Below are 72,089 nucleotides of genomic sequence, written 5' to 3'. Positions count from 1 at the left end.
GCCTCAAGGAATTTATTGAGTCGTATAATGAGCGTTTTGAACATACAGGCTATTTTCTGAATCTAATAGAATTATGCTATATAAAAGGCAATGTTAAATACTTTTGTGTCAAAAAAGACAAAAGTATAGAAGGTATGATACCTTTATTGGCTAACGATAAAAGTTCTATATGCAAGCTTTCAGAGCACAGAGGCTCCTTCAGGCATTTTACAGTTTTTTTGTAAACCGCCTGAAGAAGGAGCCTGTGTGCTCTGGAAGCTTACATATAGAACTTTTATGGTTAGCCAATAAAGGTATCATACCTTCTATACTTTTGTCTTTTTTGACACAGAAGTATTTAACATTGCAAATTGTTTCTGGCTAACACGGTACCACACTATTTTTTACTGTACTTTGTGCTATATAAAAGGAAAATCTAAGTTTTCCTAATAAAATTTAGTTTTAGCTCAGATTTTTACCATTTGCACATAAAATAAAGGAGACAAAGCATTAGCAAAGCAAACTCTTCTGATCACAGCAGTAGCCCAGATGTGGTAATAAACTGGTGTTTGGACAGAGGACAGGGCTTACAAAGGAAGAAGTGCTATTTGGCTTTTGTAGGCTCAAATTTTGCTGGAATGCTTTGCGGCGCCATGTCACATTTGCAAAGCTCCTGCGGGGCCAAATCAGTGGAAACCGTGCAAAAGTAACCCCATTTGTGAAACTACACCCCTGAAGGAATTTATTGAGGGGTGTAGTGAAAATTTTGACTCCACTTTTTTTTTTGCTGAATTTAGAGGCATTATGCTGTAAAATTTAAAATCTACTTTTTTTTCTGAAAAAACTTGGAAATTGTAACTTTTTACAAGGAATAAAGGAGAAAAAGTACCCCAACATTGAAAAACAATTTTTACCGATTATGGCAATACCCCATATGTGGTCATACACTACTGTTTGGACCCACAACAGGGGTCAAAAGGGAATGAGCACCATTTGGCTTTTGAAGCTCAAGTTTAGTTGGAATGGTTTTAGCGTGCCATCTCACATTTGCAAAGCTCCTGAGGGATCAAAACAGTGGAAACCCCTTTTGGGGTACATGCGACTTTTTGATAACTTTGTATTCTATATTTTGGGAGGGGTGGTAATAAAAAAATAGCGATTCTGGAATTGTTTTTTATTTTTATTTTTTTCGGTGTTCACCGTGCGGGAAAAAACCCCATTATAGTTTTATAGTTTGGGTCATTACGGACGCAGTGATACCAAATATGTGTACTTTTTTTAAAGTTTTAACATTTTCCTATAATAAAATATTTTTTTAACTTGAAACTTTTATTTTACACTTTATACAACATTTTTATTAACTTTTTCACCTTTTTTTTTTTGTCCCACTAGGGGACTTAAAGGCCTGCAACCCTGATCTTTACGGTAATACATTGCACTACCCACGCAGTGCAATATGTTAGCGCTGTCAGTTATTTACTGACAGTAAGCCTATTAGGCTCTGCCTTCGGGAGGGGCTTAATGGGCTTCCGTATGTGGCTAACCAGGAGGCCATTGTTAGGCCTCTGGTTGCCATACAACGATCGGCACCCATGCGATCATATTGCAGCGATGCCAATCGGCTAATAATCTCTAAGAACTAACTCCGTTCCCTACCATTACAGCAGGGTGTCAGCTGTAACATACAGCTGACACCCGTGGCTGATGTTGCAGGCTCATCTTGAATGTTGTGCCATGTTAGCCACCTGCAAATACAAGAATTTAGCACTTTAACGACATCCAACGTACTAGTACATTGTTGTTGTTAAGGACTTAACGCAACACAATATATAGGTACATTGTGTTGCTGGTGCTGACTCAGAAGCTGAGCCCGAACCATCGTCAGTGAGGTCTGCTCTATATCACAGCTGAAATTTTGCTGCAAGGCCGGGACCAGAGCTAGCCTCCGATCTAGCTGATTAACCCCTTAGATGCAGCACTCGAATGTGAGCGCTGCATTTATGGGGTTTACTAGCAGATCAACACCCTGCGTTGCGATTGCGGGGCTCCGCCTATGAGCAGGACCTAACAGGCTTCCGTACTTTGCAGACCTGAGGCCATTGTTAGGCCTCTGGTCTGTCAAAGCAGTCATCGGAACCCTGTGATCGCATCACGGGGTGCCGATCTGCTAGTAAACCCCATAGATGCAGTGCTCGCTTTTGAGTGCTGCATCTAAGGGGTTAATCAGCCGGATCGGAGGCTAGCTCTGGTCCTGGGCTTGCAGCAGAGTGTCAGCTGTAATATACCGCTGACACTTAGCTTCTGAGCCCGCACCATCAACACAATGTACCTACAGAAGTCCTAGTATGTTGGATGTTGTTAAGGGTCTAAATTCTTGTCTTTACCGGTGGCTGACATGGCACAACAAACAAAAGAAGACTTTTTGCAAAGTTGCTTTCTTTTTCATTTTTTGATGCATTGGAGCAATAAAAGAATGGTTTGCGATAGACATATTCTTTATACATATCTCTTTCCTGCCAATATTATTCTACATTTAAAAATATAAACTGCCTCATTTTAGTATTTTATTTCGTAGTAGAGTAGCTTTTGTCACACAGTACAGTTTTGGTCCTCATAAAATAAACTCAGTTTTCTGTCAATGTATGGGATCCTTCATTGTTTACTTCCAGAGGAAAAAATCTCACTCGGTCAAGTGAAGATCACACGTGCTAAGGCCTCATGCACACGACCGTAAAAACACCCGTTATTGCGGGTCGTTATTACGACCCGCAATAACGGGCTCATAGGCTTCTGTTAGCCACGGGTACCTTCCCGTTTGCTCACGGGAAGGTACCCGTGCCGTTAAAAAAGATAGAACATGCCCTATTTCATGCCGTAATAACGGCACGGGCATCCCATAGAAGTCTATGGGGCTCCCGTAATCATGGGTGGCTGCGTGTGTTCACCCGTGATTACGGGAGCGTTGCGAGGTGAGGCGAGGTCAGGGGACTACCCGGTCTGCAGGCCACAGCCCAGTGGCGTAACTACCGCCGGGACTACAATGAAAACTATGGCAGAGCGGGGAGGTATCTCCCCGCTCTGCCATAAACAAGACATGTATCCCCTATCCTGTAAAAAATAAAAATAAAAGACGTTCATACTTACCGACAACTCTCCAGTCCGGTCTCCCGCCCGTTGCCTTGGTGACGCGTCCCTCTCGACATCCGGGCCGACGTCCTGGATGACGTTTCAGGCCATGTGACCGCTGCAGCCAATCACAGGTCAATCACAGGCTGCAGCGGTCACATGGACTGCCGCGTCATCCAGGGATGTCGGGCTGGATGTGAAGAGAGGGACGCGTCACCAAGACAACGGCCGGTAAGTATGAATTTCTTTAACTTTTATTACAGAAAAGGCTGTCCCTTCTCTCTATCCTGCACTGATAGAGAGAAGGGGCTGCCGATTAGTGCAGTGCTATTTTGCTGCCAAAAACGTGCTCGTAAATACGGGTGGAATACGTGTGACACCGGACCCATATTTACGAGCACGGGTTCGTAAATACTGGTGCAAAACGGGTGGAATACGTGTGACACCGGACCCGTATTTACGCCAGTATTTACGGGTGTGAAAAAATACGGTCGTGTGCATGAGGCCTAAGCCAGAGCTCTGATAACTGTACAAGCTGTGCACCTGTGTGATCATCGCATGACCAGAATAGATTTTCATTCTCTGGAAGTGAACAATGAAGGATCCCATACATCGACAGTGGCTGCTGATCTCTGAAGCTAGGATCAGCGCAGATATAACCATTAACTATAAAATATCATGAGGAAACAACATAGATAAACGTTTTATCTCAGAAGGTTAGGACAAATACATTGTGACAGTCAAGATGCAAAAAGGTTAGGGTGAGTAAAATAGAATATATTGACTGAAATACAAACCTTTCAAAACATTCAGAGATGACAGTGGCATGTAAAATAGAATAGATCAACCGTAGCACAAGGCACAAAACATGGTCAAGTATCTAGACAAGCATGAATTCTTCATTGATGTGACTGCATCTAAATGCATATTTACACTCAATGGGAAGTACAAAGAGATAAGGAAGTCTCTGACTTCTGATCTAAAAGTAATACAAATAAGCAAAAAAATGTTGTTGTACTCTAATAATAGGAGAGGGAATCTATTAGGGTGAATTGGCCTACATTTTGCATACATTTTATTAAATAGAAAATAAATATTAAAATTTGCTTTCAAAATATTGGCATTTGAGATTAGCATTTTCAGGTTTTATAAAAACTGTTTATTATTATTATTATATTATTGTTATTATTATTATTATTATTATTATTATTATTATTATTATTATTATTCACAGTCACAGCTATAGCAGTAATATTTACTAGCCTTGCCTCAGAAATCAGGATCCATAGACTTTAGAATCAAATTTCCAACTGTGCTTATAAGCTATTTATTAGGACATTATTAATTTCTGTTATTAAAAATGTTTCGTTCAGTTTGTCTCAAGGTGGCAATAAAGTCAGGCTTTAAAAGAGATTTGTATCTTTCATTAGTGACTGCAGCCATTAATTTAATTACTGCATGTTAACCTACACATTCTGAAAGTCTAGCAGGGTTTGGGGCCTGAGGGCCAGTTTGTTTATGGCTTTTCAATATGGCAGTGTGCATAGTCACTGTACTTAAACATCCTAAATTTGTTTAATGTGTTGATTTTGTGCTGATTTATTTCATTAACCTATAATTGCTCCGCAGGGTTTTGGATGACCCAACTACAATGCTAAAAAGTGCAACATTTCAAAGGGCATCACCTGGTTAATTATGAACATAATACATACTACAAATATTTTAAAGTAGACAGTATGGGCAAAACCTTAATATTAAATGTTTATTAAGACCCAGTGGAAAATATATCTTCTTGGTTTAATTAAGAAACCAGTGCTGTGCCTTGAGGTCAAACTACAAGAATTAATCACAGTATACAGTTCACATTGGCTGCAAAGAGTACAAGAGTACAGCATGTTACAGACTTTTTTTTATTATTTATGGCTATCTTGTATCAATTTCATATCCTCTGTATTTTGTCTAGAATGGGAGATCAATAAATAAATATAATAAAAAGAGACAAGAGGTAATCTCATAAAGATTGGCTTGTTATCCATGACCACTGCACTTTACTGTTATTTGTAGGCCTGTGCAACAAGAAAAGATGTTATTGTTTGTAAAATATGTGATTGGATATTTTTAGTTTTAATTACACATTCAATAGAATTCTAACATGAGTCTTCTAAAAGGCTTAGTAAACTGTGACGGCTTACATCTTGTATTTTTACAGTTTACATTTCTCTGTTGATTTTTTTCTTCCTAGTTTCTTAATTATCATTAACAAAGAATGCTAATATGTGCTAAATTACTTTAAACACCTTGTCTTCTGATCTCTTAATTTTCTTTGGTCTGGGAATCCTTGTTGTCTACTAACATAAGATTATTTGGTGTGTTCTAAAAAATTCTTAGCTTGGAGAAATTAAAGAGATGTTCTTGGACTGTACATTAACCCCTTCATGACTGCCATACGGCGACATACGTTCCAACTGACGATATCCCGTGCAGTTTTCAAGTTTCTAAAAGTTGGCAGCCTGGAACGGGGTTTAATGAGTGCAGTGCTGCTTCTTTGTAAGTGCTTTGAAGTGCTGCACTCTCATGTCTGTCCCAGAATACACCCCCGCTGTAGATAGCACAACACACATCTCCATGTAGATAGCACAAACCCCCTGTAGGTAGCGCCACCTATGCTCCCTCCAGGGACGTTACTGTCCAGGGCTTTCTCTAAGAGCGTAATCCCCTACCAGAGCATCGGCAATGCTCTAGCTGGGGATTATGCTCCAGGAGTAGCCCCTGGCTTCACTGTTGATATATGGATAGTGACATCAGGGGCTTCCTTGTAGGAGTGGAAACCGTAGCCAGAGCGATCTGACTGGGGATTCTGCTCCTAGAGGGAGCTTAGGTGGCACAATCTACAGGGATGGGTTGGGGGTCTGGTGCTATCTACAGGGGGGGGGTGCTATCTATAGGGGGGGAAGATGCTATATACAGAGGGGATAGTGCTATCTACAGTGGGGGTGCTATCTACAAGGGGATGGTGCTACCTACAGAAGAATGGTGCTATCTACAGGGGTGGCACTATCTGCAGGGGGTGTCGTGCTATATACAGGGGGTGTGGCACTTTCTACATGGGCACTGTGTGTGGCACTTTGTGGGCACTATCTACAGTGGGAATTGTGGGACTGTGGCACTATCTACAGTGAGCACTATCTATGTGGGCACTGGTACTATATACAATGGCCAATGTGGCACTATCTACAGGGGTATTGCGGCACTATCTACAGGAGCACTGTGGTGTTTTCAGGGGGCTGGGACAAAAAAAATCCAAACCAATAAAATGTATCCATTTTTTAACGGCCATGAAACACGGATGGCTAATGGCGGTTAAAAACGGTCAGACGGCTGGGAAATGGATTCAAATTTGGAGATACACTGATGCAAAACAGACATGAAAAACTGACATTTGTTCAGTTGTTAACCGCCCTTTTTTTCACGTCATGTGAATATAGCCTTATAGCCTCCTTCACTCTCACGTCACAGCGATCCAGGCTGATGGAGAGAGAGAAGAAGAAGAGAAGAATGCTAATTGTTGCAGAGCCGCAGCAGCGTGTGTGTATATATATATATATATATATATATATATATATATATAGCAAACAAGAAAGCAGCAGCACTCACACGGAATCAATCGATCAGGTGCCCAGCAAAACGTCCCGATCCTCGGACGTGTATTGGTATATAAAGAAAGAAGATTTGCAGCACTCCAATGTGAAAAAAGTGGTGGTTTATTCAATCCAAGAACAACAGCAACGTTTCAATCCTACAATAGGATCTTTATCAAGCCTAGTGACACATCTACTACAGGAAACTAATATAGGGTTGAGACTACTTAACATAATTAGTCTCATTATAATACAATCAAGTATACAGTGTTAAAAAACTCATATAATGCATGTTATAAGGTATCATTATAAAACACAAGCATGATACAGAAAGTGCGAATGTGTATATATAACAGTGTAAGTGGCAATGTACAGTGACACAAACGTTAAAAACAACTGATTACAACATAATCATTTATGCCTCAGTGGTGTTAGAATCAATCGTCATAACCACACTCACCAACCAGAACTTCAGATACATCAGGTGAATCATTAGTATGTAAATTCGTAGGCATACATTGTAGCAAACCGCTGCACACCTAAAGTCATTAGACTTCGATACATACGTATAAAGCCAAGAGACGGAAGTGTATTGTCGATCAGTAGCGAGACGCATCGGACGCATCAAAATGATGAAATGCGTGTCAATGCGTTCCACTGAACTGGTCATGTGTGAAGCGGCTTCATAGGTTGCCAAGCAACTGATGCAACTATGTAACGGATAACTAGTGACACGGCTGTGTCGGACAAAAAGTCTGTATTGTAACCAAAACAAGTAAATTAATCAATGCTCCTCATGGTAAGGAATGGAGATATTAAAATAGTTTTGCAATATTATGTTATTATTTCAGCTTCTTATGAATGATCCACACGTTGGCACAGAGAGCTCTGTCCGCAATTAAGTATTCAGAGCGTCCTTCTACCTAGGGTTTTAGGAACCACATAGCATCGTCTTCACGTGCATAGGATGTCCCATCCCCCTCTTCCGTGTAACGGACCAAGATTGTCGTATCAGCGACACCATTTCTCATAAAGCATATATATATATATTTTTTCACATTTTTTAAAGGGAATGTGTTGCCAGAAAAACATGTTTTTTTTTTTAAATTAAACATTTAGTGTGTGGGTGATTAAACATTGTTCAAATTTTTTTTATTTTTTTCACGAGTCAGGAAATATTATAAATTAATTCTAATTTAGAATATTTCCCATTTCTGGTCACTAGATGGAGCTATTCCCAAAATTGCAGCACTGCAAAATTGGGTAAAAAGCCCTCGCTCTAGTGAGCTCTCAGCATCCCCCCCTCCTTTATCCTGGCTAGTGCCGGGATAAACGAGGGGTTTGAACGGTGTAACCTCCTACACTGTGTGTCGCCATTTTTTGAGCTAACACACAGTGTAGTAGGTTTACATACAGTAGTAAACACACACAAACACGAACATACATTGAAATCTCTTACCTGCTACTGCCGCCGCGGCTCCCTCCGGCCCGTCCGCTCCGTCTGCTGCCGCTGGTCCAAGTGCACAAGTCCGGAAGCCTCGACCGGAAGTAGTAATATTACTGTCCGGCCGCGACTTCCGGTCCACAGGAAAATGGCGCCGACGGCGCCAATTTCAAATTGGACTGTGTGGGAGCGGCGCATGCGCAGTTCCCACACAGACGCCGTACACAGAAGTGAATGGGACGGGACCCGTTCGCAGTCCCTATGGGACTGTGGCTGCCGTATTCCATGTCTGTATGTGTCGTTAATCGACACATACAGAAATGGAACAAAAAATGGCAGCCCCCATAGGGAAGAAAAAGTGTAAAAATAAGAAAAAGTAAAACACAAACACACAAATAAATATAAACGTTTTTAATAAAGCACTAACATCTTTAACATATAAAAAAATAATTTGTGATGACACTGTTCCTTTAAAAGAAATATTTTATATATAAATATCTCTACATCACTTAACACCACAGTAGGAGACTAGAAAAAATTCAACAAATAATAAATATCTTTATTGATATCATAAGACAAGATGAATATGGCACAGCCGTGTCAGGTATCCCTAATATCGTAATTTTACTATTAAAAAAAAAAAAAAAAAGAAATGAAATTCCGAAATTCTGTTGGGAGTGGTATTTCGATCTAGAAAAATACAAAAATATAAAAATTAGTATTAATCACATATTGACAAGAAATTCATCATAAGAAATGCAAATACTAGTGTGTCATCATTCTTTATACTAGGAAGGACATCAAAGAACTCAAGGAGAGAGATATGTGAGCGTCATGCAGCTAACCTATCTACAGCAAATTCAACATTAAGTCCAAATGGTTTCAATGTATTTAATTGGAATATCCACCTCAATTCTTTTTTATGTAATATCACATGACGATCGCCGCCTAATTGTAGTATAGGAACATGGTCCAGGATCATAAATCTTAGATCCCTCTCATTGTGACCATATTCCGAAAAATGCTTAGACACAGGTAAGTCAAGTTTATTTTTGCGTATCGAGAAACGATGATTATTTAACCGGGTTTTGAAAGCACAAGTTGTCTCCCCTACATATAGGAGGCCACAGGGACACCATAACACGTATATGACCCAATCCGAATCACAAATGAAATTGTGTCTAATTTTAAATTGTTGTCCAGTAACTGGATGTTTAAAGGAATCACCCTTGCACATCAAAGTGCAGTTGACGCATCTGTAACACGGAATATTACCCGGTTTCAGGGGTTTATCGTAATTTTACTATTAAAAAAAAAATCAAAAAAAAATCAGTTGTTTTTAACATTTGTGTCACTGTACATTGCCACTTACACTGTTATATATACACATTCGCACTTTCTGTATCATGCTTGTGTTTTATAATGATACCTTATAACATGCATTATATGAGTTTTTTAACACTGTATACTTGATTGTATTATAATGAGACTAATTATGTTAAGTAGTCTCAACCCTATATTAGTTTCCTGTAGTAGATGTGTCACTAGGCTTGATAAAGATCCTATTGTAGGATTGAAACGTTGCTGTTGTTCTTGGATTGAATAAACCACCACTTTTTTCACATTGGAGTGCTGCAAATCTTCTTTCTTTATATACCAATACACGTCCGAGGATCGGGACGTTTTGCTGGGCACCTGATCGATTGATTCCGTGTGAGTGCTGCTGCTTTCTTGTTTGCTATATCTGGATTCCATTAGCTTGCACCACGTTCTTTAATCACCAAAAAGTTTCTTATCATGGAGCAGGCCAATATACCTGCTGGGAGTACTTCATCCAACACTGCTGTTTTTACTAAGGAGGATATCGTGAGGATTCTAAATGGAGCGGAGGGTGATGTGTCATTTTTAAGCATTCCTTCTATAACTGACATCAAGAGAAATCTGGAATTTGAGTCAAGACGTTTGATTAATGTTGAACTTCATCTACTTACATTGGGTCAATATTATAAGAACAACATGATCCCAAGGGGAATGAGAATTCAACTTAAACCTACCATGCATATGCAACACGAAGAATTTAGGAGTAAGAATGAACAGCTCGCAAGCAAATATGCTTTGGAAACCATTTTGCTGAACATGGATTTCCTACAGAGGGATTTAAGAGGTTTAAGAGTGAAGGTTCATGATCTGGAGAACACTCTTAAAACGCTTATACAAATAGAAGATTACACCACCCATATGGAGAAATTACGCATGACACTCAATAAAGTAAGGAGTGATATAGAAGAAACCAAAAAGAAAAAATGGTTCCGTGATCAAACTGATTACTCAACGGGACGTGTTTACACTTGGGATAATTTCCTCAATTATTCCGATGGTGCCTTTAGACGGGAGAATAAAAGAGGTAAAGATTCGGCTCACAACAAGGGGGACTTTCCTATCCAAGAGCACAATAAGAAAAATCCTCCAAGAAACGACCAAGATTTTTTAGATTCCAGTCCATTGGAGAAATCAAAAAGAAGAAAACCAGACGAGCAGGCCGCAGGAGAAATCGAGGAAGGAAGAACCCGCTTTCAAAAATCTGTTTACCAGAAGGGACAGAAACCGCTGCAAGACAGCAACAAGGGGACTCTGCCCAAACAACAGTGGTAAATATTTCTAGTCATCAGTTGTCTAATATGCAATTGCAATTATTATCTAAGGGATTGTCATTCTGCCCCTATCAACAGGTTGATTGGTTTCAACTTGAGTTGGATTTATATAGTTTTGTTAGAGCTATTAAATTGAAGGTTTGGTTTGATTCACAACCTACCAATGTAATAGTTCAGGATACCCTTCCAAAATTATCACTTAAAAAATTGGGATTATATAATAAAAGTTTGTTTCAACCTCCTGTAACATCACATGCGATAGAAACCTTTAGAGAACTGGTACAGAAAGATATTGCTACACTTAGGACCCAAACATGTGAATTGGGTTTTAAACAGCCAAACATGACTACTCTTGATATGGTGGCATTGGATGAGCTGATCCATAACCACGATCTCACAATAAAACCTGCTGACAAAGGTGGAGCAATCGTGGTTATGGATTCAGACATGTATATGAGGGAATGTTATAGACAACTATCCGATACGAATGTATATAGATTATTGAAAAATGATCCTAAACATGACATCACAAATAAGATTGCCTTACTTATTAAGACAGCGTTAGATGAAGACATAATCGATCAGAAGTTACATAAATTTCTCATGGTTGAATTTCCTGTGACTCCTTGCCTGTATTTATTACCAAAAATCCACAAGGATTTAATGAACCCCCCAGGCCGCCCCATTGTATCTGGCCGGGGTTCATTAATGAGTAATATCTCTATCTTTGTGGATAAAGTGCTGAGAAATGTTGCCATTAACTCTAAATCTTATATCAGGGACACCACTGATTTTTTACAAAAATTAAGATCAGTGGACTTACCAGAGGGATCCATTTTGGTCTCTTTTGATGTCACTTCTCTTTACACTTCTATTAGTCATGTTAAAGGGCTTGATGCTGTAAGACGGAAATTAATGACTTCTAACTATGATAATAATTCATGCAAGTTCATTATGTCATTGGTAGAACTTATTTTGACTTCTAACTATTTTCTTTTTAAGGATAGTTATTATATCCAATTGAAAGGGACGGCCATGGGATCCAATATGGCTCCCACGTATGCCAATATTTTTATGGACAATATTGAGGAGATGTCAGTCTATGTATCCCACCACTTCTCACATGTTTTGAGGTGGTGGCGTTACATAGACGACATCTTCCTCATTTGGACTGATTCTGTCACTACACTAACTGATTTTCATCAATTTCTCAATTCCTTGGATGAGGATATTCAGTTTACTATGACACACTCTGTGGACAATATCCAATTTTTGGATGTTACAGTATTGATTGATAACAACACATTAAGGACTAAAATGTATACCAAAGAGACTGACCGGAATACTTTACTACGATTTGACAGTTGTCATCCGAGGAATATGGTCAGGTCCTTGCCCTATAGCCAGATGATTAGGGCCAAACGTAACACTGACAGACAGGAAGATCTTGATACATCTTTAGATATTATGATGGGCAATTTTCTTCAAAGAGGCTACCCTAAAGCACTACTGTGTACACATAGAAATAGGATTGACAATATAGCAAGGGATAGCTGTAGTGGGTGGAAAACGGAAATGTATTCCATTCATTTCAACTTACAATGATATAAGTGGGGATATTTCTAAGATTATGAACAGACATTGGCCAATTATTAGCAAGAGCTTTGGACACATTGATGAATTGAATAATAATCCTCTTATGTCTTATAGACGTTCACAAAATCTTCGCGATAGACTGGTGAAAACCAGAGTGTCAGAACAAAAGAAAGTATCACAATCAATCTTTAAACCCCTGAAACCGGGTAATATTCCGTGTTACAGATGCGTCAACTGCACTTTGATGTGCAAGGGTGATTCCTTTAAACATCCAGTTACTGGACAACAATTTAAAATTAGACACAATTTCATTTGTGATTCGGATTGGGTCATATACGTGTTATGGTGTCCCTGTGGCCTCCTATATGTAGGGGAGACAACTTGTGCTTTCAAAACCCGGTTAAATAATCATCGTTTCTCGATACGCAAAAATAAACTTGACTTACCTGTGTCTAAGCATTTTTCGGAATATGGTCACAGTGAGAGGGATCTAAGATTTATGATCCTGGACCATGTTCCTATACTACAATTAGGCGGCGATCGTCATGTGATATTACATAAAAAAGAATTGAGGTGGATATTCCAATTAAATACATTGAAACCATTTGGACTTAATGTTGAATTTGCTGTAGATAGGTTAGCTGCATGACGCTCACATATCTCTCTCCTTGAGTTCTTTGATGTCCTTCCTAGTATAAAGAATGATGACACACTAGTATTTGCATTTCTTATGATGAATTTCTTGTCAATATGTGATTAATACTAATTTTTATATTTTTGTATTTTTCTAGATCGAAATACCACTCCCAACAGAATTTCGGAATTTCATTTCTTTTTTTTTTTTTTTTTAATAGTAAAATTACGATATTAGGGATACCTGACACGGCTGTGCCATATTCATCTTGTCTTATGATATCAATAAAGATATTTATTATTTGTTGAATTTTTTCTAGTCTCCTACTGTGGTGTTAAGTGATGTAGAGATATTTATATATAAAAGATTTCTTTTAAAAAATGTGAAAAAATATATATATATGCTTTATGAGAAATGGTGTCGCTGATACGACAATCTTGGTCCGTTTCACGGAAGAGGGGGATGGGACATCCTATGCACGTGAAGACGATGCTATGTGGTTCCTAAAACCCTAGGTAGAAGGACACTCTGAATACTTAATTGCGGACAGAGCTCTCTGTGCCAACGTGTGGATCATTCATAAGAAGCTGATATAATAACATAATATTGCAAAACTATTTTAATATCTCCATTCCTTACCATGAGGAGCATTGATTAATTTACTTGTTTTGGTTACAATACAGACTTTTTGTCCGACACAGCCGTGTCACTAGTTATCCGTTACATAGTTGCATCAGTTGCTTGGCAACCTATGAAGCCGCTTCACACATGACCAGTTCAGTGGAACACATTGACACGCATTTCATCATTTTGATGCGTCCGATGCGTCTCGCTACTGATCGACGATACACTTCCGTCTCTTGGCTTTATACGTATGTATCAAAGTCTAATGACTTTAGGTGTGCAGCGGTTTGCTACAATGTATGCCTACGAATTTACATACTAATGATTCACCTGATGTATCTGAAGTTCTGGTTGGTGAGTGTGGTTATGACGATTGATTCTAACACCACTGAGGCATAAATGATTATGTTGTAATCAGTTGTTTTTAACGTTTGTGTCACTGTACATTGCCACTTACACTGTTATATATACACATTCGCACTTTCTGTATCATGCTTGTGTTTTATAATGATACCTTATAACATGCATTATATGAGTTTTTTAACACTGTATACTTGATTGTATTATAATGAGACTAATTATGTTAAGTAGTCTCAACCCTATATTAGTTTCCTGTAGTAGATGTGTCACTAGGCTTGATAAAGATCCTATTGCAGGATTGAAACGTTGCCGTTGTTCTTGGATTGAATAAACCACCACTTTTTTCACATTGGAGTGCTGCAAATCTTCTTTCTTTATATATATATATATATATATATATATATATATATATATATATATACAGTGAAGGAAATAAGTATTTGATCCCTTGCTGATTTTGTAAGTTTGCCCACTGTCAAAGTCATGAACAGTCTAGAATTTTTAGGCTAGGTTAATTTTACCAGTGAGAGATAGATTATATTAAAAAAAACCAGAAAATCACATAGTCAAAATTATATATATTTATTTGCATTGTGCACAGAGAAATAAGTATTTGATCCCCTACCAACCATTGTTCCCTACCAAGAGTTCAGCCTCCTCCAGACCAGTTACACGCTCCAAATCAACTTGGTGCCTGCATTAAAGCTCCAAATCAACTTGGTGCCTGCATTAAAGACAGCTGTCTTAAATGGTCACCTGTATAAAAGACTCCTGTCCACAGACTCAATTAATCAGTCTGACTCTAACCTCTACAACATGGGCAAGACCAAAGAGCTTTCTAAGGATGTCAGGGACAAGATCATAGACCTGCACAAGGCTGGAATGGGCTACAAAACCATAAGTAAGACGCTGGGTGAGAAGGAGACAACTGTTGGTGCAATAGTAAGAAAATGGAAGACATACAAAATGACTGTCAATCGACATCGATCTGGGGCTCCATGCAAAATCTCACCTCGTGGGGTATCCTTGATCCTGAGGAAGGTGAGAGCTCAGCCGAAAACTACACGGGGGAACTTGTTAATGATCTCAAGGCAGCTGGGACCACAGTCACCAAGAAAACCATTGGTAACACATTACGCCGTAATGGATTAAAATCCTGCAGTGCCTGCAAGGTCCCCCTGCTCAAGAAGGAACATGTACAGGCCCGTCTGAAGTTTGCAAATGAACATCTTGATGATTCTGAGAGTGATTGGGAGAAGGTGCTGTGGTCAGATGAGACTACAATTGAGCTCTTTGGCATTAACTCAACTCGCTGTGTTTGGAGGAAGAGAAATGCTGCCTATGACCCAAAGAACACTGTCCCCACTGTCAAGAATGGAGGTGGAAACATTATGTTTTGGGGGTGTTTCTCTGCTAAGGGCACAGGACTACTTCACTGCATCAATGGGAGAATGGATGGAGCCATGTACCGTCAAATCCTGAGTGACAACCTCCTTCCCTCCACCAGGACATTAAAAATGGCTCGTGGCTGGGTCTTCCAGCACGACAATGACCCGAAACATACAGCCAAGGCAACAAAGGAGTGGCTCAAAAAGAAGCACATTAAGGTCATGGAGTGGCCTAGCCAGTCTCCAGACCTTAATCCCATCAAAAACTTATGGAGGGAGCTGAAGATCCGAGTTGCCAAGCGACAGCCTCGAAATCTTAATGATTTACAGATGATCTGCAAAGAGGAGTGGGCCAAAATTCCATCTAACATGTGTGCAAACCTTATCATCAACTACAAAAAATGTCTGACTGCTGTGCTTGCCAACAAGGGTTTTGCCACCAAGTATTAAGTCTTGTTTGCCAAAGTGATCAAATACTTATTTCTCTGTGCACAATGCAAATAAATATATATAATTTTGACTATGTGATTTTCTTTTTTTTTTTAAATATAATCTATCTCTCACTGGTAAAATTAACCTAGCCTAAAAATTCTAGACTGTTCATGTCTTTGACAGTGGGCAAACTTACAAAATCAGCAAGGGATCAAATACTTATTTCCTTCACTGTATATATACATACAGTTGCTCAGGGGTCCAAAGTCCTGTTTTCAGATGAAAGTAAATTTTGCATTTCATTGGGAAATGGAAAGTCACTCAATCCAAGTTGCTTACGGTCCACTGTAAAATTTCCACAATCAGTAATGGTTTGGGGAGCCATGTCATCTGCTGGTGTTGGTCCACTGTGTTATATCAAGTCCAGAGTCAACACAGCCGTCTACCAGGAAATTTTAGAGCACTTCATGCTTCTCTATGATGACAAGCTTTATGGAGATGCTGATTTAATTTTCCAGCAGGACTTGGCACCTGCCCACACTGACAAAAGTACCAATACCTGGTTTAATAACCACACTATCACTGGCCGGCAAACTTGCCTGACCTAAACCCCATAGAGAATCTATGGGGTATTGTCAAGAACAAGATGAGAGACACCAGACCTAATAATGCAGATGAGCTCAAGGCCGCTATCAAAGCAACCTGGGCTTCCATAACTCCTCAGCAATGCCACAGGCTGATAACCTCCATGCCACGCCACATTGATGCAGTAATTCATGCAAAAGGAGCCCCGACCAAGTATTGAGTGCATATACTGCATATACTTTTCAGTAGGCCTACATTTCGTTATAAAAATCATTTTTGAAATTGGGCTTATATAATATTCTAATTTTCAGAGAGACTAAATTTTGGGATTTCATTAACTGTTCGTCATAATCATCAACACTAAAAGAAAAAATGCTGGAAATACATCACTATGTGTGTAATGAATATTTATAATATATGAGTTTCACTTTTTCAATTGAATTATTGAAATAAATAAACTTTTTGATAATATTCTAATTCATTGCGAAGGACTAGTATATAAAAATTGTTTTATTCCAATTTTTTGTGATTTGTCTGCTCATAATGAAAATTAAAAACATGGAATTAATTAAAGTAATCTAGAAAATGAAGGCCTCATAAGTCTAGTAAAAAAACTAAGTAAAAATAGTTGTGGTATTCAAAGCCGTTGCAAAGATATTAGGCCCCATTCACACGACCGTAGATTCATCCGTAATTATGGACCGTAATTACGGACCGTAATTATAAACCCATTCATTTCTTTAGCCGACAGACACATTCCTGTATATTTATGGGAAGGTGTCCGGGCTGTAGAAAGCTTCTGGAAAAAAATAGGTCCTATTTTTTTATTTTATGGACCGTGCTCCCATACTTTATAATGAGAGCACAGCCCGCAAATGCGGACGACTGTCCACGGCCGTCCGCAGCCGTCCATAGCCATAATCACAGACCAGTATTACGGCTATGGCCATGTGCATGGGTCCTTATCGTTTAAAGAAGCGCATATGAGAAATGGAAAATTTGACCTGGACACGGGCATCATGGACCCTTGGTCATGAAAGGGTTAATGGTCTATTCTTAAGATAGGTCATCAATGTGTGATCAGTTGGGGTCCGATTTGGGACACCCACCGGTCAGTAAATTCAAAGGATTGTTAAACTGTTGAAGCAGTGCATCCATACATAGTAACATAGTTGATTATGTTGAAAAAAGGCACATCTCCATCATGTTCAACCATTATTAGATAAGCCCCGAACCCTTTTCATTTGCTGTAATAGTATTTGCCATTGCTACCTCTTGGTGCAGGGCATTCCATAGCTTCACTACTCTAACTGCAAAGAACCCTTTCCTATATTGATGTCTGAATCGCCTTTCCTCCACATGTAGAAAATGTCACCTCCTTTGTTTAGTTCTAGGAATGAACAAATAACGTGTCTGTATTGACCATGCATATATTTGTACATGTTAATAACATCATCTCTAAGGCGTCTTTTTTCCAAGCTAAATAAGCCAGATTTTTCTAGCCTCTCATTGTAGAAGAGACCTCTCTGTAATGGAATCACTAGTTGAGCAATTCCCCCAGAGTGCAAGTCCGTAACTACTCTCAACACCAGAGTCTAAGGCTACTGTATGGTCTTCACCAGAGCCCACCGCAAGGCGGGTTGGATTTGGCTGCATAGAACCCAGGTTGCATCTACATAATACGGTGTTGGACAGGAGGTGCAATGCAGGCAATACCAGAATAGAAAACCAGACAACCAGAGGGTAAACAGAAACCGAGTTCACAACCAGGAGAGAGTGAGTCCAAATCAGAAAACAGAAGAATGCCAGGAGTTGCAGAGGTCAAAACCAGATGAGAGCAGAATCTCCAAATCAGTAAGCAAAAGGGTTAATCTACAGACAGAGCTGAGATCCAGTTTCAAGAATCCAAATATTCAGGTGATACAGGGAGTAGCCAGGAGCTTGATCATAAACTGCATACACAAAGAAATTCACAAGCAACAATGAAAGAACTGACCAGACTTAAATACTCCACCCTAGAATCTGATAGGAAGAAGACAGAGAAATGAGATTAGCTATGCAACTCAACCCAGAGCAGCCCAGAAGCTAGGCTAGTAGCCATGACAAACTTCAAGAAACTGATGTTTCCTAACACTCTCATCCCATCTAACAATCTAGTCAAATGTCTTTGAACCCTCTCCAGTTTTACTATATCCTTTTTACAATGTGAAGTATAAAATTAAATTCCATATTTGTGGTCTGTGTGGCTGTGCTTGTCACTGCAACTCAATCTCATTCACTTGAATGGAGCTGAGCTACGTTACCATGCAATAGAGCTGCTGTTACTGGATTTAAGGGACCACAGAGCTCCAGAGAGCTCTTTGATCTCCTCATTCTGCTGATCAGTATCGGATGTCCGACCCCACTTATCACACATTGATAGCCTATCTTACCGAAACCAGATTCGATTGATAATAGCCACGAAAGTTACAAGGAAAACAGAAAAAAATAAAGGAAGCCTGAAATCAGAAGACATTTACTCCTTTTTAAAAAAAAATTGTTTAATGAATTCAATCAGCCATGTTTTGTAAAGAAAAGCTTATAAAATCTTTAAAACTTAGTAAAACCCTTTACTATGTACTTAGTTAAAGCACCCTTGGCAGCGATAACAGCCTCCAGTCTTCTTAGGTATGATGCCACAAGGTTTGCACACCTGGATTTGGGAATTCTCTGCCATTCTTTGCTGCAGAACCTCTCATGCTCTGCTAGGTTGGATGGGGGCCGTCACTGGACAGGCATTTCCAGGTCTCTCCAGAAATGTTCGATTCGTTTTAAGTCAGGGCTCTGACTGTGCCACTCAAGGACATTTATAGAGTTCTCCCTAAGCCACAACTGTGTTGTCTTGACTTTGTGCTTAGTGTCATTGTCTTGTTAGAAGGTTGCCCAGTCTGAGGTCGAGATCACTCTGGATCAGGTTTTTATTAAGAATAATTCTGTACTTTGCACAATTCATCTTTCCCTGACCAATTTCTCTGTCCCAGCCGCTGAAAAACACCATCACAGCATGATGCTTCAACCACCATGCTTCACTGTAGAGATGGTATTTGGCAGGTGATGAGTGCCTGGTTTCCTCCAGACATTACACTAAGAATTGAGGCCAAAAAGTTCAATCTTGGTTTCATCAGACTACAGAATTTTGTTTCTCAATCTGAGAGTCCTTTAGGTGCTTTTTTTTTTGCAAACTCCAAGCGGGCTTTCATTTGTCTTTTACTGAAGAGGGACTTCTTTCTGGCCACTCTGCCATAAAGCCCAGATTGGTGGAGTGCTGCAGTGATGGTTGACCTTCTGGAAGCTAATCCCATCTGCAAACAGGATCTTTGGTGCTCAGCCAGAGTGACCATTGGGTTCATGGTCACCTCTCTTACCAAGGCTCTTCTCCCCCGATTGCTTAGTTTGGTGGGGCAGCCAGCTCTAAGAAAAGTCCTTGTTGTTCCAAACTTCATCCATTTAAGAATTATGGAGGCCATTGTGCTCTTGGGAAATGTCAGTGCAGCAGACATTTTTTTGTACCCTTCTCCAGATCTGTGCCTCTACACAATCCTATCTCTGAGCTCTACAGGCAGTTATTTTCTCCACATGACTTGGTTTTTGCTCTGATATGCATTGTCAGCTGTGAGACCTTATATAGACAGGGGTGTGTGTTTCTAAATCATGTTCCCAACCTCCCCATTATCCTACTGGAGGAATGGTTTGAACAGGGGAACGTTATTACACATTTTATGTGAATTTTATGGGTTAACTTTCCCAACCATATACTAGACATATAGCTTGTTACCTATTCACGGCCACTAAGTGTGCCATAACCAAATACATGAAACCTAAAATAAACAAGACCAGGGAGTGTTCCTAGTGTATTATTGTGGGTGATCCTTAACCCCTTCCTGAAGTATGACGTATACTTACGTCATAGCCAGGTAGGGGAAGTATGGAGAGGGCTCAGGGGCTGAGCCCTCTTCATACAACACGGGTGTCAGCTGTATAATACAGCCGACACTTCACTGTAACTAGCTAATTTTACCCCTTGGATGCCCGGTCAATAGCAACTGTGGCATTTAAGGCGTTATAAAAAGGGGGACAACCCTCTGATAGCCCATCACCCCCCTTGCGATGCGATGGTTAGTTGGCATGGCAGCCTGGGGACTTAATGAAGACCCCCAGGTCTCCCATCTTTGTAGTCTTGAGACCTTCACCTTATTAGGAGACTGTCAAAATCACAATATACTGTAAGTCATTAGTATTGTGGTAAATAGTGCAAGCAAACTAACGATCGCTGGTTCAAATCCCCTTGGAGGACTAGTAAAAAACGAGTAAAATAAAGAGTTTTTTTTATGTACAAAAAAATATTAAAAGTTCAAAGAAAAACCCTTTTCCCATTCCCCCTAAAAGCATTGTAAAAAATGAAATAATAAACAAAATTGTCATTGTAACATCCATAAAAATCTGGACTATTAGGGTATGTTCACACGCAAAACTCAAAAACTTCTGAAAATACGGAGCTGTTTTTAAGGGAAAAAAGCTCCTGATTTTCAGATGTTTTTTAAGCCACTCGCAATTTTCGCTACGTTTTTCGCTGCGTTTTTTAAAGCTGTTTTTGGAGCTGTTTTCAATATAGTCTATGAAAAACTGCTCCAAAAACATCCCAAGAAGTGACCTGCACTTCTTTTTCACGCTTTTCAAATCGGCCGCATAAAGAAACGGCCCGTCGAAACAGAATGCCGTTTTTACCATTGAAATCAATGGGTAGATGTTTGGAGGCGTTCTGCTTCTGATTTTTCATCCGTTTTTCGGGCATTTACAGGCCGGAAAATGGCAGAAAATAGGCTGTGTGAACATACCCTTACAATATAACATAATTTAATTTGGACGGCGAACGGCGTAAAAAAAATGTAAACGCCATAATCACTGTTTTTTAGTCACCTCATTTCCCACAAATTTTTTTTTATTAAAAGTAATCAAAACTTGTATGTACTCCAAAATGGTGCCAAAAAATAATCCCTACTACCGCTCAAATGACAGAAAAATAAAAAAAAGTAATGGCTCTCAAAATGTTGCGACACAAAATAAATTTTTATTTTTAACAATTAATTTTTCCTTGTAAAAGTAGTAAAATATATACAAAAAACGATATAAATTTTGTATTGCCATAATTGTAATGACCCACAGTGTTAAAGGGGGTGGGGTAATAGCCTTTATAATCAGGGTCACTAGGGTTATGCCTAGTTCCCCTACCTTTCCCTTATACTAATGTCAATCTAATTGCTTTAGCGGCTACTCAAAGGAATAAGAACGTACAGTAAATAAAGATAAAATTTATTAACATACAGTAATCACTCTCATATATAAAATACAGTAACTAATCACAGTACAGTATAAACACGGTATCACAATCCTAATTATACCGCCACCCACTTACCTAAACATACATATGAATACAGTTACGTTACAACACAATACACATAAGTTACTTGTAATTCTCACACGCTCACTATCTCTGTCACACTTCCTCCTAATATAACTTTCCCTATACACTAAGGGTTAATACGGGATAAGGAGGAACAAGGGGAATGGGTTACTGTGTATCTGGGTATGTGCAGGTCAATGGTCACTACAGGGTACTTAGGACAGCAAAGGTAAACAGGGTGCAGCAAGGGGTTAACTCAGGGACTGCAAGGGGTTAACTTGCACCAAGGGTTACTCAGGGAATCAAGGGTTAACTTAGGGAACACAGGGTTACACAGGGAAGCAAGGGTTAACTCAGGGACTCTGGGACAGCAAGGGTTAACTCAGGGACAGCAAGGGTTAACTCAGGGACTCTGGGACAGCAAGGGTTAACTCAGGGACTCTGGGACAGCAAGGGTTAACTCAGGGACTTTGGGACAGCAAGGGTTAACTCAGGGACTTTGGGACAGCAAGGGTTAACTCAGGGACTCAAGGGTTACCTTGACAGTACTCAGGGAGAGTAGGGACAGTACTCAGGGGTAGCAAGGGGTTTACTCAGGGAAGCAAGGATTACAGCAGGAGGAGACAGGGAGAGACAGGGTTAAGTGTAGCTATTGCTACACTTGATACTTAGCGTGACAGAGGCAGAAGCAGGAGCCGTAGCAGGAGGCAGCAGCAGGTCGTTGGAGGGGAGAGACAGGACAGGAGAGGTGAGCCGCTTCGTGGTGGTGTGGGAGGCAGGCAGGCAGGTCCCAGCTGTAGTGGTGAGGTCGTCTTCTGCTAGCTCCAGCTAGCTTCGGCTCCTGAGCGTACCGACGCAGGGCTATTTAACCCTGCCAGTACGCTCGCAGCGGGGGATGTGTGGCGCTCGCCCCCCCGGCTAGCATAGGTCGGCATGGTGATAATGTATCACCAGCCGACTCATGAGCGCCCGCACGAGACCGTCCGTGCGCGCGGGAGACTTGAAATGGTGACAGGGGATAACTATCTCCAGTCTCTATGGTTTCCAAACAAAGCAGGGCAATGCTAATTGTCCTGCTTTGTTTACAACCAGATTCATGACCAGGGCTGTGTTGCTACAGCCCTGGTTCATAATACATTATATGTATTATACACATACATACATATTATACATATGTATATATATACACTACCGTTCAAAAGTTTGGGGTCACCCAGACAATTTTGTGTTTTCCATGAAAACTCACACTTATATTTATTAAATGAGTTGCAAAATGACTAGAAAATATAGTCAAGACATTGACAAGGTTAGAAATAATGATTTTTATTTGAAATAATAGTTTTCTCCTTCAAACTTTGCTTTAGTCTTGGAATGCTCCATTTGCAGAAATTACCGCATTGCAGACCTTTGGCATTCTAGCTGTTAATTTGCTGAGGTAATCGGGAGAAATTTCACCCCATGCTTCCAGAAGCCCCTCCCACAAGTTAGATTGGCTTGATGGGCACTTCTTGCGTACCATACGGTCAAGCTGCTCCCACAACAGCTCTATGGGGTTGAGATCTGGTGACTGCGCTGGCCACTCCATTACAGATAGTATACCAGCTGCCTGCTTCTTCCCTAAATAGTTCTTGCATCATTTGGAGGTGTGCTTTGGGTCATTGTCCTGTTGTAGGGTGAAATTGGCTCCAATCAAGCGCTGTCCACAGGGTATGGCATGGCGTTGCAAAATAGAGTGATAGCCTTCCTTATTCAAAATCCCTTTTACCTTGTACAAATCTCCCACTTTACCAGCACCAAAGCAACCCCAGACCATCACATTACCTCCACCATGCTTGACAGATGGCGTCAGGCACTCTTCCAGCATCTTTTCAGTTGTTCTGCGTCTCACAAATGTTCTTCTGTGTGATCCAAACACCTCAAACTTCGATTCGTCTGTCCATAACGCTTTTTTCCAATCTTCCTCTGTCCAATGTCTGTGTGCTTTTGCCCATATTAATCTTTTCCTTTTATTAGCCAGTCTCAGATATGGCTTTTTCTTTGCCACTCTGCCCTGAAGGCCAGCATCCCGGAGTCGCCTCTTTACTGTAGACGTTGACACTGGCGTTTTGCGGGTACTATTTAATGAAGCTGCCAGTTGAGGACCTGTGAGGCATCTATTTTTCAAACCAGAGACTCTAATGTACTTGTCTTGTTGCTCAGTTATGCAGCGGGGCCTCCCACTTTTCTTTCTACTCTGGTTAGAGCCTGTTTGTGCTGTCCTCTGAAGGGAGTAGTACACACCGTGGTAAGAAATCTTCAGTTTCTTGGCAATTTCTCGCATGGAATAGCCTTCATTTCTAAGAACAAGAATAGACTGTCGGGTTTCACATGAAAGCTCTCTTTTTCTAGCCATTTTGAGAGTTTAATTGAACCCACAAATGTAATGCTCCAGATTCTCAACTAGCTCAAAGGAAGGTCAGTTTTCTAGTTCCTCTAAACAGCAAAACTGTTTACAGCGGTGCTAACATAATTGCACAAGGGTTTTCAAGTGTTTTCTAATCATCCATTAGCCTTCTAACACAGTTAGCAAACACAATGTACCATTAGAACACTGGAGTGATGGTTGCTGAAAATGGGCCTCTATACACCTATGTAGATATTGCATTAAAAACCAGACGTTTGCAGCTAGAATAGTCATTTAGCACATTAACAATGTATAGAGTGTATTTCTGATTAATTTAATGTTATCTTCATTGAAAAAAACTATGCTTTTCTTTCAAAAATAAGGAAATTTCTAAGTGACCCTAAACTTTTGAACGGTAGTGTATATATACATATATATATATATATATATATATATATATACATGCATACACATACACTATATATATATATATATATATATATATATATATATATATAAATATATACATACAAATAGGGACACTTCCCTTTACACACAGAATAAAGTTAACATGTCACTTTAATTGCATTGTGAACGCCGTAAAAATTAAGCCCAAAAAACAATGGAGGAATCGCTGTTTTTTTCACATTTCATCCCACAAAGAATTTTCCTTTCAAATATGTTTTTATTTAGTTTTCTTTTTCCAATAACAAACACATTAATGGTACTTTCAGTTGTTTCAAAATATTCAAAGTTCTAATTCAGGTCACATTCTTTCGTATTTGCCTACGTTTATCTGAGTAACATGGCACAACTCATCCAATCTAGAGATCTGGGCTACTTTTTCCAACTATTGAGTTATTGGAGGTTTATTTTCCTTCCTCCAGTAAAGTGGAATCATGGCTTTAGCCATTGTAAGCATTTGTAACCACGACATTCTATTAAAAGAGTTTTGAAGAGTTTGGTGGAGGTTCAAGAACACAATTTTCGGAGAAGCATGTGTACAAATTTTCTTCTACCTTGGACCCAGAAAGGTTTAATAAGGTGGCAGTCCCACCAAAGGTGAGTATATGTACCTGTGTGTCTCAAACACCTCCAGCAACTCTGAGGGATGTTGTTGTCATATTTGTGTAGTAGTGCCAGGGTTTTATACCATCTGCTCACCAGTTTATAGCTCGTTTCCTGAATAGCAATACATCTAGAGGGGCCAAAGCAATTCTTGAATATGTGTGATATTTCAGTGGTTGCTAAATGTGGTGTCTAATTATTTTTCCAAAGCTCTAATATAAGACAAGTAAGTAAGGTCTTCCTTTAAAATAATTTTTTTATACAATTTTGAGGGGAGTTTAGGAACAGGTTGTGTCACAATCATCAATTGTTAAATTACATTAATGAAGATTCAACTACTTCCTCCTCCACCGATATATACATCTTAGGAGTAGAATGTTTATGCCACTCGATGACTCTACCTAGCTGAATTGCTTGATAGTAAACCTACCCATCAGTAAAATTGATCCCTCCCAGATGCTTCGGTTGAGTCAAGGTGTTAAATGATAAACGATGCCCCTTCCCGTTCCATATATAATTCAGTAGCTGTCTATGTAATTTGCGGAAAAAGCTCTGGGATAGATAAATGGGCATAGACTGCATTAAATAGGTCAGTTTAGGTATGATGGGCTTCTTAAGTAAATTACTCCTACCTATCTATGAAACATATGGGCGGTTACACGATTTAATAGTCATAGAGATTTGATCCAACAGGGGAGCATCTCACAAATAATTTCCGTTCCCATTACATGGTACAATAAATGGTACCATGAAAAACTATAACTTGTCCTGCGAAAATCAGGCCCTTATACAGCTATATAGATGGAAAAATGAAAAAGTTATGGCTTTTGGAATGTGGGGTGGAAAAAACAAAAATAAAAATCTGAAAATGGCTGGGAAGGGGTTAAAGAAGCAAATAGCTTTTATAAATGCATTCACCTTATTTTTGTAGTTGCACAGATGGTGTAACATGTGAATACACCAATAATATGTCCACTCTGCATTAATGAAATCTGTCGTTTTATTGTCATCAGATAATGCGTTTTGGGGTGTTTATTTACCCCTTCCTCAAATAAGCATGGCACATACTATTCAAACACATTGTTCGTTTAAAAATGTGCCTTCCAGAATCGAAGTCCATTGGTTACAGAATAAATACATACAAACATCTCATAACCTTGGAAATTCTACTCCAATATTTAAAATCATCTGTATTCAGAGTCTCTATTTATTAAAAGTCTTATAAAGTGTCTACAGTCTCTTTATCAACTAAGTGAACCAGATCGAATCAAATTATTAATGCGTTACTTAGCCAATATGGACTGAATGGATATCCACATCACCATATCAAATTTTCTTCAGGTCGAAGTGCGGCCACGTGGGATATGACGATATATAAGAAAAGGTTGTATCTATGTATTAAAAATTGCTGATCTCGACTGGGAGTGGCACAATTGTTGTCAAGGCAATGCATCCTTCTTGATCTGTTTTGAAAGGATCTTGCTCCTAATCGGAAATGTAATTGTTGTCCTAGCATCGTTTTCATATTGACATTGTCGAACTGGATGTAGGCTGGATCCATTCTAGTTGGATGTGCTACAATTGTTACTATAGCAGACCGAGAAGGTCTTGGTGAAGGGTCTCAACGTTTTTTCTATCTTTCATATAACCAAATAATAGAAGTCAGAAGAGCAGTTGTTTATGAAAGAATGTTATCCTTAAAAGACAACAATGTTTAAGCATTTCTGAAACAGTAGGAGATTTGGATTTCCAGCCCCCTGTACACAGTAAATAAAATAAAGTTATGGGATTTTGTCTTGGGCACTGGTAGCTTAGCTTCAAACACCAAACGAGGTTGTGTAGCGAAATAATTTCATTTTTAATGTACAACACGTTTCAACGCCGAACTGGCATCTTCATCAGATACATAAAACACAGCTTAAAAAACAATGGCTTCATGTTTTATTATGCATTTTTTTCAGCTTTGTATTATGTACCTGATAAAGACACCAGTTTGGCATTGCAACTCAATGTGCAGATGCAAAATAAAAATGATTGTATAATTATACATACTCATTTGCTGTTAAAGTCATGCTAGCAGCACTCAAGACAACGTCCTATTGATCACATTCCCTTCAGGCTCTGCTGCACAGGGACAAGCAGCAGCAACTGACAATTCACCCTCTTCTTCACTGATACTGGGGTTGTGTAGATTGCACAACCAAAGAATGTGAGCAGTATACTTATTGTATCTAATTGTTTGGTATCACCCGAACGTACTCCACTACGGGGCACCATGTCCTCCATTCAAGTTTTTTTCTCATTTAAATTGTAAATGTATGGCCCTTTCCTATCTTCTATCCCAATTTTCAATCATCAACCTCTCAATAAGTACACCATTATAGATAAAGAGAATACTGTACGTTATCTTTTAATGAGCAAATCCTACTTGGTGCTTTTTTTTCCTTTTTTACAGGTATTGAAGGTTTATTCAAGTTTTTTGTATTGTATTTTTTTTCTCTCATGGAGGCAACACTTCTAAATACAGCGTAGTATTCTCTGTTGAACTTGCCCTTATTCTAGGTACCTTGAGAAATGTCAGTAGACAAATGGTCTGCTACATGCATTACCAAGGTTGTATACATGTAACAGTTACTTTTCTTTAGATACTCTAAAATGTGTTGTGGCCTTATGTATCCAGATATACTAAATTGTATTTTCCCACATCTGTGCTGCGACACAGAATGAGAATATTAAGTGTAACATAATGCTATGTATGCTTACACTGTTTGTAAACTTTAAAAAAAATGTACTAAAATTTGTGTGTATTAGATGTTTAATATATAGTATTAATATGACATTATACAGTAGAAAATAAATATTTCAAGCATTAGGTTGTCATATTTAGGTAGCATAATTTTTCATAAGCAATAATGCTTTAAAAGTCCAGCTGCCATCCACTCAGAACTAATGAAAACCATCAGAAATTAAGTATTGACTTCTACAGTCCAGAGAAGTCTTATCAGAAGTAATCTTTATAATGGCTACCAAAAAGATGTTCCTTTGAATTGAAAAGAATACCAAGAAATTCAGTTGTAATATACAGCCGACATCCCGCTGCAATGGCCGAGGTCAGAGTTACCACCGATCTTGTACAGTTCACTACTAAGATGCCGCTGTTAATAGCAACCACAGCATCTCGGTGGTTACACTGAGGGAGGGGGATCCCCCTGTCATCCTATTCTCCCCCGCAACATGATCGTGGGCGGCTCCGATGGGTTGCCATGGCAGCCAGGGGCCTAACAAAAAAAAACAGGCTGTCCATAGCTATTAGGCCATGCCGAAATGTCACACTGACAGGCAATAATACTGAGTATACCAAAGCCTTATATCAGCAATTAAACAATCACTTTGTGAAGTCCCCTAGTGTGACCTAAATGTAATTAAATAAAAAATAAAAAAATTACATAAAGCTTATTTAAAAAAAAAAAGTGTACACAGTAAAAAACAGAAAAACAAAAAGGTTTTTCACATTAAAAGTTGTTTTATTTTGTGAAAGTGTTAAAAAATACAAATATAATTGGAATGAGCCGTACAATGTTATCATGTTAACATGTTATTTTAACATGTGAATGAAATAAAACAGAAAAAAAATTGCTTTATTTTTCCATTTCCCACCCCAAAAAATGATAAAAGTTAATCAATAAATTATATGTACCCCAAAATGATTCTATTAAAAAATATGTCCTACAAAATAATTACTTTCCATAAAATCTGCTATTATTGGAAAGAATAAGTAAACAAATCAATCAATCAATCAATCAATCAATCAATCAATCAATCAATCAATCAATCAATCAATCAATCAACCAATATGTATATATATATATATATATATATATATATATATATATATATATATATATTTATTTTGATGTTATTGTCATTGTACCGACCCATAGAATAAAGCTAACACGCACGGTGAACTCCGTAAATTTAAAATGCAAAAGAAGAAAGGTGGAATTTATGTTTTTTTACTCCGCCCTAGAAAGTGTTAATAAAAGTTAAGTATTAAGTTATACGTAACCCCTAAATTGTGCCATTACAAAATACAACTCGTCTTGCAAAAAATAAGCCCACAAATGGCTGCGTTGATGGAAAAATAAAGATGCCAGGGATGAAAAAAGGAAAATTGTCGCATCACAATGGCCTATTATGGCTGCAGTAGGAAAGGGTTAATGCCATGAAATACTGTATGTATGCTCTTTCTTTCATTGAGATATGTATTCATTCCCTCCAGAAACAAAACTGCAAAAGTACTTAATGTAATTTTAATGTTTGATAAAATCAATCAGATTAAACATCACCTTTGCCACATTGAACTACAGCAGTAATTAAAATCCAAATTGCTATATATCTCTTTAGATCTGGTCAATGTATATCAACATCTGCAATAGTTAGGAAACAGAAACATAAACTAATATCATACACCCAATAATATTTATAAAATCATTTTTGCTAATGAGATAATTAGGCCAAACACATATAAAAATTTAAGTATAATATGCCTTGAAAATATAATAACATGGTACACAGTCTGTTTGATCCCATTTCCCTAACATAATTAGAATTAGATATTGCCATCATTTTATGATTAAAATATATCTTAGAGACCATTAATTTTTATACTTTCCATTTCAGTAAGTCCAGCATACAAACTAATTACTACAAAGGTCATTGTTCTCATTTTACAATACCAACAGATCATTAAAACTCCACAGCCATGGTTATGTTGATGGATACAATGAAGCATTCTAATAATAACATTTCTCCTGCATCAAAACAGCTGCCATATTTAACAAACAAACATATTTGAATCCAAGGACCCAACACTGGTAGTTTAGTAAATGTTCCATGTTTATTTTAAAGTTAATAAATAAAACATATATACACATTATATGATTTAAATTATGCATCTAGAAATAAATAATTGATCTTAATACTTAAGAAATTGGCATAGTACCTAAATAATTAGTATAACTATTTTAAAGAAAGTTCCTGGAATTTCATTATCTTCAATAAATAAACAGACTATGTGAAAGAAAAAGAAGTGCAGTGTGGCACGTGTTTCATTCAATATGTACTAGATCACGATGCACTTAACCCAACTAGCACAGTAGTTATACTAGAAAGTTGTGACATCTTAGGCTCTTTAGTATTATGACTCATTTTCGGCAAAATTCACTCACAGCTATTTGCTGCGTTATTGTGCATTTTTCGTGGAATTTTTATGCTTTTTTTAGTGCAACCAGATGTTAATATAGTAAAATATTAAGGCAATTTTGTGGTCAGTGGCGTTATTCCCCCCGAATGCAGCATGTTTGGGTATGGCGTTTTTAGGCATTTTTCGCATAGGCTTTTCTATAGGACTCAAAAAACGCCATAAAAAAAGCATGTACAAAATGACACTTAATAAAAAATGAGACCAAAAACATAAAAAAAACCTTGTTACACTTTAGTAACGCAAGCGTTTTTAGAAGCATCGTTTTTATGCAGTTTAAACAGCCAGAAAAAAAATCTATGTGTGAAGGAGGCCTAAATCTGACAAGATTCATGCACACTGTGCAAGTCTGTGCATTATTTTATTCATGCTCTTGCAGCGGGTGAAATCTGCTTAAAAAAATTGCGACTTGTATTGCATTCTGCGGATATGAAAAATCAACAACATGCTTAAAATCAGCCACAGATGTTTTAGGGAAAAGTTTATTTACAAGCTGTAGATTTGTTGCAGAAATTTCTGCGACTTTCCCATAAGGGCACATTCAGACATGGCGGAATTTTTCCGCTGAAAATGTTGCTGCAGATTCTTTGCGAATTTGCAGCAACATTTTCATATTTGACAGGTAATTCAGACGTCGTGGATATCACAGCAGACTTGCTGGAGATTTCAGCCTTTGCAATGCAAATGCTGAGATCCGCAGTGAAAGTCCGCTTCTTATCCGCAACATAATTTGCATGCTACGGAGGGAAAATTCTGCACCACAGCCTAAATTACACAGTTATGTTCCGCAACGTCTGAACTAAGTTTCCTAAAAATGTATAGAAACAAATGTAAAAATCGGCTGCTGCAGAATTCCACTGCGGACTGTCCACAGCAGAATTCAACAGCAATTCCGCCACGTCTGAATGTGCCCTTCATCGGAATAAGGCCTTCAGAACATTTGCTGCAGAAACAACCTTATTCAGATGAATGCTACTGAATTGCAGTCACAGAAATTTCTGCAACAAAACTACCGCATGTAAATATATAGTGCTATTATGGGGCATGTGAACAGGGTTTTGCAAAACTTACTAGGGCATGTTCACACGTGGCAGAATTTTTCCGCTGCAAATGTTAGTGCAGATTCGGGGCAATTACGCAACGAATCTGCACCAACATTTGCATATTTGACAGGTAATTCAGACATTGCGGATATCACAGCGGACTTGTCACAGATTTCAGTTTTTGAATTGCAAAGGCTGAAATCCACAGTGAAATTCCGCTGCATCTTCGCAACAAAATGTGCATGCTGCGGAGAGAAAATTCTGCACCGCAGCCTATATTCCACAGTTATTTTCCACATCGTATGAACTAAGTCACCTACAAATGTATAGAAACCAATGTAAAAAACAGCTGCAGCAACGGAATCCAACAGCAATTCCGCCATGTCTGAATGTGCCCATACTATTCACTCTCTTTGCAATGAACTTTGATGCAGATTCAGTGTGGATTTCCTGACAAGATCTGCAACAAATACATAATGAGGCATTTTTACTATTGTTGTTGCACCAGAATTCTGTCTTAAATTGTGCCTTTCTTTGGCACAAATACATTTTAGACAAATGTATTATTTATTCGCGCACCACTTGATGTTTTTTAAAAGTGTCTAGAGAAAGGGGTGTAGTTCAGTGAAAAGGGGCATGGCTTAAAATGCATCAATGTCTTCCGAAATTGCACCTAAATTTTAGTTGAAATACCAAAAGGTAATATAAGGAATAGAAAAATGTCTAAAATATCTATCAAGATGCGTCACATTTATCATTCAAAATGCGCCACTTTGATAAATTTGGCTCATCTTATGTGGTCTAAGTTTACACTGTCTAAATGTTAGACACAATCAATAAATCTGCTTACAAGTGTGAATCCAGCCTTACACTATATGTCCACTTTCACACAGCAGTATTTTGATCAGTAATTTAAATCAGTTTTTGTAAGCCAAAACTACAAGTGCATCAAATCATGGAAGTGGTGTGAATCTTTCCATTATAGTTTTATGGCCTCTCAGTTTTGTTTTTTTAACCCAATTCTGGTTTTGTTTAAAAAAAAAATATATATAATAATAATATGTGTGTCATGATCACCGTGTATGTGGACCCACTAGGCCGCACCGCTGTAGCGGAAACACAGCTGGCCTAGTCACAGTCTATGCAAGAGTCTATAACACTTCATAGCACAAGGGTACCTGAAATAGTCCAGACAGTGGCCGAGGCTTTAGCACGGATAGAGGTGGGCGCAGAAGGTTGCGCCAGACGTGACGGATAACACTGGATGTGGCAGATGACACTGGACGTGGCAGATGACACTGGTACAGTAGGACACGACTCCAACACTAACAGGCTCAGGAACAAGGACACAGCGTGGGATATGGGATACAGGTAGCAGGGCATGGGTAACAACAGGAACAGGATAACACTAAGGGACCATTTGCAAGACTGACATGGGATAAACTAACAATGCTCAGGCAATGAGCAAAGGGGCAGAGCCCTTCTCATAGTCCAGCAAATCATGGGCAGTTGATGATGATGATCTCCCATGTGTGCGTTGGCCCTTTAAGGATGGGCACGAGCGTCCACGCGCACCCTACAGGACACAGCAGACAGGACCGGAAGTGAGCGCTGGCATCTCCTGGGAAGGAGATGCGAGCCAGCGCTCACAGATCCATGCCTGCGGCCGCCGGGCGGTGAGTAAACCCGACGATCCGCAGCCATGGACGCTACAATGTGCATCATCCAGCATCAAAACTGAATAGTGTGATCTAGGCCTTAGGAAGGTGATCAGACAGACTAGTTAATTCCATACCTGGCACTGATCAGGAAGATTATATCTCACAACAATATCCAGATGAAATCATTGAAGACGCTTTTTAGTACTTTTGTAAAATTTACTTATACAATCCTATTTCAGAGCACAAGTTTGTGACAGAATAGAAGGCTATTGGAGTAATAGTGGCGGTAAGTTCTGTCGGTATAATTTTTGGGTCGTGGAGGTAGATTTTATACCTAAGTATGTTGTTGCCGTCTTTTGCCAGTCAAGCCTAAATTTTGATTTAATGAAAGAACTTGGGACTTGCTAGGTTTAATTTTGTACTTGTAGAGTAGATATAGTTGCTATTAACACTGAGTGAATTTAGCGCAAAGTGATTGCGTTGGATTGGTGTTGATCATGATCATGTTGTCAGCAAAAAGTGCCACTTTGTGTTACATCGGACCCACTGTCAGTTCTCTAATTGATATATGGCCTCCGCTAGAGTTTTAATTAACATATAAAAAAAAACATTGGCAAGAGCGGGCATCCTTGACAGGTTCCATCTGCCAGGTAGAACTCGTCAGATAGGTCCACCCTATTTGTGAATACTTTAGCAGTCAGATGAAACTACAGTGCTCTAATTGCCGTATTAACAATACCAGTGAATCCAAATTTAGTTAATGTAGAGAAGGCGCATCACCAGTTAACTTTATTGAACACCAACTCCTCGTTGATTTCTCTGGCTTAGAGATTTTAGCTACAAGGGTAGACAACATTTCATTTGGAAATTCAGCTGTTGCAGCAGTTGATGAAAGTGCAATAGTAAATGTGGGGAAAAGAGAACCAAAAATCTATTGTAATAGTTGTTAGAGAACCCGTATGGCCCTGGTGGTTTGAGTAATGGTAAGGATTTAATAGTCTAAGAATTTCTGCAGGGGTGAACGGCATGTTAATAGCATCTACTTGTTTTTCCGGCTTCATCTTAGATAGTGAGAGCTTGTGTCTAAATGAGCTTGTGTGGATTTAGTGGTGTCATGGCCGTCTTTTAGGCTACTCTTTTCTATTTCAGTCTACTGTCCAACTTTATTAAGGCCCCTCTGACGTAGGCCATTCCAGAGTGTCCGAAGCATTAACATTAGAGTCTCTGTTAAAGTGGATATACTGTAGTCTTGGATTGCTAATTCTATTTCCTTAGCATGTTGGTCATGAGAGATAATAGAGTTGGCTCTCCAAACAAAACCTGAGGTGTATAGTTTGTTTAGGAAGAAAGTTATTGGGTCATGGTCTGACTAATGAATAATTTCAATGGTTTTGGTTGTCCTGTCAATGAAAGTTTTGGCTATGAAGATCATGTCTATTCTACAATAGGTTTTATGGTGAGAGGAACAGAAAGAAAAATCAAGTTCACTGGCATGCTGTATATGCCATTTATCATATAAAGAATTGTGCTAAAAGAATTTGTGTAGCCTGAATGCTCTTTTAAGTTGAGGTATCATTGGTGGAGTTAAAGTGCCCACACAGTATCAAGGATTCTTTCTTAAGTTTATATATCTTATGTTGGAGTTTATTTAAGTAGTTCCCTGATCTATGGTTGGGTGCGTAGAGATTGACTAGAATATAATTAAGGTTATTGATGGCACACAATATAGTAATGTATCTGATTTGACGGTCTATAATACTATTGTGAATAGTAACAGGGACTATTTAAAGCTATAAGACACCCTCTTTTTTTACAGAAAAGTCAGAGTGCAGTACAGTGAGAAAGTCTATGTGTTATTCTAGGAGGATTTGTGTAGGAATTATGAGTCTCCTGAGGGCATATGATGTCAGTGTTACCCTTAACTTCTGCCAAAAAAGAGAATGCTTGAATAGGCTATTGAGCCCCTTCACATTCAAAGAGTATATATAAGTCACCATGATCTGGATGGAGGTAGAGAGCTAGAATCATTCCGACCACTGTGGAGTGCAATTACTGTAAAATCCAGATGTGGATTTTCATCTCGCACACAGGTGCGTGAAAGAGCAATACAATCATAGATAAGACAGTAGGTAAATAAATAAAGACAAGTTTAACTGACCAACATAAACAGTCAATACAATGACTCTTTGGCCATTGGGCATTATATGAATCGTCCATGAGGTAGACTAAAACTTTAGAAAAAAGTCTGAGCAGTCTCACTCAGACTAGAAAAGATTCCAAAAAAATGCTGTACGATGAGGTGACATTGACTCTATGCCATTCTTCTTTAATCTGTCTTAAACTTGGATGCAGCCGGAAGCGGTAACTCTTTAATGTCTTTCCACGAGGCAAGGAGTGTGGATCCCACATCTAATATTTTAACAAAGTGTGAAGATCCATTTTAATTCACTATCATTTTGGTGGGGTATCCCCATCTATATAGAATCTCATGCTGATGTAGCAGTTGGGTCACCGACACCAGATCTCTTTTTGCTTTAAGCATTGCTTCAGATAGGTGAATAAAATGCTTTATGTCAGAGTATGGTGCAGGTAATGGTTGTTGCCTTTGTAATTGATACATCAGCTGTTCCGTCACATGGAAGAAGGTAAATCTCACCAAAACATTTCTGGATATAGTAGAGAGGTTTTTGGGGTTTTGGCACCCTGTGTGACCTGTCAATGCTAATGTCGTACGCTGCTAGATTTGGTATGAGAGCCTTGGTAAGCTGTTAGATGTAGGACTTTAGTTCTGAGACAGGAACTGATTCAGGTAGGCCCCTTATTTTCATATTGTCCATTCTGTCTATGTCCTCAGGGTCGATCACTCTCGCCTGCAGCTTTGCAAACTTTTCCTCCGGGGATTTGTGGGAGTTTACCAGATTATTATGGGAGACCCCTTTTATCCTCATTATGGGAGACCCGATCAAAAGATTCAACAGGTTTACCTATAATGGTGGAAATAGTCACATACAATAGGCTTCTTAGGGCATGACCAGACGTGGCGTATTTCTTCCGCCACTGTCCGCATCAATGCCACACATAATCTGCGTTGCAGATTCTGTTACGGCTCTGCCTAAAATGGGCATTAAATTGATGCGGACTAGCCGTTGCGTATTGAGGTGAAAGCACTTCCCTTCTCTCTTTCAGTGCAGGATAGAGAGAAGGGACAGCCCTTTCCCTAGTAAAAGTAAAAGAAATTCATACTTACCCGGCCGTTGTCTTGGTGAGGCGTCCCTCTTTCAACATCCAGCCTGACCTCCCTGGATGACGCGGCAGTCCATGTGACCGCTGCAGCCTGTGATTGGCTGCAGCCGTCACTTGGACTGAAACGTTATCCCGGGAGGCCGGACTGGAGGAAGAAGCAGGGAGTTCTCGGTAAGTAGGAACTTCTATTTTTTTTACAGGTTGATGTATATTGTGATCGGAAGTCACTGTCCAGGGTGCTGAAACAGTTACTGTCGATCTTTCAGCCCCCTGGACAGTGACTATCTCCTGACGTCGCCTAGCAACGCTCCGGTAATTACGGGTGCACACACGTAGTCATCCGTAATTACGGGAGCCCCATTGACTTCTATGGGCCTGCCCGTGCCGTAATAACGGCCTGTGATTACGGGCATTTTTACATTAGCGTGCATGGGGCCTCTATGTAGAAATACATAGATCCAGCCAGAATGAAGAAATGTCATGTTCGTAAAACAAATAAGCTACGCAACACACGTAACATCTGCGGACTTCATTGCGGAATTTTGACTCTCCATTGAAGTCAATGGAGAAATTCCGCAATGAGTCCGCAACAAATCCGCTACACGTCCGCAACAACCAGTGTACGCTGCGGACACCAAAATCCGCACCGCAGCCTATGGTCCGCAGCGGAGTTTTCCGCAATGTGTAAACAAACCTCACTAAAAAGCTGTGGAAAGCAATGGAGAAACGTGTACGCTGCGGATTTCCGCAGTGGACTGTCCGCAGCAGAATTCCAGAGCAATTCCGCCATGTCTGGTCATGCCTTTAGAGTAAGTTCACACTTGGCAGGTTTGCTGAAGAAATTTCTGCAACTGTCTCATTCATTCGGTTAGGACTTTCTTTTCATACTCTAATTTTTCATCTTTTTAAGGACGGGATCACACAGTTTTGATGCAGTTTTGGCAGTTTTTTTTTAGCCAAACAGAGGAGTGGATACAAAAGAAAGGCATTGCATTAGTCTTTTCTTTAAATCTTTCCTTCCGTTTGGATCAACTCCTGTTTTTTGCTTAAAAAAAAAGTAGCCAAAAACTGCAAGTGTGAGCCTGACCATAGTTGTGTGTTTACATATTAAGGTTGACATGTGTTTGAAACCACATAGAAAAAATCGCATGCGCCATAGTCTGGTTTCGCACAGCATTTTGCGGCTTTTCTCTGTTTTTAAATGGCATTTTAATTCACATTTTTGTGGTGCATTTTTCGTGAAGTCAGATGTTACATAAAAGTCCATATCAAAAATATAAAAAGCTCTACATTTGTTGGATTTTTGTGGTCAGTGTCAGCGTGGTCTGTGTGCGACATTTTTTGGGCTTTTTTTGCAAAGACTTCTCTATAGGACTTTAAAAATGCCAGAAGAAAAGCATGTTCAAAATGACACTAAATTAAAAACACCACAAATAACTGTCATATTTAAGAAAATGCTAGCATTTTAAAATGCATTTTATCATGCAGCTTAAAATGGCAGAAAACATAGTGTCATGGAAGCCTAGCAGCGTTTTTACATGTGTTTTGGGGCTGTTTTTTTTATTTTTTTTATTTTGTACATGTGTTTTTCCTGTCATTTTTGAAAGCCTATAGAGAAGATTATTGAAAAACACCACAAAAAACGCGATACCTAGATCATGATGCGTTTTGGATAAAAAACACATTACTGGCCCCTAAAAAACTACAAAAACACAACGATTTGAAATGCTGTGTATGTAGGATTTTTATATTTTAAAATACATTTTGAAGTAACATTTGGCCTGGACGAAAAAATCATGCAAAATAATGTTGCTAGTAAAAGCTGTGTGTGAATCAAGCCTTTCAGAAATGCATGCACATGAAACACAAGCAACCATGTTCTGATGTATTGAATATTTTTTCAAAAATGTCTGCAACAGATCTGCAGTGTGTAAACATACCCTTAAATTCACACGTAGCGAATACGCCGCAGATTTTCCGTCTTGATTTGCAGGAGGACAATCCGTAGCATATTACACTAGAAGCAACATTTTACACTAGAAAAAAAGCTGAGAAAACGGTTATAAATTGACCTGTGGTGCGGATTTTAAATCCGAAGCATGTCCTTTTATGTAGTTGAGTAGCTGAAGATTTTTTGCAAATATTCCCCATTAAGATGAATCGGAAAGTAAAATCCTGCAACTAATGCCAATTGTTGCTGAATTTAATGTGATTACGCTGCGTTTTCGCAGCAAATTCCAGAAAAAAATATTATATTATCAAAGTGCTGGCTTTGATAAAAACAGAAAATGCCACGTTTTCCAGAAAACCTCCTTAAGCCGGGTTCCCACGGGTCGGATATGCTGCGTAAAAACTGCACAGTGTATCCGACCTGGAACCCGCAGCACATTTGGTCTGAAAAGCAGCGTAGAAAAAAAAAATGTTCATACTTACCGCAGCCGCTGTCATGGTGACGCGTCCCTCCTTGGCTGTCCGGTCTGGCCTCCCTGGATGACGCTAAAGCCCATGTGACCGCTGCAGCCTGTCATCGACTGTAGAGGTCACCTGGGATGAAATGTCATCCCAGGAGGCTGGACTGGAGGAAGAAGCAGGTATGAATTATTTTTTTCCTGAGTTGCGATTTTTGCCGTGGAATTGCTGTGATTCCGCCGCAAAAGTCGTAACGCTTGGCTTTCTGTTGCAGGTTTTGCATCCCCATTGAATTTGATGGGGGAAATCTGCAACAAAATAGCTACGAAAATGCAGAATAAATTGACATGCTGTGGAATTAAATTCCGCACCGCAGGTCAATTTATGAACGTTTTCGCTGCAGCTTTTTTCCGCAGCATTGGCATGAGATTTTCATAAACTCTGTGGCATTTCCGCACAGAATTCCATTGCGGACACTAAAACGTAACTTTATTTTACTTTTCTTTAAGTCCCCCTAGGGAATGGTATAATACTCATGTAATGGAGTGTATAATAATTTTACTGACCAGGACTTAATAGGAGCCGAAAAACGTCAGACCTCGGAGCCGTCAATAGGCCGGGAGGGGGCGATGGGGTGACAGAGGGACCCATCCCTCTTTCTAACAGCTTAGATGCTGTGTTTGCTATTGACCCCAACATCTAAGTGGTTAATGAATTTGTGGCAAATCACTAAAACTATCTCTTTTACATATACTGATGTAAAAAACACCAAATAAACGAGATTGATCTGGAGTGTATGTATAAAAAATACAGTTGCCTCCGTTCCCCTGACGACGCGTCTGCAAGCAGCGAGGACATCCATCGTTGTATGCAGACGTAACTGAACATCTCCTGTGTTAGGAGATGTTGAGGGAGCATGATCTAGGGACATTAGGGCGGATGCTTGCGGCGCAATTGTGTCACCTCAGACACAGGGAAATTTTCCCATGTGTCGGCGGCGGCGGCGCTGCGGGTCCCCGCCCCTTTAGTACACCCCCCCTAAAAACTTCACTGGGGAGGTGTGTTACACCTGGGAGGTGTGGATGGGGGGGGGGAAGGAAATGGATACAAAAATAGACAGGGAATCCTTTAGTGTAGTGACAGCAGGCGTCAGGACCAGACGCTGATACTCTGCCTCCAAACCGGGAGGCCATTTACTTGCCATTGCAAGCATGCCTTGCTGACAGCAAGCTACTTTCTTCACGAGACAGCCACATCTCACTTTCATGCAGCTTCCCATGAAATAGGACGAAGCAGCATTCATGACCTATCTCCCCTGAGGAATCAATCGGTCAGGAGGAAACGCGTTGGGAGAGAATTTACCCTATATCAGAGGTTCAATTAAATCCAGGACTTGACAGACAACTCCTGAAAGGAACATCACAATCCCAAAAATAAAAGGGGTAGGAGGGCAACTGCCCGAAAAATCTTATGTCTCCTGTATATCTTATATGCCAAACAGATCACCTAAGTGTTTATGAGAGAACCTCTGAAATGAACAAATTGTTGAAATCATATGGATTAGGAAACCTAAAAAGGTGGACTATTTTGCTGTCTTAAAATATTGTTGTATATGCATACTGTGAAAAAACACATGAAAAATTGCATACAGCTGTGATGAATGAAGAGAATTTATGCGCACATGTCGCAAAATGCTAATGTTTTAATGCAATTTAGTAAAAGTTATTTTGTATACTTACACTCCGGATCAATCTCGTTTATTTGCCTTAATTTACGGAGAATGCTTGCTAAACCAATATTGTCAAGGTGGTAGACGATATACAATACCACGAATATATATCATGTAAAAAACACCAGTCTTAGTAAATGGGCAGCTTTGTATTTGAAATTAGATCATTATTTAGGAACAGGTAGCAGCTAAATATGAAATATTAATGTCGATTTCTATGCAAGAAAAATTCAGCTTCACTGTTACCTTTAGGTCTTGTTTACACGAGCGTGTTATTCGTCCGTACGACGCGTGTGATTTTCACGCGTGTCGTACGGACCTATAATAGTCTATGGGGCCGTGCAGACAGTCTGTGAATTTTGTGCAACGTGAGTCCGTTGCAAAAAACTCAGGACCTGTTCTATATTTGTGCGCTGTTCGCGCATCACGCACCCATTGAATTCAATGGCTGCGTGAAAACCACGCATGTCACACGGAAGCACTTCTGTGCGAACAGCGTGATTCGCTCAACAGCAGTGAAAAGGATGAATGAAAACAGAAAAGCACCACGTGCTTTTCTGTTTACAAACATCCAAACGGAGTGTCATAATGATGGCGGCTGCGCGAATATCACGCAGCCGCGCATCATATGGTGATGACACACGGAGCTGTTAAGTGCCTTTTGCGCACGCAAAACGCCACATTTTTTGCGTGCGCAAAACGCACACGCTCGTGTAAACGAGCCCTTAGTATATCAATTATAAAATTATTTATACTCAAAACAACAAATTTTAAGTAAGTCATTGAATTCTAAAGAACTTTTTATAGATTTTTTTTAAAGTTCTACAACAGAACATCCTCATTACATATTTATCAAATACTTACATATACATTATGGTATGGAATTTAGGTGCAAAAAAATAAATCACATACAGATGTAGCAGAGTTGAATTTCTTATTAAAATATTTGCTGAACAGTCTAGCTTTGCATATCATGCTATGGGAAGCCACACATAACAAATAGTGATATCATCAGGGGCTATGCTAGATAACAAATTTACCTCTGTTCTCCTGCACGGAAGGTACAGTAAATAAATAAAAATCAATCATTGCTAGAGATATGTTTTTTAAAGCTAAATGGAAGAATGTTGCAGTAGAGGCTCCATAAACTGGACTGGATAAACATGTGGTAATAATAATTCAAGTGACACTCAAGAACATTGTGCTGCATTTCCCTCCATAATTTTCAAGCGATGATGCGTGAGGCAGTATCAGACAGGGTTGCTTAGGCAGAGATGAAACACCAGCTCTGTAGGTGCGGCTTCATGGTTCATTCGGTGGAGAGGCCACCAGACCGGTGCATATTTTCATGTACCATGAGGCTGGAGAAGTGGATCCCTGTGGCTGCAACAAGTTTAGCACTGGCAACCGGATGCTGCAATAACATATGAGCGGTCTTGAACCAGAGAGCAGAGATGAGCTGGAAGCTGTGCACAGAAACAGGCAGAGGAATACCACAGGTCACAGATGGCTTAAGGTAGTAATGAGGAACTAACATAGAAGCAACACTAAGGCCTTATTCAGTCTGTGAGATACGGACTGTATGTCGGAGCGATACAGATCAGGGAACCGTACTCCAAGCATCATAGTCATCCATGACGCTGTAAGTCACTTCCTCCCCGAAGGGACTTCCTTCTCATGATTATTGTATGGGACAGTATTCCAGCGGGGAGGCAGGGAACCTAGAATCATATATAACTATGATGTTAGGAGTACAGCTCCATAAACTGTGTTTGGTATGTGAAATGCGGCCGACATATGGTCCGTATCTCATCGACTGAACACTGCTGTGTGAATAAGGTGGTTTACAAGGGCAGATATCGCCCATGTTTACCCTTTAAGGGTATGTTCACACCCAGTGTTTTCAGACGTAATTCGGGCGTTTTACGCCTCTAATTACGCCTGAAAAAAATGCCCCTAATACACCTACAAACATCTGCCCATTGCTTTCAAAGGGTTTTACGGTGTTCTGTTCCCACGAGCTTTAATTTTACACGTCGCTGTCAAAATACGGCGCGTAAAAAGACGCCCACGAAAAAGAAGTGAATGTCACTTCTTGGGACATTTTTGGAGGTGTTTTTCATTGACTCCATTGAAAAACAGCTCTAATAACGACCATAAAATACACCGCGAAAAACGTGAGTTGCTGCAAAAACTTCTGAAAATCAGGAGCTGTTTTCGCCCGAAAACAGCTCCGTATTTTCAGATGTTTTTGGTCACTGCATGTGAACATACCCTTAAACATACCCTTAAGGGCAAAGCCCCACGTGGCGGAATTGCTCTTGAATTCCGCTGCGGACACTCCGCAGCGTTAATCCGCAGCGGACCCGTTTCTCCATTGCCTTCCACTTCTTTTTAGTAGGCTTCGTTTAGATGTGGCTGAAAATTCCGCTGCGGAGCATAGGCTGCGGTGCAGAATTTTGTGTCCGCAGTATACAATGGATGTTGCGGAGGTGTGGCGGACTGGTTGCGAACTCATTGCGGTAGTTCTCCATTGACTTCAATGGAGATTCTAAATTCCGCAATGAAGTCCGCGGATGTCATGCACATGTTATGTGTGCTGCGGATGCGTCTTGCTTTTTTGACATGACATTTCTTCATTCTGGCTGGACCTATGTATTTCTAGGTCTACAGCCAGACTGAGGAAGTCAATGGGGCTCCCGTAATTACGGGAGCGTTGCTAGGAGACGTCAGTAAATAGTCACTGTCCAGGGTGCTGAAAGAGTTAAGCGATCGGCAGTAACTGTTTCAGCACCCTGGACAGTGACTACCGATCACAATATACAGCAACCCGTAAAAGAAATAGAAGTTCATACTTACCGAGAACTCCCTGCTTCTGTCTTCAGTCCGGCTTCCCAGGATGACGTCTTCTGTCTCCAGTCCGGCTTCCCAGGATGACGTTTCAGTCTAAGTGATGGCTGCAGCCAATCACAGGCTGCAGCGGTCACATGGACTGCCGCGTCATCCAGGGAGGTCGGGCTGGATGCCGAAAGAGGGACGCGTCACCAAGACAACGGCCGGTAAGTATGAAATTATTTTACTTTCACTAGGGAAAGTGCTGTCCCTTCTCTCTATCCTGCACTGATAGAGAGAAGGGAAGCACTTTTACCGCAGTACACAGCAGCTAGTCCGCATCAATTTACTGCACATTTTGGGCAGATCCGCCGCAGAATCTGCAACGCAGATTCTGTGCGGCATTGATGCGGACAGCTGCGGAGGAAAACCGCCACGTGGGGCTTTGCCCTAAAAGGAGCGCCACAACACCCAAGTAATGAGTGAAGGCTCAGACTGGTTTTAAATAGCACACCAGAATGAGCACATGATGAACACAGCCTATGGAATGCATGACTGCAATGCCATACAGCACAGAAAGAGTTAATCTATACAAACTGTAGCAGCAGAGTGTGGTCACATGTCCTAGGAAGCCAGAGAAGCATAGGATGTCTGCTGGGTTAAGGCTGAAATCACATATGCAGTTTTTTTTGGCAGTTTTTCAAACAGTTTTTTAAGCCAAAGCCAGGAGTGAATACAGTAGAAAGGAGATATATTATTCTTTTTCTCTATACTTTTCCTTACTTTAGTATCCACTCATGGCTTTTGCTCATAAAACTGCCTGAAAAACTGTACAACAAACTGCATCAAAACTACATTGGTGAATCCAGCCAAAATGATGTTGTTTCGGTGACACCAGCAGTAAAAAGATAGTGAGGGGGCAAGAGAAGGATGCTGGAGCGTGGAGAGGTGAATAACAACATGACACATATCTCGCCATCGCTTGCAATTTATAGCCAAAGATGCATCTCATCTTTTTTTTTTAAGAGTGTCAATTTAAAGGGTTAATATCAGTAAGCCTCATTTTCATAGTGAAATTTTGGTGCAATTCTCGATGTCTTATCCTTATCCAAAGCCATGAGGAGGTCTTAAAAGGAGAGCAAGTATAATGGCTCAGGCTTCCGTACATGAGTGGCATATTCAGTGACTGCAGACACCTATGTATATGAAAATGCACCTTCTACTACTTTACATTAACCCCTTAATGACCAGCCTATTTCAGACCATAATGACCAAGCCATTTTTAACGTTTTTCCATCGTCTCATTCAAAGAGCTATAACTTTTTTATTTTTTGCGGCAATATAGCTGTATAAAGTCTTGTTTTTTGCGGGACAAGTTGTAATTTTTAATAGCACCATTTTGGGGTACATAGAATTTATTGATTAACGTTTATTAACTTTTTTGGGGGGGGAATAGAAAAAAACCTGCAATTTCGCCACACTTTTTTGCGTCCTAAATTTACGCCATTTACCGTGTAGTATAAATAACACAATAACTTTATTCAGTGGGTTATTGCAATTGAAACGATACCAAATTTGTATCGTTTTTGTATGTTTTACTACTTTTACACAGTGAAAACTGCCAGAGGCATGACCTAGCAGGCATTTACTACAGGCACTACAGGCAGACCTGGGGGCCTTTATTAGGAGACACAGACACTCGGCGATCTTATTGCCGAGTGTCTGTGGGAGAGAGAGGGAGCTCCTTCCCTCTCTCCAAAACCACTCAGATGCGACGCTCGCTATTGAGCACCGCATCTGAGGGATTAAACGGCTGAGATCGATACTAATATCGATCTCACCTGTTTGAGCAGGGATGCCCCCAGCCCTCAGCTACCTCTGGCAGCTGAGAGCAGGGAGATTTAACAGCTCCCTGCTCTGATGCAGCGCCGTATAAAGGCTATTGCATCAGCATAAAGCCCGTTAGTGGCCGCCGTAAAAACACTATGGGGCGGTCACTAACGGGTTAAAGGCTATGTACACCTTTCAAAAACAATTTTTTTCTTATAAAAATGTGTATAAATGTGATTGGTGCAACTTTGTAATTACATTTTAATATAATTATTTTTTGCTTTTTGAGATACAGCTGATTTGTGAACTGTATACAGAGCATCTGTAGCTAGCACTGAAAAGTGTATCCGTCAGGTCAGCGGGATCGAGCTGCTATCGATCACATCTAAGTGCATAACTTAGATATGATGGATAACAGGTGGATCCTGTTTGTCAGAGACACAAAGGACCTGCTGACACTGAACCCATCAGTCCTGCGGACCTGACAGGTTCAGGTCTCAGTGCTAGATACAGCTGCTCTGTATTCAGGATACAAAGCAGCTGTATCTCAACAAGTAAAAATTATTTTTTTAATAAAATGTCATTACAAAGTTGCACCAATCACACTGATACACATTTAAAAAAAAATAAAATTGTTTTCAAACGTTTAAATAACCTTTATATATAGTATTAGAATGTTTAATTTGTTTCCAAAAATACCCATTGATATTGTAAACCCTACATAACTGCAGCCCTTACCATTCATGTAGCTTATGTGTATGCGGGGAAATAAGCAGTTGAGTTGCTGACAATGTGATTAGTGCACCATCAGATTATGCTGTCTATCTAGAATAAATTAGCTCTATTGGTAACATTAGCTGACACAAGGAAAGTGAGAAGATTGTAGGCAGAATGAAAAATACCAGCATCAAACTAAAGAGTCCTATGGGCATTTGCAATTCAGAAAGGGTTACATTTATATTATGCTAAAAATAAGTATATTACCAAGAGTATGCATACATTCATGATAAATTCAGACATTTTCTTGACAAAGAACTGGTAGTACATGCAAGTTTAGAAGTCTTCCTACCACCCCCACATCTTTTTATTTTTTTTATTTTTTTTAAGTAAAGCCATATGGTTGTTCTTCTAACAGGGACCTGAAACCTGCTTACTGTAATTATGTTCATATGCTTATGCAACCTTTTTGAAGTTTCCAATTATCATGATTTAATGGGTTCACAGCGAGACTATTTTCTTGTGGTCATTTTTAAATTGCTTCACAACGAAAGACTAATGGAAATTAGGAGGGATCAGAAAGAAGAACATTTAAGCTGAATTTATTAATATGAATCTCAGTCAGTATTTTCATTTATCTAGCGCAACACTGATTTATTCCACACTTTCCTGTGGTGCAAAGAAATCATCCTTGCGCCTACTTTCAACTTTAGCCTAAATGAAGTGTAAGTCTGTGTACATGTTATTTTTGTTATAGCAATAGCTTTGTTTCAGACGTTATGTGTGGTGACCTATGAACAATGCATCAATTCTAATCATTCAATATATCATGTATTTAATTTACCATAAATTCGAAAAGACAGGATGATTAATTGAGACTATTATCTTTTGCGCTTTTGCTATAGGCCAACTATTGCTTTATAAACATTGTTATATTTCTATGCTAAGTTAGAAGTTGCTTCATTCGGTTATAACAGCTTCCTACAGTAAATGGAATATGCTGAAGGCACGTTTTTTCTAAGCTATATAGAAGAAAGGTGAACTGTTCAGTAACACAGAACATCAGTATCCACATACGGAAGATTTGTTGCAGGAAATTCTGTGATTGTCCCAATTATCTGAATGAGACTTTCAGAAATCCATGTGTATACGGCAGAAACAATCCCATTCAGTGGTATGGGACTGAATTTAAGTCACATAAGTTTCTACAACAAATCTGCCGCATGTGATTATTCCCTTACAGCTTCTCTTGTTTTGTATACAGCGGTAGCAGAGCTGCAATTGGTTATTAACCCCTTAAGGACGCAGCCACTTTTAGACAAATGACACAGCCTCATTTTTTAAATCTGACGTGTCACTTTATGTGGTAATAACTCCGGAATGCTTTTACCTATCCAAGCGATTCTGAGATTGTTTTCTCGTGACATATTTACTTTATGTTAGTGAAAAAATGTGGTCGATAAATTCAATATTTTTTGTGAACAACACCAGAATTTTGAGAAAATTTGCAAAAATTCGCATTTTTCTAAACTCAAATGTATCTGCTTGTAAGACAGATAGTTATACCACACAAAATAGTGACTAGTTAACATTTCCTATATGTCTACTTTATATTTGCATCATTTTTTTAACATCCTTTTATTTTACTAGGACGTTACAAGGCTTATAAGTTTAGCAGCAATTTCTCGCATTTTCAAGAAAATTTCAAAAGCCTTTTTTTAGGGAACAGTTCAGATCTGAAGTAGCTTTGAGGGCCTTATATATTAGGAACCCAAACAAATCACCCCATTTTAAAAACTGCATCTCTTAAAGTATTCAAAACAGCATTTAGAAAGTTTCTTAACCCTTTATGCGTTTCACAGGAATTAAAGCAAAGTGGAAGGGAAATTTGCAAATTTCATTTTTTTTTTGCAGAAATTCCATTTTAATCAATGTTTCCTGTAATACCGAAGGTTTGTTTTTTTTTTTACCAGAGAAACACAACTGAATATTTATTGCCCTGATTCTGCAGTTTTTAAAAATATCCCACATGTGGCCCTAGCGTGCCCCAGAAGGCCCCAGAAGCAAAGGAGCACCTAGTGGATTTTTCGGCCTTCCTTTTCTTCAATTATATTTCAGGCACCATATCAGGTTAGAAAAGGTCTTGTGGTGCAAAAACAAAGGAAACCCCACAAAAGTGACTCCATTTGGGAAACTACATCCTTAGAGGAATTAATTTAGGGATGTAGTGAGCATTTTGATCACACAGGTATTTCATAGATTTCATTAGAATTGGGCAGTGAAAATGAAAAATTACATTATTTTCCAATAAGATTTAGCTTCAGAATTTTTATTTTTTTCAACAAATAAATGAGGAAAAGCACCCCAAAATTTTTAAAGCAACTTCTCTAGAGTACGGAAATACCCAACATGTGGTCTTAAACTGCTGATTGGGCAAGCGGCAGGGAAGGGAAGGAGCGCCATTTAGCTTTTGGAGTACAGATTTTGCTGGATTGATTTCTCTGTACCATGTCGCATTTGTAAAGCTCCTAAGGTACCAGTACAGTGGAAACCCCCCAAAAGTGACTGCATTTGGGAAACGACACCCCTAGAGGAACTCAACTAGGGGTGTAGTGAGCATTTTGATGCACCAGGTGTTTCATTAGAATTGGGCTGTAAAAATGAAAAATTATTTTTTTTCCACTAAGACTTAGCTTTAGGTCAAAATGTTTAATTTTCTCATCAAATAAAGGAGAAAAAGCACTGTAACATTTGTAAAGTAACTTCTCCATATGGAAATACCCATATGTGGTAATAAAGTATTGTTTGAATATACATCAGGGCTCAGAAGGGAAGGAGCGCCATTTGGCATTTGGAGAGCAGATTATGCTGGATTGGTTTTTCTGCAACATGTCGCTTTTGCAAAGCCCCTTAGGTACCAGTACAGTACAAACTCCCCAAAAGTGACTGCATTTGGCAGACTACCCCATTGAAGAATTCATATAGGGGTGTAGAGAGCATTTTGAACCCACAGGTGTCTCATAGATTTTATTAGAAATGGGCAGTGAAAACTAAAAATGACATTATTTTCCAATAAGACGTAGCATTAGTTCAAAATGTTTAATTTTCTCAACAAATAATGGAGAAAAAGCACCATAACATTTGTAAAGCAACTTCTTCAGAGTAGGGAAATACCCTACACGTGGTCATAAACTGCTATTTGGACACACAGCAAGGCTCTAAAGGGAAGGAGCGCCATTTAGTATTTGGAGTGGAGATTTTACAAGATTCGTTTTTTGACACCATGTTGCATTGAGCTATAGTACCAGTACAGTGGTACCCCAAAAAATTACCCCATTTTGGAAACTAGATCCCTCAAAGAATTTATCTAGGTGTGTAGTGAGCATTTTGACCCCACAAGTGTTTGGCAAAAATGAGTACACAATAGATGTTGCAGATTGAAAATTGCCATTTTCCACAGATATGCCATTTCAGTGCCCAATGTGTTGTGCCCAGCTTGTACCACCGTAGACACACATCTCATAAATTGTTAAGCAGGTACTCCAGGATACAGTAGTACCCCATATGTGGTCATAAATTGCAGTTTGGTCACACTGCCAGGCCCAGTTGGACCACTATTTCACTTTTGAAGCACAGATTTTGCTTGGTGTTTTACTGGTATTTCAGCTTATAATGTGGGGGCATATGTAAACTGGGCGGAGTACATTAGGGTATATGTAAGCTGGGCGGAGTACATGAGGGTATATGTAAACTGGGCAGAGTACATCAGGGCATAATAGGATGATGTAATAATGGGGAGAATGAATAATCCATGGATTGGTGTGGTACGCTGTGAACCATTCCTTTATGCACAGGCCGGGTTTATTGGGTATTATACAAAATATCTGCGCTCCAGTATTGCCTAATCTTTGACTTCTTCACTAGCCCTATAAGCAGCACAAGGCCCTAAAGTTTCCTCATTTCCGCTGCATTTACGGGGTCCACCTGTGGGAACCAGTAAATGATGATGTGGGGTATTTAGTGAAATTCTACTGGACCTAAAAAATTAGTCTGGATCGTAATTTAGCATAATTTTGCATCATTGCGTTTTGAGAGTCATAACGTGTTATTTTTCCGGTGACGGAGCTGTGTGAGGGCTTGTTTTTTTGTGGAACGAGATGTAATTTTTATTGGTTCCATTTTGGGGTACATGCGATTTTTTTTTATCACTATTTATTCAATTTTTTGGGAGATGACGAAACCAAAAAAAAGTAATGCTAGCACGGTTTTTATTTTTATTTTTTACAGTGTTCACCATGCAGTATAAACAACATGTTAACTTTATTCTGCGGGTCCATATGATTACAGTGACACCAAATTTATATAGTTTTTTTACATTTCACTACGTTCCCACAATAAAAATAGTCTTTTCTAAAAAAATCATGTTTTAGTGTCGCCATTTTCTGAGAGCCGTAACTTTTTTATTTTTTAGTTGATATCGCTGCGGGAGGGCTTGTTTTATGCGTGACAAACTGTAGTTTCCATTGGTACCATTTTGCGTTACTTGCAACTTTTTTATCACTTTTTATTACATTTTTTTTGAGACGAGATGACCAAAAAATAAAATGCTGTCATTGTTTTTTGTTACATTTTTTTACGGTGTTCACCGTGCGGTGAAAATAATGTGATATTTTTATGTATTATGTATAGTTTTTTTCATGTTTATATTTTTTTTCTAATTATAAAGGAGTTGATCAGGGAAACTGGGCGATTATTGTTTTTATTAGTTAAAACTTTTATTTATTTATTTTTCTTTCAATTTTTTTTTACTTTTTTCACTTTTTTTATTACACTGACCTGGGGACTTGAAGATCTGGTCTTCTGATCCCCGGTACAATACACTGCACTACTTATGTAGTGCAGTGTATTGTAACTGTCATTCTTCTTCTGACAGTTAGACTGGATTCACACGAGTGTGTGCGTTTTGCGCACGCAAAAAAATGCAGCGCTTTGTGCGCGCAAAAGGTCCAAAAAAGGTCCGTGTGTCATCAGCATATGATGTGTGGCTGCGTGATTTTCGCGCAACAGGCATCATTATGATACTCTGCTTTAATGTTTGCAAACAGAAAAGCACGTGGTGCTTTTCTGTTTTCATTCATAGTTTTGACTACTGTAACGCTCATCACGCGTGGCACACGGAAGTGCGTCCGTGTGCCGTGCGCGGTTTCCGCGCACCCATTGACTTCAATAGGTGCGTGATGCGCGAAAAACTGGCAAATATAGGACATGTCGTGCGTTTCACACAGCGCACATACGCTGCGTGAGATTCACTGACAGTCTGAGCGGCCCCATTTATTAACATAGGTCCGTGCGACGCGCGTGAAAATCACGCGCGTAGCACGGACGTATTATACGTTCGTCTGAATAAGCCCTTAGCATATTAGGTCCTGCCTCAGGCAGGACCTAGTAGGCTTCTGTACCTGGGCAACCATCGCCACCCGTGATCCATCGCGGGGAGGGCCGGGGGGTACAGAGGGAGCCCCCTCCCTCTGTCAACCACTTCAATGCGGTGGACGCCATTGACAGCCGCATTGAAGAGGTGAAACGGTGGTGATCGGCGGTAACTGCCGTCGCCGCCGTTGCATCGGGATGTCAGCTGTGTATAATAGCTGACAGCCGCTGAAGATGAAGCGCGCACAGCTCCTGTGCCGGCTTTATCTACAGGGCGTGACTGTACGCACTTGTGCGGGAACGCAATTTGAATCTGGACGTACAGTCACGCCCAAAAGCGGGAAGGGGTTAAACGGCTCTACACAGTGTGCATTCAACTCGTTGGGCACATTTATCAATGTATTTATGACAATATACAATATAATTTTTAAGCCGAATGCCATATTAATAAAGCTACTGTGACACAATTTCCCACATATACGTATCAGAAAAGTGGATGGGGCTTCATACTAATTTCTTAAAGTTTTCTGATATTTTCTAAGTAAAACATATTGAAAACAAATGTCAAGTCTGACCTGGCGTTGTTTTATAACAACAACAGAATCTGTTGCACAGTGCATTGGGGGCAGAAACCGACGCACCGTTCATATGGTGTGTTGGCACTATTTTTATTTTTTTTTTTAAAGGCCACTTTCTTAGCCATACCATAAAAATGTATAATATTTTCTTGTTCTATAAATTCAGCAAACAATAGATACCTCCATTCTGGTTACCATGGTTTCGTCCAGGGACACTAATATAGCTCTATGTGCCTCTCTATGTAAATGCCTAATAAACTTCACAAACACACAGCCCATGGTGTGGGCTAAAACATTGCATGGGTAAAAAAAGGATATTCATTATTCTACTTTGTTTGGAGTGTTGCTCATTTTTATATTGTGTGATATTTTGGGGTCTTGGAGTCCTGCCAACTACTGAGTTCTGCCTGTGTATTTGCTCCTGCATGCCTAGTTTCCTGGTCCCAGTTCTCAATTCCTTCTCCAGTACTGAAAATACTTTTGGCCTGTCAAGACCATGTTTCGTTGTGAAAATTTTTAAACTATTAATTTTAACCTATTGAACTTAGGCTAAGACTGGACTTCAAAGGTGTTCACAAAACAGACAAAAATGTATCTCTGGATATTTATTTAAAAGACTAAAGGCAAGTTTCCCAAAAATAATGGAAATTGTAATAAGGGTACATAGTTGACACACAAAAAACTCAAAATGTTAATATATTTATTTGTTAAAGGGGTTTTCCCACGAGGGACATTTATGACATATCCACAGGATATAATCCAAAAAATACAATATTTGAAGCAGCACAAATCCCGTTATCAGGAGCGGTGACACGCTGTAAAATCAGACAAACCCAGTCTGACGTAATGTAATCTTCAGAAAAAGCGTGGTGAACAGCAGCACACGTCTCCCAAGTTTCAATCAATAAGTTCTTTTATTGGTGAAACATCCAGTAAAAAATGGCAACGTTTCGACCCGTGACAAGTGGAGGGTCTTTCTCAAGCCTGAGAAAGACCCTTCACTTGTCACGGGTCAAAACGTTGCCATTTTTTCCTCGATGTTTCACCAATAAAAAAACGTATTGATTGAAACTTGGGAGACGTGTGCTGCTATTCACCACGCTTTTTCTGAAGATATCCACAGAATATATCATAAATGTAAGATAGATGCGGGTAACCCCTCTGGACCCCGCACCTATGTCTAGAATGGGGCCCCCTAAACCCCGTTCTAGCTTTTTTGTGCTCATGCTGACTCCCGGCCATGTTCCAATTACATGGTTGGGAGTTACAGAAACAGCTTAACTCACTGAGCTATGCTGCTTCCATAACTCCCATAGTAGTGAATGGCAGTTACAAAAGCAGCGTAGCATGCGAGCTACACTGTTTCCGTAACTACCATTCAGTTCTATGAGGCTTACAGAAGAGGTGGGACCCGCATCTATCTGACATTTAGGACATATCCTGTGGATATGTCCTAAATGTCCCTCGAGGGAAAAACCCTTTAAAGCTTTTATATAATTTTATATTAAACAAAACAGGGGTTTCGCACTTTAGCACAATAGTGTGTAGAGTATTTGTATTGCAATTTTCTGAAAATAAGGGGCCTAGCCCAAACCATGAAAAACAGCCCCAGACCATTATCCCTCCACCACCTAAATTTTACAATAGGCAATTATGCTTTCCGGTTAGTAGCATTCTCCTGGCATATGCCAATACCAGATTCATTTATCAGACTGCCAAATAGTGAAATGTGATTAATCACTCCAGAAAACATGTTTCTACTCCTCCAGAGGTGGGGTGCTTTACACCACTTCAGCTGACCCTTGGCATCGCGCATGGTGATCTTAGGCTTGAGTGCAGCTGCTCAACCATGGAAACCTGTTTCATGCAGCTCCTAATGCACAGTCCTTTTACTGATGTCACATTCAGGGGTAGTTTGGAACTCTGTAGTGAGGATAGGCTATTCAGCATTCAACTGCCCCTGTTTTCTACCACTTCGTGACTGAGCTGTTGTTACTCATTGACTTTCAATTTCACAATAATAGCACTTACAGTTGATTGGGGCAGATCTAGCAGGTCAGAAATTTTAAGAACAGACCATTGTAATGATGGCATCCTATTTAAAGGCCCTGAGCCCTTTAGTGCAACCTATACTAATATATGTGCCCGCGGTATTTACCAGCAGCCGTGACTGAAAACTTGCCAGCATCTCCCTCCCAGGAGACGCCAGCGCATGCGGCTGCCCTCTGCTACTCCTTCCTTTAGGGTCTAGCATCCCCGGCCTTAAAGGGCTAGTGTGCACACCAGCAAATTGTTCCCCAACCTATCCCCTTATACCCTGGACTATATAAAGGGCTCTGCCCTTCCACTCCTTGCCTGAGCATTGTTGTAGTCTTCCCATGTTTGTTTAGCAAATGGTCCCTCAGTTGTATATTGTTCCCAGTGTTCCAGTATCCTGCTTCCTATATCCAGTAACTGTGTTTGTTCCTGAGCTAAAGCCTAATGTTGGCGTCGTGTTGGAGTTCTGCCACGGTCAGTCTAATCTGCCACATCTTGTGTCATCTGCTACGTCCTGTGTCATCTGCCACGTCTGGTGTCATCTGCCATGTCCGGTGTCATCTGCCACGTCTGGTGTCATCTGCCACATTCCGGTGTCATGCCAAGCATCATCGGTGCCACAAATCATCTGTGCCAAGGCATCTGCTACATCTCGTGTCTGTCTGGACTTCCATACAGGTACTCTTGTGCTTGGACTTTCCATTGACTGTTATTTGGTCAGCTGCCACTTGGCTACGGTGGAGCGGCCAAGTGGGTCCACATACCCTGGAACCGTTAGAGTACGCTCAGGCCATGGGTCCCGCTGGCCAACCTAAGAGTACAGACCAAATGATGCTCTTAGGAAAACGCCTGTTCCCTTAAGATCACCATGACTACTGTTCTAGCTTCTGGGCGGTTCTGTTTTACTTTTAGCCTATCTCTTTTCTCTGTTTTTCTGCCAATTAGGTGTGGGGTTGAATTTATATCTGGCTTCCTCCACCTGGTCTTTGCTTGTGATTTTTCCTAGTCTACTGCTGTTCTGATCAAGCTCTGACACTCCCTGTACTTTTGACTTGGGACTTCTTGGAAACTGACCTCGGCGTGTCTCTCGTTAACCCCTTGTTTAATAATTTTGATTATCTGCTCCCGGCTGGTTCTAATCTCTGCTGTACCTGATTTCCACTTGCTCTGTTTTGGACTTTCTGTTTACCCTCTGGCTGTCTGGCTATCCTGATCAGGTTTGCCTGCATTGCACCTCTTATCCAACACTGAACCCTGCTTAGACAACCTGGGTTCTATGCAGCAAAGACCATCCCACCTTGCCTTCAGCTCTGGCGAAAACCTTAGAGTAACCTAAGACTCCGGGCATGCCAGGATTAATTTCTACAGGTAAATTTCGTAATTGACTGTTTGGATCGTTCTTCTGTTCCTCATCTGGCTGTTACCTGCTTCTCCACTACCTGCTATCCCTCCTGCCTGTCCTGGGTCTGTAGTCTCGTTGCCTCTACCTCCTCGCTACGACAGGAATACTAGGACCTGTAGAGGTTTCGTTATCCAGTGTACTATTCACTTTTAAGATACTTGATTGGAACAAAAAGGCCCAGAATTCTCGGACTTTCCTTTGTTCCTAGAGACTTTCCGTACAGTGTTCGAGGAACCGGGTCAAACATCCTCTGCAGCTGCCTCTCTGCTTTCCCTCAAACAAGGGAAGTCAACTGTAGGGGAGTACGCCATCTCCGTCCGTACGCTGGTGGCGGAGCTGGCTTGGAATAATGAGGTCTTGGTGGCTACTTCCTGGCATGGACTATGTCCGCACATGAAGGATGAGCTTGCTGCTCATGACCTCCCATCCACCTGGATGCCCTTATCCTATTGGCAAACCTGATCAACATGAGGGTCCAGGAACGTACACCCAAGTTCCAGGGACCCCTACTGCCTTCTTCAGTTGTTCCATCTGAGTAGCCCATGCAGGTGGACAGACTCAAATTGTCCTAAAAGGAGAAAAAGCGCACATGCTTTTCAAGTCTATGTCTGTATTGTGGCCACAAAGGCTATTTTGTGCATCAATGTCCTCAGAAACCAGGAAATCTCCAGCACCTAGGGTTGATTCGAGAGACAACTTTAGGTGAATCTACTCCTGCTACAAAGTTCTCTAACAGACTGTTTATTCCTGTATTGATCGTCACCAGTGAAGGATGCATGCTTACTTGGATTCCGGAAGGGCTGCAAATTTTATCCAGCAGGACTTAGTTGGCCATCGTCACTTGACCACAGCTCCTCTGGAGAAACCTCTGGTGGTCGCCTCTGTAGATAGGAACTCTCTGCCTGACCCTATCCTGTCTATCACCAAACCTCTGAGACTACAGATATGAGTTCTCATTCAGAGCTGATAGCTTTCTATGTCTTCCAAAGCCATCAACCCCATCTTACTAGGATTGCCGTGGCTTCACCAACATGCTCTAGTCCTTGATTGGAATTCCGGAGTGGTCCTTTAGTGGGGACCTCATTGCCTGCACCGCTGTCTGCCTCAGGTTCATCCCATTCTTTACCCACTACCTCAGTCACTCTTAGGATTGCCTCCACAGTATGCCAGCTACGCTGATGTCTTCAGCAAGAGGGAGGCAGAGGATCACCCTCCTCATCATCCATATGACTGCCCTATAGAGTTGCTTCCTGGAGCCTCACTTCTTCATGGAGGGGTCTACCCGCTTTCCTTGCCTGAAACCCAGGCCATATCGGAATATTTCAAGGAGAACCTGTTGAGAGGATTAATCAGGAAGTCTTCTTCACCAGCCGCAGTTGGATTCATCTTCGTGGAGAAAAAGGAAGGGTCACTCCGACCGTGCATTGATTACTGTGGGTTAAACCAAGTCACGGTAAAAAAACAAGTATCCCTTGCCGCTTATCTCTACAGGATTCGTGGAGTCAAGGATTTTACTAAGCTGGATCTACGCGGGGCCTATAACATGATTTGTATATGCAAAGGGTGATGAATAGAAAATCGCATTTAACACCTGAGACGGTCATTACGAGTGTCTTGTCATGCCCTTTGGACTGTGTAATGCTTTATCAGTATTCCAAGAATTCATAAATGACATCTTCCGTGATCTTCTATATGTCTGTGTGGTGGTGTATCTGAAAGACATCTTGATCTACTCACCCGATCTGATGACGCATCAGAAGCATGTACACCAAGTCTTGTTGCGGTTAAGGGGGAAGAAATTATACGTGAAACTGGAGAAGTGCATATTTGAAAAGAGATCATTGCCCTCCCTGGGCTATATTGTCTCCAATCGTGGTTTTCAAATGGACCCGGAAAAGGTGAAATTCGTCTTGGAGTGGCCACGTCCTCAGGATCTCCGAGCTATCCAAAGATTTCTTGGATTTGCTCATTTTTACCGTCAGTTCATCCCAAATTTCTTATTCCTTACCGCTCCCATCTCAGTTCTTACCAGAAAGGGAGTTAACACTAATGACTGGACCCCTGCGGCAGAGTAAGCATTCTCCAACCTCAAGAGCGCCTTCACATCTGCCTCTGTTCTTCATCATCCTGATTTTCTGCAACAGTTTTCCGCGTGCTGAGCACAACTACTCCATTGGGGATCAAGAATTTCTCGCTGTCAAGTTGGCCTTTGAAGAATCGAAACACCTGCTAGGAGGGTCTGCTCATCCCACAATTATCTAGACTGATCACAAAAATATTACCTATCTCCAGTCTGCACAGAGACTGAACCCTCGTCAAGCTAGATGGCCACTGTTCTTCGCCAAATTTTGTTTTCTTCATCACTTCCGCCCTGTGGACAACATTAAGGCCGATGCCCTGTCTCGATCATTTGAAACTAACGATTCAGAAGAGAAACCTCAACATATTATTGATCCTTCTAGGATTATTGCCGTAAATCCTCTGCAAATCAAGGACATACCTCCTGGAAAGTTTTTTGTCCAACCTGCTGACAGGAAAATAATTCTCTGCTGCTGGCATAATTCCAAACTAACCAGGCATTCTGGTGTCTGCAAGTCTCTGGACTTTATTGTTCGTCATTATTGGTGGCCCTTGCTACCTAGGGATGTCTTTGACTTTGTTTCCTCCTGTTCTAATTGTGCCCGAAACAAATCCTCTCAATCTAAACCTGCTGGTCTGCTCCAACCTCTGTTGGTGCCTGATGCTCCCTGGCAACACATTGCTATGGACTTTATCACTGACTTTCCCCTTCTGCTGGATGTACTATGATCTGGGAAGTAGTGGATAGTTTCTCTAAAATTGCAAATTTTATTCCTTTAATGGGCTTCCCCTCAGCTCCTCGTCTGGTAGATCTGTTCATCCAAAATATCTTTCATCTACATGGACTACCTCTTCATATTGTTTCTGACCGGAGTGTGCAGTTCAAAATTAAATTCTGGAGAGCCCTGTGTAATCTTTTGGATGTGAAGCTTGACTATCACCCACAGTCTAACGGTCAAGTGGAGAGGATCAGCCAAATACTAGAGAATTATCTCTGTCCTTTTGTCTCTGTCCAACATGACAATTGGGTACAGCTCCTGCCTTGGGTGGAATTCTCATGCAATAACCATACAAGTGAGTCTACTGCTTCCTCTATATTGTATACAGTCAGCACCCACGAGTTCTTCTTCCAGTGCCAACTATGTCTCAAGTGCCTGCAGCCAATTCTTCATTCAGAACTTTTCTTCACATCTGGCAGCAGACCAAGTCCATGATACATCAGGCAGTGGATCACAGGAAAGCATATGCCGATAAAAAGAGAAGAGTCCTTCATCAGTTTCTCCCCAGAGTCAAGGTCTGTCTCTCTTCAAAGAACATTTGTCTGAAGATCCCTTCCCACAAATCTGCTCCCAGGTTCCTCAGCCACTTCGAGGTGTTACAACAGATAAACCCAGTGTCCTATAAGCTACGGCTGCCTCATACTCTCAAAATCCCCAACTTGTTCCATGTGTCTTTCCTAAAGCCCATGGTCCTGAACCACTACAGTAAATCTCCTAGTTCTGCAGTTGCTCAAAGTGGTTCTTCTGACGTCTTCGAGGTGAGGGAGATCCTGGATTACAAGGGAGTAGGAGGAAAGACTTTCTATCTAGTGGACTGGAAAGGGTTTGGTCCTGAGGAGAGGTCCTGGGAGCCAGAAGAGAACATCAATGCTCCAACTTTCGTCAAGAGGTTCCTCCTACACTTTGGACCTAAAAAGAGGGGGCATAAGGGGGGTACTGTTGTGCTCAAAGTCGCTGACTGCCGACACCACTGTACTCAACAGCAGCCGCGATCACGGGACACTGAAGGCTTTCTCTGCGTCTCCCTCCCAGGAGACGCCAGCACACGAAACTGCACATTGCTACTCCTGCCTCTAGAAAATGGTTCCCCAACCTATCCCCTTACACCCTGGACTATATAAAGGACTCAGCCCTTCCACTCCTTGCCTGAGCATTGTTGTAGTCTTCCCTTGTTCGTTCAACAAATGATCTCTTAGTTGTATCCTGCTTCCGATATCCTGTATCCAGTAACTGAGCTAAAGTCTAGTGTTGGAGTCATGTTGGAGTTATGCCACGTCCAGTGTCATCTGCCATGTCCAGTGTCATCTGCAACGTCTTATGTCATCCACCATGCCAAGCATCAGCTGCCACGCCAAGCATCATTGGTGTCACGAATCATCTGTGCCAAGGCATCTGCTACATCCATCTTTTGTCGGTCTGGACTTTCATACAGGTACTGCTTAGACTTTCATACTGCTTAGACTTTCCATTGACTGTTGTTTGGTCAGCTGCCACTCTGCTTTGGTGGAGCGGCCTAGTGGGTCCACATACCCCACAATCGTGACAATACAATTGTTTATTTATGGAGATTGCATGGCTGTGTGCTTGATTTTATGCAATTGTTTGCAATGGATGTGGCTATAATACTGGAAATAAATAAATTAGGATTGGTGTCTACATAGATTGAGCCATATAGTGTATTTAGCATAGGCTTTATGAGATCTCATATGAATATATCTGTATATACATATCCCAGGTTAAAGCCATAGCAATAAAAATATCTATTGTTTACAATGCTGGCTGCATTTAAGAACTGGAAAAATCTGAAGATCTGAAAATAAAGTTTACTAAAATAAGCACATCATGTGCTTATATTTTATAATACTGTATATCTGCAGTACTAGTATTGTTTCCAACTTGATTTCTGTGCTACCCAAAGAGGGCTTTTGCATTTGTACCAGATGTGTATGCTTGACAGGTCGCTCACCAAAATACACAAATATTGAGATAGCTGACAATCATAGGGAGTGATGACTCTAAAACATATCAGAATTATAGAGTCAAACATAGCTCATTATTATTGTGGGGCCTGGCACGAAGCCATGTTGCCCTCACTACGAGCAGCATGATCTTACTCAGAGGTTTATTTATATAGTGGAAGGCCCCAAGCTTCACTTTCGCATGCGGCCCCCTATCATTGACCCCTCCTATCGTGGACCCCCCCCCCCAGATCAGACATTAACAAAAAAAAAAGCATTTACTTATTGCCCCTGGTTGTTCCTCAGGGCCCATCCTGGATCCCCGCAGGCTGCCAATTTAGGCCCTCGTGCTGTGGCGAATAGAAGTTCCCAAAGCCAAGAGGCTTCAAGACTTTGTATACGATGCAGCACACAACGTTCTGACGCTAGACATTCTGTGATGCATGATATACACTGCTCGGAGTCAGGACCTTCGATGCGCCAAGCCACAGTGCCGAGGTCTGAAGTTGCAGCCTGTGGAGATCTGGGCAGACCTCTTTTTCTTCCAGGCGCAGTTGCGATCACACCTCCTATGATTATTATGTCACTTATCTTACTGACAGGTTCCCTTAAATGTACCCTGATGTATTTTCTAGGCGTCATTTAGGTAGGTGTGTCCAGATCACAAATAGCAGAAGTAATAGTTATACAGATCATTCCAAATTGTGAACAATTTGCTGGACAGCCACAGATGCAGAGCTAAGGCACATGAAAAAAACAAGAAGGGCTGAATTCTGTGCCCAGTGCAGCAGTTTATATACCACAGGCAGTGGTAATGTATCTGTCTATCTTGTTGTGTAATGCACATTCAATAGGTAAATGCAGAAAAGTAAATAACAAAAGTGATTTCAGTTATCATTTCAAAGCCTTGTGGGATTGCATGGAGAGGGTAGAAGAACTGAAATCCACGTTTCATGAGAATGAGAGCGAATTACCACATTCTTCAATTAAAATACTAAGGTTTATACTTTAACAGTCAGTTACTAAGTTTCTTTAAAAAAAAATTATTACTATGCATGCAACTCAGAAAAGTGATAAATCCCTTTTTAAAGTGGCATTCTACATTAATTTTCAGTTCCTAGAAATCAACCTGAAAAGATGCCAAGATTAAAATGTAAAGTTTTGCTCATTGGTTTTAGAATATGTGGTTATTTGGCACAAGAATAACCAAGAGAACTTGCTTGCAAAGCCAAAGAAAATAATTTAAAACCATAAACATGGCAAATACTGAAATATGTCCAACTGGGAAATCTATGATTAAAGTCTTTCCAAATTACTAATGCAGACTGCTTGACAGGCTTTACAGTTTCAAGGTTACCAAGTTTAATATTGAAAAACTAACATTATATTTAATGCAACTCATTACACTTTTACAATATTATTTGTGGCTTTATTATATCTTCTTAAGGACATAGACATTTAGAATGGAACAAAATATTCCATCTTCACCCAAATCTACTTAGCTGTGTGATGCATGAAACAAACCGCAAAATCAAGTTAAAGTCGCTCTGTCACTAGTTTAGTAATGCCCTGTCTCCCAGCTAATCTAATAGGCACCGTCACACTGATAATGCTAGTAAAAATTGTGTCCCAAAACATTTATTATTTTAAAAGTTATGAGCTTTTTTCTAAATATGTAAATGAGTCTTTATTAGATAACTGGGGGGTAACAGCAGTGATTCTCCTAATGTGGAGCTACCTCACAGCCTCTGATGATGTCCAATCAGCATGAAACTGCGTCACACACAGTATGAGGGACAGTCTAGAGGGAAGGGGATCACTTCAAACAGACAGTTATAGCTGTGACACAATTGAATGGAATGGAAGCTGTATACTAAATGATAAGGCTGGGCAGTCAAGGGGGAGAAGCTCTATGCGGATTGGACAGCGTCATACAGAAAACATTACACTGCCCAAAGTGAAAAGGAAGAGTCACCTCCTATTTGGCTATTAGAGCCATATTAGAATATTTAGAAAAATGCTCATTATATTGCTCATTAAAGTTTATTATTTGCAAATAATAAACTTTAATTATCAGCATCATAACACCTATTAGATTAGATAGGAGATAGGGAATTAATAAACTGGTGACAGAGCCTCTTTAAGTTATATTTTTCTTTAGATTTTATTCAGTAGATTACAGGATTCAACAAAAATGTGATACAGGACATAAAGTGTTAGCTAAATTACAACTTAAATGTTATGGACACTTGTAACATGGAATCAAATTATTTTTACATATTAGTTGTGATCTTGAGTGAAAAGTTTCAGGATGTCATCTTCATTCATTTATTCCTTTTTCAGACCCATTGATATTTCATTTGCATCCTGCTCTAAATTTCAGAATTTTCTCATGTAGGCATGTCCCTCCCGGTAATACTTGAGAGCTAGAGAAGGCAGCAGCATTCTGGATTCACAGAACTTCCATCAAGCATGTAACAGCTTAATCCCTGCGTTGCTTTCATATTCAGCAGCCCATGTAGAATCTAATCTCCTCTATGCTTGTAAGGCCAGGAGTGGATAGGCTTTGCAGGTTTCAATTGCAGAAATTATGACAAGTATCCAGGTTGATGCAAACACAACAGTCTCTTAACTAGGCCGGAACTTTCTTTCAACGGCCACAAGGATACAAACACTTCTCCAATTGAGAGACACAGTGTCAGAATTCTAAATGGAGACGTCTGTATCCCAGGCTCTAGCTCTTCCCATTGAACCAGTGGTGCAGTGATTTAATGTCTAGCTTCTCTTTATTCCTGCCCCTCCTGGATTCCTTGCCTTGATTGGTCTCACTATTGTTGCTCCTATTATATATGACTGGACAATACATTACTGCCTAGCCAAACTATTGAGCTTCCTGTGGTCTAGTTCCTCTCTGACTCACTTTACCAATTGCTGTTTATCTGTATACTGAACGTGAACTGTTTCCTGACAAAATCGTTGCCTCATGAAACGACTTATTTCTGTTTATCTGTGTTCTAAATTTATTCATACATTTCTAGAAAGAATAGAAGGCACTATACAGAGTACTAATAAAACATGTTCCAGAATTGTTATTTCATGGTAAATACAAGAATTGATTAAAATAGACATGTTAGTGTCACGATCTGTGGGTATGTGGACCCACTGGGTCATACCGACATAGTGGGATAGCAGCTGGCCAACAGAGTACCAAGTCAATATATAAAATAGTCCAAGCACAAGGGTACATGTAGTGGTTCAGACAGTAGCAACGGCTAGGCACAGATGGGCCCTTGACAGCAGACACCAGATGTGGTGTAACCCAGCAGGCGGAACCGGTGGCACAACACGACTCCAACAGGTTTAAGGCACAGGAACAAATAGCATGGGATACAGTGTACAGGTAGCAGGGCACGGAACAACGAGAACAGGATAACACTAAGGGACCATTTGCAAGACTAACATAGAAAAATGCAACAACGCTCAGGCAATGAGCAAAGGGAAGGGCCCTTCTTATAGTCCGGAGTGATCATGGGCTAATTAATGATAATTATCATGTGCGAGCGTGGCCCTTTAAGGCCGGGCAAAAGTGTGCGTGCGCACCCTACGGGACACAGCGGGCCGGAGTGGAAGGGAGCGCTGGCGTCTCCTGGGGAGGAGATGCGGGCCAGCGCTCGCAGATCCATGGCTGTGGCCGCCGAGGAGTGACTAATCCCAACGGTCCGCAGCCATGGACGCTACAGTATCCACCCACTTATGCCCCTTCTTCTTGGGGCCAGAGCGAGAGAGGAACTTCTTTATGTGGGCAGGGGCATTGAGGTTCTCTTCTGACTCCCAGGACCTCACCTCTGGACTAAACCCCTTCCAATCCACCAAATAAAAAGTTCTTACTCCTACTTTTTTAAAGTCCAGGATCTCCTTAGCCTCAAATACATCGGAAGAACCGCTGGAAGCAACTGCAGAGCTAGGCATTTTTGTGTAGCGGTTGAGGACCACAGGCTTCAGGAGGGACACATGAAAGGAGTTGGGGATCCTGAGGGTGGGAGGCAGCCGAAGCTTGTAGGAGACAGGTTTGATTTGCTGTAGGATCTCAAAGGGTCCGAGGAACCTGGGAGCAATCTTGTACAAAGGTACCTTTAGACAGATATTCCTTGAGGACAGCCAGACTTTTGTACTCGGAAGATACTTAGGCGGCTCTCTTCTTCTAGTATTCGCCTTTCGCTTCATGTGGTCGACCGCCAGCAGAATAGAGGACCGGGTTCGCTGCCAAATCTGTAGAAAGTCCCTGAATGCAGAGTCAGCTGCGGGCACCTGGGACTTAGCTGATACAGGAAGAGGAATTTGTGGATGTTGGCCGTAGACAATGAAGAACGGTGTAGAAGCAATGGACTCCCTTGTGTGGTTGTTGTATGAGAACTCGGCCCAAGGAAGAAGCTGTACCCAGTCATCATGCTGCATGGAGATGAAGTGTCGTAGATAATTCTCCATGATTTGGTTAATCCTCTCGATTTGACCATTGGACTGGGGATGGTAGGCTGAGGATAAGTCCAACTTCACATCTAGGAGTTTACAAAGGGCTCTTCAAAATTTTGAGGTAAACTGAACCCCCCGATCAGACACGATATGAAGAGGCAAGCCATGCAAGCGGAAGATGTGTTGGATGAAGAGGTTAGCCAGTCGAGAAGCAGAAGGTACGCCGGTCAGCAGAACAAAATGGGCCATTTTCGAGAACCGGTCCACCATCACCCAGACTGTATTTCATCCAGCAGAGGAAGGAAGGTCTGTGACAAAGTACATTGCCATATGCTGTCAGGGAGCATTTGGCACAGACAGAGGTTGTAGCAGACCAGCAGCGCACACAGTGCAGAACGAGACAAAGTCCACAATATCTTTGGGCAGTGTGGGCCACCAGAAATGGCGGGCAATCAGATCTCGGGCTTTATGAGCACCAGCATGCCCAGCCGGTTTGGAGCTGTGCCCCCAGCAAAGGATTCTCCGCCTATCTGCCAGGCGCACAAAAGTCCTCCCTGGAGGGATGTCTCCAACTTGCAGAAAATTAACATAAATAATACAGGTCGGATCAATGATACCTTGCAGAGACTCCACAGTGTCCTCTGTTTCGAACGACCTGGACAATGCATCAGCCCTCACACTTTTATCAGCAGGATGGTAGTGGAGCACAAACTGGAACCGGGCGAAGAACAGGGACCACATGGCTTGACGAGGGTTCAGCCGTTGGGCCGACTCGAGATAAGTGAGGTTCCTGTGGTCCGTATATATCAGGATGTGGTGAGCTGCACCCTCTAGTAGATGTCTCCCTTCCTCCAGAGCCAATTTGATGGCCAGTAACTCCTGATCCCCAATAGAATAATTGCGCTCTGCGGGAGAAAAAGTCAAGAATAATAGCCACATAACACTGCCTTCATTTTGGAAACTCTCTGGAACAGAAGTGCACCTGCACCAACAGAGGAGGCGTCCACCTCCAATGAAAACTGTCGAGATACATCAGGATGATGGAGGGTTGAGGCTGACGTGAAGGCACTCTTAAGGCTTTTAAATTCAGATTCAGCCTCTGGACTCCACACCTTGTCCTTTTTTGATGAGGGTACAGATGGCAGCTGTAAGGGAAGAGAAGTTTGGAATAAACTGCTGGTAGAAGTTGGTGAATCCCAAAAAACACTGGATGGACCTTAAGCCTTGAGGACGTGGCCATTCCAGGACAGACTTTACCTTCTAGGGATCCATCTTGAGGCCTTGATCCGAGATGATGTAGCCCAGGAAGGGTAGAGAATTCTTCTCAAACACACACTTCTCCTGCTTGGCATACAGACGATTCTCCCTTAATCGCAGCAGAACTTGAACGTCAAGTCTCTGATGAGTCGTCAGATCGTTAGTATCTACCAAAATATTCCAAGGAAGGACAACGGGTGAGCGGGCGACAGGGTCATGGGGGACAAAGTGTTATTGATATGCAAGGGCAGTGGGGGCTAGCCTGTCTGGACTAATCCCACAGAACTTACTGTAGTACAAATTTCTATAAAATGTAATGTTGGCAATTAAAGAAAGGTGTCAGAACACATAGTGCATCACAGTTTGCTGCGTTTGGGGATGCGTAGTCTCAGACAAGTCAGAGTGTCCATGCTGTCAATCTCCAAAAGCACCTACAATGGGCATATGAACATCAGAACTGGACCATAGAACGATGGAAGAAAGTTGCTTGGTCTGAAGAATAACGTTTTCTTTGACATCATGTGGATAACCGGGTGCATGGGTGTCGCTTCACTGGGGAAGAGATAGCATCAGGAGGCACAATGGGAACAAGACAAGCTGGCAGAGGTAGTGTGATGCTCTGGGCAAAGTTTCTGCTGGAAAACCTTAAATCCTGGCGTTCATGTGGATGTTACTTTGACATGTATCACCTACACTGGCGTAGCTATAGGGGTCGCAGCGGTCGCAATTGCGACCGGGCCCCGAAGCCAGGGGGGCCCACGGCCCCCCGCACCACATCAATAAAAAGTTACTATAGTAACTCGGGCCGCGGGCCCCTGTTACTATAGTAACATACTTTACTTACCTTCCTGGTTCCGGATCGCAGCGGAGGTCCTGACGTCAAGCGCTGTGCGCAGCGCATGACGTCTCAGCGCTATGCCGCCGCGCACAGCATCGAGACTACAGAACTCCCGCCGCGGCCGAAGAGGAAGGTAAGGTTAGCCCTGACTGGCGGGGTCTGACTCCCGGGACCCGCCAATCAGCTGTTTTGAAGGGGCCGCAGCACTCGTACGAGAGCTGCTCCCCTTCATTCCTGTCACTTCATTCCGGTCATACTGTGAATCGGTGTCGGCGATTCACAGTGTGAGCGAGTAGTGAAATGAAGGGGAAGCAGCTCTCGTACGAGTGCTGCGGCCCCTTCAAAACAGCTGATTTGCGGGTCCCGGGCGACACATCAGCTATTGATGGCCTATTCTGTGGATAGGCCATCAATGTTTAGGGACTGCACAACCCCTAAGCCTACGATGTATCAGGCTTAGGGGGCCCATGAGACAGGATCACAGATTGTGTGATCCTGTCTGCTGGGCCCTGTATCTAAGCCAATCACATGGTAGGCTTAGATACATGGCCCATGCGTGATCCTGTCTGCTGGGCCCTGTATCTAAGCCTACCACACTGTAGGTTTAGATACAGGGCCCCAGCACACACTAATCTTATACTGTATAAGATTACTGTCTGCTGGACCCTGTATCTAAGCCTACCTTGTGGTAGGCTTAGATACAGGGTCCCACAGACAGTATCACACATGGGCCCTGTATCTAAGCCTTAGGGTATGTGCACAGACACTAATTACGTCCGTAATTGACGGACGTATTTCGGCCGCAAGTACCGGACCGAACACAGTGCAGGGAGCCGGGCTCCTAGCATTATAGTTATGTACGATGCTAGGAGTCCCTGGCTCGCTGCAGGACAACTGTCCCATACTGTAAACATGTTTTCAGTATGGGACAGTTGTCCTGCAGCGAGGCAGGGACTCCTAGCGTCGTACATAAGTATGATGCTAGGAGCCCGGCTCCCTGCACTGTGTTTGGTCCAGTACTTGCGGCCGAAATACGTCCGTCAATTACGGACGTAATTAGTGTGTGTGCACATACCCTACCACATGTGTTACTAATCATTTTTTGTGTGTTTTCTTACAGGTTCGGTCGTTGGACTACGGCGGATTCCAGGACTACTTCGATGACAGCTTTTTTTTTTATTAATAAAATGGTTAATGAGGGCTGTGTGGGTTTTTTTTTTATTTCAATAAAATATTTTTTCTATGTCTTTGTGTTTTTTTTTTTAAACTATATTACTACCGCCTTAGTAATGGCCGCCGGCTGATTGACAGCATCCATTGCTAAGGCGGGGCTTAGTGTTAGCAGGTATAGAGGCTAACACTAACCCCCATTATTACCCCGTTACCCACCACCACCAGGGGTGCTGGGAAGAGCCGGGTACCATCCAGTACTTGACCATCTGTAGTGATGGTTGGCCACTGGGGTGGCCGCAGGCTGGTATTATCAGGAGGGGAAAGGTCAAAAACAGTGGCCCTTCCCATTCTGGTAATGCTGCCTGCTGCTGCTTTATTGTATCTGGCTGGTTATGAAAATGGGGGGGACCCCACGTCATTTAAAAAAAAAAAAAAAAAAAAAAATAATTGGAAAGAACGATGTCGGGTCCCCCCCAATTTTCATAACCAGCCAGATACAACACAGCAGCAGCAGGCAGTATTACAAGGGTGGGAGGGCCACTGTTTTTGGCCTTCCCCAGCCTAATACTACCAGCCTGCGGCCACCCCGGTGCCTGCCCGTCACTACAGATGGTCGGGTACTGGTTTGTACCCGGCTCTTCCCAGTACCCCTGGTGGCGGTGGGTACCGGGGTGATAATGGGGTTTAGTGTTGGCCTCTGCACCGCCTAACATTAAGCCTCGCCTTAGTAATGGAGGTTGTCAATCAGCCAGCGGCCATTACTAAGGCGGTAGTAATAAAGTTTAAAAAGATACAAGCACATAGAAAAAATATTTTATTGAAATAAAAAAACACAACCCTCATTAACCATTTTATTGAGAATAAAAAAAACGCCGTCATTGAAGTCCTCAAATCCGAAGTCCAACAACCGAACCTGTAAAAAAAACACAAACACAAAAATAATCAGTAACACATAAAGAAGCAAAATGTCAGCGAGCTGGGCCCTGTATCTAATCCTATCATGTGTGATACAGTCTGCTGAGCTGTGTATCTAATCCAATCATGTATGATACTGTCTGCTGGGCCCTATATCTAATCCGATCATGTGTGATACTGTCTGCTGGGCCACTGTATCTAATCCTATCATGTGTGATACTGTCTGCTGAGCTGTGTATCTAATCCTATCGTGTGATACTGCCTTCTGAGCCACTGTATCTAATCCTATCATGTGTGATACTGTCTGCTGAGCCACTGTATCTAATCCTATCATGTGTGGTACTGTCTGCTGAGCCACTGTATCTAATCCTATCATGTGTGGTACTGTCTGCTGAGCCACTGTATCTAATCCTATCATGTGTGATACTGTCTGCTGGGCCACTGTATCTAATCCTATCATGTGTGATACTGTCTGCTGAGCTGTGTATCTAATCCTATCATGTGTGATACTGCCTTCTGAGCCACTGTATCTAATCCTATCATGTGTGATACTGTCTGCTCAGCCACTGTATCTAATCCTATCATGTGTGGTACTGTCTGCTCAGCCACTGTATCTAATCCTGTCATGTGTGATACTGTCTGCTGGGCCACTGTATCTAATCCTATCATGTGTGGTACTGTCTGCTGAACCACTGTATCTAATCCTATCATGTGTGATACTGTCTGCTCAGCCACTGTATCTAATCCTATCGATAGTTTATAGGGTCGTAGTGCTATAGATATGCTATGCTGTCTCATATACACACTATTTTTTGGGGCGGACACATATGTATTGGGGCTATTTCCCGGACATTTTAAGCCCTGAGGGTATGTTCACACGGCAGCGTCCGTTACGGCTGAAATTACTGTGCTGTTTTCAGGAGAAAACAGCACCGTAATTTCAGCCGTAATGGCATGTGCAGGCGTCTTTTGCTGCATCCATTACGGAAGTAACTGAAGCTGGTTTTCCATGGAGTCCATGGAAAACGGCTCCATTTACGTCTGGAGAAGTGACAGGCACTTTTTTACGCGCCGCCTTTTGACAGCGACGCGTAAACAAAAATGACCGTCGGCACAGAACATCGTAAGACCCATTCAAATGAATGGGCAGATGTTTGCCGACGCTTTTGAGCCGCATTTTCGGACGTAATTCAATGCTAAAACGCCCTAATTACATCCGTAAATAGTGTGTGTGAACCCAGCCTTAGTGACGCCCCCGGCTGCTAGTGCTGCATTGTTGGGTCACTTAGGAGACCCAGCGATGCAGCTGAAAGTGGACCGTCGGCCATGAGAAGTTTGCGGGGGGGGGGGGGGGGCCCAGTAAGAATTTTTGCATCGGGGCCCATGAGCCTCTAGCTACGCCCCTGATCACCTACCTAAACATTGTTACAGACCAAGTACACCCCTTCATGGCAACAATATTCCTTTATGGCAGTCATCTCTTTGAGCAGGATAATGTTCCCTGCCACACTGCAAAAATTGTTCAGGAATGGTTTGAGGAAAATGACAAAGAGTTCAAGGTGTTAACTTGGCCTCTAAATTCCCCAGATCTCAATCCAATGTAGAATCTGTGGGATGTGCTGGAAAAACAAGTCCAGAACATGGAGGCCCCCACCTTACAACTTACAGGACTTGCTACTAATGTCTTGATGCCAAATACCAGGGGACACCTTCAGAGGTCATAAGTAATCCATGCCTTAACAGGTCAGTGGCATGAGGGGGACCTATATAATTTTAGGCAGATTTTAAAGTTATGACTGATCAGTGTATATATAGTACATACAGGGTGGGCCATTAAATGGATACACCTAAATAAAATGGGAATGGTTGGTGATATTAACTTCCTGTTTGTGGCACATTAGTATATGGGAGGGGGGAAACTTTTCAAGCTGGGTGTTGACCATGGCGGCCATTTTGAAGTCAGCCATTTTGTATCCAACTTTAGTTTTTTCAATGGGAAGAGGGTCATGTGACACATCAAACTTAACGAGAATTTCACAAGAAAAGCAATGGTGTGCTTGGTTTTAACGTTACTTTATTCTTTCATGAGTTATTTATGTCATTATGGGTGTCAGGTCCGAGCATTCCTAGATGAACAGTTTCCTGGAAAGTGGATTGGTCGTCGTGGGCCAGTTGAATGGCCCCCTAGGTCTCCCGATCTGACCCCCTTAGACTTTTATCTTTGGGGTCATCTGAAGGCAATTGTCTATGCTGTGAAGATACGAGATGTGCAGCAACTGAAACTACGGATACTGGAAGCCTGTGCTAGCATTTCTTCTGCGGTGTTGCTATCAGTGTGTGAAGAGTGGGAGAAGAGGGTTGCATTAACAATCCAACACAATGGGCAGCACTTTGAACACATTTTATAAGTGGTCAGAAACTTGTAAATAACTCATGAAAGAATAAAGTAACGTTAAAACCAAGCACACCATTGTTTTTCTTGTGAAATTCTCGATAAGTTTGATGTGTCACATGACCCTCTTCCCATTGAAAAAACTAAAGTTGGATACAAAATGGCCAACTTCAAAATGGCCACCATGGTCAACACCCAGCTTGAAAAGTTTCCCCCCTCCCATATACTAATGTGCCACAAACAGGAAGTTAATATCACCAACCATCCCCATTTTATTTAGGTGTATCCATATAAATGGCCCACCCTGTAGTTTAAAACTGGATTTTACTTCTTTACATTTTGTATTGAATGGAAAAGCAGGGCATGGTAGGGGCCAAATTAATTCAGTAAAATACAGAGAATTGCGTCCATATTAAGGGTGCAAAAAGCAATCGGATTATGCCCGTCTGAAAGCGGCCTAATACAATAATAATTGTTATGTCTTAGCCAGGTAGGAGTCCAAACCTTAATCCAATGAGGAATGTGTGGGTGGACATGAAAATGACCATTCACTTATGCTTATGCAATTTGACTAGTCTTGACCAAGAAAAATGGGTGCTGGTTCTACAAAGGATTCTATTTATTACTGTCGATCGAGGAAAGGGGGAGTCATACACAAGCAGTATCTATAAATTTGGAGTCATATTGATAGCCTATTTTTTGCTTCTAT

This window comes from Rhinoderma darwinii, chromosome 2 (genome assembly GCF_050947455.1).
Source record: "Rhinoderma darwinii isolate aRhiDar2 chromosome 2, aRhiDar2.hap1, whole genome shotgun sequence".
Classification (NCBI taxonomy): domain Eukaryota; kingdom Metazoa; phylum Chordata; class Amphibia; order Anura; family Rhinodermatidae; genus Rhinoderma; species Rhinoderma darwinii.
Note: the sequence above shows the minus strand (reverse complement) of the source record.